The 72,089-nt window shown below is 38.7% G+C and overlaps 1 protein-coding gene across 1 annotated transcript; it reads left to right on the forward strand.

Moving 5' to 3' along the window:
• The first annotated feature begins 14,022 nt into the window (after positions 1 to 14,022).
• Positions 14,023 to 45,123, forward strand: LOC111142227 (tetraspanin 8). Its single transcript, XM_022495265.1, has 8 exons — positions 14,023 to 14,487; positions 26,899 to 26,958; positions 31,802 to 31,939; positions 33,420 to 33,494; positions 33,596 to 33,703; positions 37,876 to 38,007; positions 40,828 to 40,911; positions 44,827 to 45,123. The coding sequence occupies exons 1-8, from the start codon at positions 14,428 to 14,430 to the stop codon at positions 44,878 to 44,880; spliced, it is 711 nt and encodes a 236-aa protein (XP_022350973.1). The 5' UTR covers positions 14,023 to 14,427; the 3' UTR covers positions 44,881 to 45,123.
• Positions 45,124 to 72,089: the final 26,966 nt, after the last annotated feature.

Genomic DNA, 72,089 nt, shown 5'->3' on the forward strand with positions numbered 1-72,089 from the left:
GGCTCTCTGCTCAGCAGGGAGCCTGCTTTCTCCTCTCTCTCTCTCTCTGACTGCCTCTCTGCCTACTTGTAATCTCTGTCTGTCAAATAAATAAATAAAATCTTTAAAAAAAAATGACAACAATAAAAAAGAAACTTCCACAGCCAACTCAAACTTTAGCAACCAACACCCAGATCATTCAGCAGCCATCAACATCAAGGCAAGACGCTCCACCAGCAAAAAGACTTGGACCTGCTGAAAGTTCAGATAATTGTTAACATCTTTGAGCAATAATTTTTAAATTACGGTACGCATGTTTTTTTAAGACATAATACTATCGTACTTAATAGACTCCAGGATAATGTAAGTAGAACTTTTATCCACACTGGGAAACCAAAAAATTAATTTGATTTGCATTATTACAATATTACCTTTATTGCAGTGGTCTGGAACCAAACCCACCATATCTCCAAGGTATGCGTGTATATAAATTCTGGCTGTAAATTTGGGGGTTTCCGCATTCCCCCATTAGTTTTGATAATTTGCTAGAATGAGTCACAAAACTTGGGAAAGTGCTTTACTATTATTATTATTATTATTGGCTTATTATAAAAGAACACATGAGGAACGGCCAAATGGAGGACACACAGGAGAAGGTACATTGGGGGGTGGGGGTAGTTTGCCATGCAGAGCTTCCATGACCTCTCTTGGTGTGCCACCCTCCTAGCATGTCAGTGTGTTTACCAACTTGGAAGCTCTCTGAGCACCATTGCTTAGGGATTATTTTGGAGTTTTCATTACTTTCGTTACAGAGTTTTCAAGATTGATTAAGTCACCGGCCATTGGTAATTAGCTTAATCTCCAGCCCCTCTCTCCTCCTTAGAGGCCAAGGGGGTTGAAAGTTGCAGTTAAGCCTTGGTCTTTGTGGGAATCAGCCACTTCCCAAAAGTTGTTTTAGGGACCCCTAGCTACTAATCACCTCATTAGCACACAAATGACATTATTATTCCTCCTGAGATTCCAAGGGTTTTAGGAGCTTGTATGTCAGGAACCCACCCAGAAGGGACAAAGCATGATTCCAAGTATGTGACACCCTGAAGAAGGCAAAGCTATAAAGATAGTAAAAACAAACAGTGGTTGCCAGGAGTTGGAGTGGAGCGAGAGAGGAATGAGTTGGTGAAGTACAGGGAATTTTTAATGCAATGAAACTGTTCTGTACGGTGCTGTCATGGTAGGTGCATGTCATCATACATTTGTTAATATCCATAGAATGTACATCACCAAGAATGCACCCTAATGTGAACTATGGACTTTACTTATGAATAATGCATTAATATTGGCCCATCAATTGTAAAAGTGCACCCTACTAATGCAAGATGCTGATAAGGAAGAAGCTATGTGGGGGCAAGGGAAGGAGTGTAGAGGAACTCTACTTTCTGCTCCATTTCTGTAAGCTTACAACTCCTCTAAAAAAAAAAGTATATTAATTTAAAAAAGTAATAAAGATGAAGATGATTGGGAAAATAGATTAGTTTAACTTCATGATTTTGAGTTTGAGGTCCTGAGATACATAAAGATATCAGTATGGTACATAAAACAAACAGCTGGGGGGAAAGTGACTCATCAAGGAAGGCCAACAAAATATTGGGTAAGACAGCAAGAAAATTGGTAACAGTAATTTATCCTGGTGGTGAGAATAGAGGGACCACCACATTCAGAAAACAGCTTGTATCTGGCTTGTATCTGGAAACCCCTCTTGAAAGACCAAAGATCTAGGGCTCAAGCCCCCAGCATCCTGGAGAGGATTGAGCCCTCTCTCTGTGGTCATCATTAGCTTCCAGCTTCAATAGAATCCACTTTATTTTTCTTCTGGAGAGTAATCTAACATGTACCAAATTGGTGTTTATTCTCTGAGAAGAGCACTGAATTCAAAATATGGAGCAAAGTAGCTCATAGAACATTGTAGATGCTCATAGAACATTGTTCTTTTATACATATCTGTCTGTTTGCATCATATCCTGATGTAATTATGCTCCCTTTCCCTACCCTGAAAAATTTCCTAAATATCTGATTGGTCCCTGATCCCCGAGTTCCCCTTATGTACTGGGGCTCTGTCCATAACCACCTGGCAATTATACCTTTCAGGTTCCCCTCTGATATGAACCAAAGCAGATCTTAAACACCTTCGCCAGCCTGTCTGCTGAGATCTGTTCAGTTATCTGTCTCCTTGGCTTTGAATTGAAACTCAGATTAAAAAAAATTTTTTTTAATTTATGAGAGAGAGAGAGAGAAAGCGAGAGTGAGCAGGGGGAGGAGTAGAGAGAGAAGGACAAGCAGACTCTGCTGAGCATGGACCCTGACATGGGGTTCCATCTGAGAACCCTGAGACCATGATCTGAGCTGAAACTGAGTCAGACACTTAACCAACTAAGCCATCCAGGTGCCCGGAAACTTAAATTTAAATTAAAAAATTTAATTTTCTGGATAGCTAATACATTTGTATAGTTCAAAAATCAAAAGAAAATAAAAAGATATATCATGAGAAGTGCTCTGCATTTATGATTTCCTACAGACTTTTATAGAATCAATGAAGAGTTTAATTCTACATGATACAATATTATAATTTTAATGGTATATATGGTAAGAAACCCTCCAATTTAATTTACATGGGAACATATTTTCACATCCCTCTGAAATTCCCAGTGATCAGTGGAACTGTATGAGCCTATGTTACTCAGGCTTCCATATTTTGAGTGCTTCCCTTGAAACTTGAAATAATTGTCTAAATGGAATGATTTTGCTTGTTCATACTTCTCATTCCTTCTTCAACCCTTTCTATTTGGACTCTGTCTTTACTTTGTGACTGAGACTGGTCTTCTCTCAAAAACAGCAGTAATTAATATCCATGCTGCCCGAACCAGTGGTGAGGGAAGTTCTCATCTTTCCAGACCTCTCAGCAGCGCTTGGCATCTGTGCCATTTCTCCTTTAGGTAATTATTTTTTCTTGCTCCCCCCACAAAAGTTCATCTCCCTTCTACAATATATCTTGAATCCAGTTCTTCTCTTCCTCTATACTGCTATCACCCTTGACTAGCCACCATCATCTTCTACCTGGATCACTGCATTGTGTCACTTTAAATAAGAAATTAATCTTGCAGTTTTGGAGGTTAGAAGTCTGAGATCAAGGCTCCAGCAGTGTTCATTTCTTCTGAGGTCCCTCTTCTTGGCTTGTAGGAGGCTGTCCTATCTTTGTGTCTTCACACGGTCTTTTCTCCCTGTGTGTCTGTGTCCTAATTTCCTCTTATTATAAGGACATTAATCATATCGGATGAAGACCCACCTTAATGACTTCATTTTACCTTCATTGCCCCTTTGAAAACTTTATGTCCAAACATAGCTACATCCTATTTATTTATTTATTGTCTTACTGTGGTAAAAAACATTATTACTGAAGATAGGCACAATATTGTAAAACAGATCTCTAAAGCTTAATTATCTTACTTCACTGAAACTTTACCTTTGTTGATAAATAATTCCCCATTTCCCCCTACCCCCAGCCCCTGGTAATCACCATTCTTGTTTCTAATTTATGAATTTGACCATTTTAATTTTTTTTTAAAGATTTACTTATTTATTTGAGAGAGAAAGCATAAGTGGGGAGAGAAGCAGGGGGAGAGGGAGAGAATCCCAAGCAGACTGCCCTCCACTGCTGAACACAAAGCTGGCATGGTGGATCCCATGACCCTGAGGTTATGACCTGAACTGAAATCAAGAGTCAGATGCTTAACTGACTGAGCCCCCCAGGCATCCTGAATTTGACTATTTTAGATACCTCTAAGTGGAATCATGCAGTACTTGCTTTTTTTTTCCATGTCTGGCTTATTTTTGTTTAGCATAATGTCTTTCAAGTCCATCCATGTTGTCACATTGCGCACAATTTCCTTTTTTTTGAGCTGAATAATATTTCATTTTATGTTTATATCACATTTTCTTTATATATTCATTTGCTGATCAAATTTTAGGCATTTCTTCATCTTAGTTAATGTGGATAGTGCTTAGGGGCGCCTGGGTGGCTCAGTGGGTTAAGCCTCTGCCTTTGGCTCAGGTCATGGTCTCAGGGTCCTGGGATTGAGCCCTGCATTGGGCTTTCTGCTCAGCGGGGAGCCTATTTCCCCCTCTCTCTCTGCCTGCCTCTCTGCCTACTTGTGGTCTCTCTCTGTCAAATAAATAAATAAAATCTTTAAAAAAATTTTTTTAAAAATGTGGATAGTGCTTCAGTGAATATGGGAAGGCAGATACCTCAGTGAAAACTCAATTTCAGTGCATTTGGTTATATGCCCAGAAGTGGGATGGTTGGATCATGTAGTAGCTCTATTTTTATTTTTTTGAAGAACCCCCACACTGTTTTCCATAGTGGCTGCTCCATTTTTGCATTCCCACCAACAGTGTGTAACTGTTCTAGTTTTTCCACATCCTACCGAAACTTGTTTGTTTGTGGGATTTTTATTTTGATAATAACTGTCCTGACCGGTATAATCTCACTGTGGTCTTGATTTACATTTCCCTTGTGTTTAGTGACCCTGTGCATTTTTTCATATACCTGTTGGCCATTTGTATATCTTCTTTGGAAAAATGTCTACTCAGGTCCTTACCACATTTCTAAATTGGGTCTAAGCTCCAACACTGGCAGGATCAGAGTCCATCAGCTGGGGAAGCCCCTCTAAAAAGTTGGAGCACTGGATAGGCAAACCAACCCTTCCTTTACCCTGGGAGAAGCTGGGAGCCAGGAGGTCTCTTTCTGATCATGTGGCACGGAACCAGGGGAAGTGACTCCAGGAAGAGATGTCCTGAATTTCCTTACTGGCTTCAATACATCTGTTTTTGTGATTGGCAAGCATTCAAGAGCCTTTCACTTAGTTTCTAGATTTCCCATAAAGGACATTTATTTGATTATGAATTGTTTAGCTGGTCTGTTTGTGGGCAGAAGGATGGTCCAGGGCTTTCTACTCCAACATCTTGCTGATGTCACTAATATAATCACATTCTAAGATATTGGGGATGAAGACTTCAACATGAATTTTGGGGGGGCATCATTCAGCCTGTAACACCTTACACTTCCATTAACACTAAATATATCCGTTCTCTTTTCTCTGTCTCACAGCTCTCTACAAGATCTGACAAAAAGAGCTTCCTCTGATCTCATCTCTAACCATGCTCCCCATAACTCTCTGTGCTACATACACACCAGCCTTTTTTCTCTAGCATGCCAAGTCTGTGCTCCCCTTAGGATCTTTGCCCTGTCTGTTGCCTTTGTCTGGAATTCTTCTTAGAATGGCTTATGCCTTTTTCTCATGCAGGACTCTGTTTACAGTGTATTCATTTTTAATGATAAAGATATCACTCAAGAGCTTACTTTGCATGAGGCATCCTGCTAAACACATCTATGTCCCAACAGGCATAGTAGTTGAAAACATAGCCTTTGGAGCTAGATTGTCTGGGTCCACATCCAGGCTTTATTACAAACTATGGGAATTCGGGAAAGTTATTTAACTTACCTGTGCTTCAGTTATTTTCCCCTCAAGAGACCATTTATTTTTATTCCAAATGATCTCAAACCTACAGAAAAGTTATAAGAATGATAGAATTCCCGCATCACCAGACCCCATTTAGGGTTGATAGATTTCGCCAGTATCATCTTTTATACAGCAACAGATCCAATGCAGGATCCTATTTCTCCAAGTTGCCATGTCTTTCTCCAGCCTCTTTGAATACGGAATAATTCTTCAGTCTTTCCTAACTTTCATTGTCTTAGCATTTAAATGACTTAGGCCAGTTATTTTGTAGGATAGCCTTGTTTTGGGCTTGTTTGGTACTTGCTTGGGATTTGACCCAGGTCAGGACTCAGTTTGAATGTCAAGTCCTCAGGGTTCCATCTAACGGAAGGTAATTGCCTCAGTTACTTTGTAACAAGGTTCCTGCCATCTTTCTCCTCTGGGTGTTTTCTTGCATGCTTATGTGTGTATTTGTGTGTGTGTTGTCTCACGCGGATGGAGTATAAAGTTCATAAGAGCGTGTGGACTGGTTTCCTTTTGCAATGCTGTATCCTTGCACATGCGCTTATATTAATTGCCAGCCCCTGTGCTAGTCAGTAAGAATGTAACAGGGAACACGAACAGGTCTTCTTTGTAATTACAAAAAATAAATTAGAAAGTGAGTGAGATAACTTGCTATTTACACATGTGTTCAATAAATATTTATTGAACACCTACTATATTCTGAGCCCAAGGGCTGTGGCAGTGAACAACACAGAAAATGCTCCCATCTCCTGAAATTTACATTCCAGAAAGGAAAAAGACAATACACATAAATAAATATGTAATACAATGAGTGGAGATGATGAGCCATCCAGCTCTTGTAGATGAAGAGGATTCCAGAAGAAGAAGAGGAAATGGGAAGGCCCTGAGTTGGGGATACACTTGGCAAGTCCAAGGATCTACAAGGAGACCACTGTGGCTGGAACAGCATGAGTGAGGGAGACAGAAGGAGGAAATGAGGTCAGTGAGGCAGCCAAGGACCCATCTTGTGTGGCTTTGGATTTCATTCTAATTGTGATGGGAATCCATTAGAGGGTTCAAAGCATGGGAGTGACATAATCTTTTACTGCACAGAGAATTGCTTTATGAACTATTTCCTTTGCAGAAAGCTCCTGAGGGAATTGGCTGAGAATCTGTGATTCTCGAGAAACTTGAAATTTCTGGCTGATACTTCTTATACATCAGGCCCTGAACTGGTAGCTAGAAATCCTGGAATGTGTTCCCAGATCTGCACATTCCTTTTTGAGGGGCCTTGGCTCGGCCGGTCTTCCTGGCTTTATGGTACCTCTTCACACTCAAGGATTCAAGAAAGCATGAAGAGTGAAGAGGAAAGAAAGCAGAGTACTTACGGGAATTCTCTGGCTATTTGAAGCCTCAATTATGAATATGGTATAAATAAATTAGTAAGCAGAGAGAGTCTGGGTCCATTTCACACACACAAAAAAAGTCAGTGTGTTCTCCTTTAGAATATTTTCTTGAGGTTTAATGATTAGTGTAGGCTAAATTAGAGGTCAACATGATTCTGCATAAAGTAAAGAACTTGAATTGACCCCAAGAGTAGCTTATTTAAATTTTTTATTTTATTTTATTTTTTTTTTTACTTCCTCACGCAATTGGCTTATGGACAGACCATTTTCTGAATCAGTCAGTGTGTTAATAGTAAAATAATTACTGGGAAAGTTTAGGGAAGGATGCTTTAATACCTGAGTATAAATGAAGAAAGTAATAGAAGAGAATTCTAGGAGAAATGGTGTATTCCATTTGTGGTAAGATTGCATTTAGATATTAGATTCTTAAATATGTGTTCTTTTATTTGCTATGGATTGAAATTGGGGTGATCCGTTTATACGGGATGATAGTGAAGAGAATGCAGCCAGACCCTCTTGTTTTGGGAACAATGGGGTAGGTGTTCACCCATGGGTTTTCTGGTTCTCTCAGTTCTTTTGCCTTCTTGCAGTAAGGGAAAATCAAGTCTTTCAAGTGCTCAGGAAAAATCTAAGTAGGACTCTCTACGGTTTAAAAAAAAAAAAAAATTCAAGACAGAGTCTGAGTTGTTTTCTACCTGAGCTTAATTTGGGATCCATTTTGTTGCTTTTTATAAAGGTGTGAAATGGAAGTTTGGGATTTCCTCGTAAATGACCTTCTACAGTGACTTTCTGTTATTTTATTTTCTCCTGGGAACCAGAATAGCCATGCCATACATTCCCACTGTGTGAGGTTGAATAAACCTTTCTAATTTAGAATCAGTCACTTGTGAGAGCCTAATTAGCATTATGAGTAAAACGTCTGTGTTTATTTCTGACCAGTCATGGGATAAGCCTGTGTTAAATTCAGTGTAACATTTTGTTGCCTCCTTCAGTTTGAGAAGCTGGTGTCTGATAGAAGCATTAAACATCCCCACCCTCTTATTTTTTCTTTTTCTTTTTTTAAACTCTGTGTTGGTGGCCTCTACTCATTTCCTTGCCTCTTAATCACTGTTACCTCAGAGCCTAATCATGCCTGGCAGCGAATGTGTACCTTGTGAACCAACCAAACAAAGGACTGATTCAGAGAGAACTCAGGGAGAAGCAGGTTGGCATTTACACTTTAAACTTAAAAAGCAAACAGCCAGGCAAATATGCAGCACAGAAACAGAGTATCCAATGATCCTGGGCTGGGGATTACAAAGCTCTGTTTTGTATTCTTCATTCTCCTGTTGAGTATTCTAGTCTGTATGTGGGCACACGTCCTGATTCAGAGAGAAGGAAAATAAGATTGATCTCTGAGACATCAACTAGGAAAATCTATAGGCATGGACCAAGAGAGCAGTCATTTTTAAGTGAGGAATTTTAGAAATCTCTAAAATGCAAGTCAAATGCCGTCTTGGAAGCAGGACAGAATGGTAATTACGGTCAGTAAGTGGATACCCAATGTTCACATCCCCTTGCCTGGGGATAGACTGTGATCACAGAGAAAGCACAGACTGAACAGGGTACAGAGAGGGCCACCCTGGGGGGAAAGAAATCCGTGGTTTGTCACAGCAATATCCGCGGAGAGGCTGCTGCCTTCACTGAGTGTCATTTGGTGGGCTGGGCTGTTGGATCCGTGATATGGTTCTCGACTCAAGGGACTATCAAATCTCAGCCATGCATCCACCGACTCCTTTACTGAATTTACCCTTGAGGAAGCTATCTCTGTGTGCTCTGGATTCTGCTGCTTACTTACAGGGAGAGGATTGTCTGATCAGCCACTCTCTGATGCTGGATGGCTTCATGGGTGTGTGTCTCATGATAATCTATGAAATTGACATTCTGGCTCCTGTGATATCATCTAAAGTGAATCTGTCCTAAGAAGGAGATCACTTCAGGAAAGGCTGGCAAAGCTGAGGTTCAGGGGCTGCCCAACCTAGAGCCTGACCCTGGCCCACACCCAGCAGCTCTGGCTTCTTTCTCATCTTGCCGCAAGCATGAAAGAAGTATAAACACTGCAGTGAGATCTAATAAGAACTCATGGGCATCTCTAATCCATCATAGTCAAAAAGTGCATTTTTTAATCACTGTACCATTTTGTCTCAGTCTTGGCTAATAAACCCTTGAAAATATATTTTGGTGGGGCATCTGGGTAGCTCATTTGGTTAAACATCTCGCTCTTGATTTTGGCTCAGGTCATGATCTCGGGGTCCTGGGATCGAGCTCTGTGTCAGGTTCCATGGTCAGTGAGGAGTCTGCTTGAGGTGTCTCTCTCCCTCTGGTTCTCCCCCTGCTCATGTTCCCTCTCTCTCTCTCTCTCTCAAATAAGTAAATCTTTCTAAAAAATTGATTTTGGTGATCTAAAGTCTGTTTTCTGATGCATATTTTCATATTTTTCCTTTTGTAACCAATATGGTTAGTGACTTTATATCTAGGTACAAATCATAACTACTTTAGAGGAAAAGTATCTGTAAAAGAAGAAGAATATTGGATATCCATTGTTCATGAGCACTGTCTTGCTACTTCACGAAGACAATTCCAAGTCACACTTTTTTTTTTTGAGCTGGAATTAATACTACAAATAGATATTATTGTTTCAAAATGTCCTACAAAGGAAGGAGACAGATCATTCTCATACCAGATGCTTCCCATCCCCAGTGGGAATATGCAAGAGGTTTTTATGAGCTAGGTTCCATAAGCACACAGGATAGGAAGCATAGAGCATTATGTTCAAATGAAAGTGGAAGAAAAATGTTAGTCTTGGGAATGCTGGAATTGGACTAGAGGACAAGAGCCAAGGCTCCACTCCTGTAAAGAGAATCATAAAAACCAGTAAATGAGCAACCCTCCATTTTCTGAAAGTAAGAAAAAAGGTTTTTCAAAATGAGAAATGCTAAAGTACCAAAACTTTCTCTTCACTCTAATTGTTTATAATGTGTGACCTCATATCTTCATGCACTTACACACCCACACCTAAGTAGTCATAAGGCAGAGAAACTTCAACATCATTTCTCTTACTACTGCTATTGGCTTTTGAGGAAATGAATATCCACGATCCATTAAAAAACCCGTAGAGTATACAATGGCAGTTATAATGGGAGACTATATACGATAAAATAGAATACAGTCTTTTCTCTAAAACATGTGACTTGAGGGGCACCTGGGTGGCTCAGTGGGTTTAGTGTCTCACTTTGTCTCAGGTCACAGGTCATGATCCCAGGGTCCTGGGATTGAGCCCTGCTTCGGGCTCCCTGCTCACTGGGGAGTTCTGCTTCTTCCTCTCTGCCTCTCCCACCCCTCACCCCTCTTCAGATGCTCTCTCACATGTGGTCTGCTCTCTGTCTCAAATAAATAAATAAAATCTTGAAAATAAAATAAAATACATGACTTGATTTTTCAGTACCTACTCCAAAGACAAATATACTGGGTAATTAGATTTTGGAAACAAAAATACAAAGAGGAAGTCATCTTCCCTTCTGGAGTACAAACTTCAGGAGATCAGGAGCATTTTCTGTTTGTTCACTGCCATATTCCCAGGACTCAGAATATAGTAGGTGTTCAATAAATGTTTGTCGAATGAATGACTAAATGGCAAGTTATCTGGATATGCTAATTTATCTTTAAATAATAATAAAGAGCATCTGTTTATATTCACATTGTAGTGGGACGATAACTTCCTATTTATATTTTCATTTCTAAAATCTAGATACCCGAAATATCTGTATATATGTTGTATATAATTTCCCATGAGGGCTGGGGTTTTTAATCTTGTTTTGTAAACTGCTGTATCTCACAAATGTATTTAATACATTTGTGAAGATATGAAGTATCTTGTGGAGGGAAACATGATATCATGGTGAAAAATGAACCTCCTTTTTATGTTTGCTTGCTGGTTCAAGTCCCAAATGTATGCCTGATTTGTTTGATCACCAAGAGAAAATTTTGTATTTCATGTAGGGTACCTGATGGCTTTATTTAGGCCCTTTACTCTGAACACAAGGAATTTCTCTCTCTCTCCTCCATGCCAGGGTCCCCATACTGCTATCAACACCTAGTTTACTATTACCGCCTTATGGAGAATTTTCATGATTAACTGGATCTGAATGAATTACTACGAGTGATAATACTTGGCACAATAGGAGCATTAGAAAACCTTTGTCTAATTTATTAGACTTTTCTTCAGCTCTTTTCTTCAGTGTCATTTCCTGTGATATCCTACCCTCCATCACCTCTCGTTCCTGGCCTGGCATTTCCCTGGGTCTGATATATTACTGACACTCCCCAGACCCTCCCTCCCTCTGCCCTCCCACTGTTAAATATCTGCATAGAACAACTTCTCAAGATCTAAGGTGGTACCTGACTCATCTTATAATCATATTACATAACATAAGACATAGTCGGTGGAAGTAGACAGAATACTGTCTGTCCATGATATCTGTCTGTCATGATATCTGATCATCATGAGACCTCCAGTCTAGAGCTAAAGAGCTCCGCTCTTAGCCAGTTTTGTGGAGTTGGGCTACTGAATCTCCTTGGGGTTCACTTTTTTTTATGTGTAAAATGTGGATGTTCGTCTAGATCAGCATTTCTATAAGTAAGTGCTGTAACACTGGTTCAAAGATATGCCTTTCAAAAATACTTTCCGAGGTCCCATTCATTGGGGAATTGCTATGTATTTTGTCACCTGCTAGAATATCAGCAATTTAGGATTTTTTTTTTAAGATTTTATTTATTTATTTGACAGAAATCACAAGTAGGCAGAGAGGCAGGCACAGAGAGAGGGAGAGGCAGCCTCCCTGCCGAGCAGAAAGCCTGATGCGTGGCTCGATCCCAGGACCCCGGGATCATGACCTGAGCTGAAGGCAGAGGCTTTAACCCACTGAGCCACCCAGGTGCCCTGCAATTTAGGATTCTGACAAGTTCTGAAATAAACTATTTTTCCTTATTTGACAATTGATCTTTTGAGAAGGGCGAAGGGTAACATGTTGGTAGTTCCCAGAATTTGGTGACACAACACAGAGTCATAAAATCCCAAGAAATATTCTGGTCCTGTGAATCAATTTCATGGATATGGATACTGGTTACCCGATAGATAGAGGCTGCCAGGGAGAGAGGAATGGGAGAAAGTTCTGGGAGGTGGGCAGAGGCATGCCTACCTATCCTGTGCTATTAGAGTCATTGTAAGAAGTCTGGAACATATCCTGTAGGTGACAGGAAGCCATCCTTTGATTGGCTTTTAATCAGGGGAATTACATAATCAATAAGTATTTATGAAGAGATTTACAGAATGAAAAAGAAAATTCTGGAGTGCTAAGGCAGATGGAGGGGGAAGAGACTGGCAGGGAAACTAAGGTTCTTATGGAATGAGAGAGGGGAACAGGTTGAATAATGACAGTAGCTAAAGGAGAGATGGAGGAACCAGATTTGAAGGAGATTTAGGAGCTCAGCACACTGTGGGAAATGATTGGATACCAGGCAATAAAGAAAGAGGAATACGAAGGGACTCCACAGTATTAACTTTGGTAAATGTTATGTGATTACAAAATTTACTGGGATAGGAATTCAGAGGAATGAACTGTCTCATTTAGATTTTGAACTGGACATCGGAATCTTCTACAAAAAGGAATTTTTCTATAAAACACATCCATTGATTTTTGTGTTTCAGAGTTCATTAGTGATTTAATTAAAGATTATATTCTTTTAAAAATGTATTCTAAACTGAAATTTGGTAAGTACTCAATACATTCTTGTCCACAAAACAGCATTTTTATCTATAGGTTTGTTTTTTATTTTTACCTCCAGCTGATCACCATTTCTAGGACTTCAAATCCATTTTGGTTTTTCACTCAATCAAAACCAGTTTCTTCTTTCAGCTTCTGATAATCCTATCCACATTAAGACCTCAGTAGAAGTTTGTGAAATTATTTCCATTTTCTAGATGAAACAGCATAGAACTCCAACAATTCTCATGATTATTTAAATATTAAGCCATTATTTTTGAACTAATCCTGAACTTGGCCTTCACACTAAATATTATTCATGCCAATACAATAAAAATACATTGTGTTCATACTCAGGGAGTGGGATTGTTTCAAGAGCACCTTTATATGTCAGTGAAAAGTAGAAAAAGATTCTTTTAACTGACCCAGTTTCTTACAGGTCCATGCTAGCTTATTATATAGAACTTAACGAAGATTTTAAAGAATTATCCCCTCCCACTCCCCGCCAGAACATTTTGAAGTATAGGGTTCTTTTCTTTAGGGAGACAAGAACTCCCTTTTAGAGGCAGGATGTGGAAACTAGCATGACCCAAATTGTTTATACAAAAGCAGTCCACACCTCCCTGATTAGGTCAGAGAATTTTGCCTTTTACCTGCCACAGCTGCCTTCTATTAGCACTAGAAACAAATTGTACAATCTATGGTCACTGAACTGTGACCACCTTCTCATTTTGAATTTCTTTGTCTAAGAGGACCAGGAATCCAGAAACTGAGTTTGTGGAGAGGAGCTGTTGCTGGATGTAACTTACCAGGGGAAGGGAAGTACTTCAGCCTTAACAATAAACTGAACTATCAAAATGGCTACACATTATAAAATGAACACAATGAGGCAGTCAGAAAGTGACTCCTGAGCATTTTTCCCCTCTTTACACTGTAAAGAAATAAAGGTAAAAGCTGAATGGTCTTGTCATAGGCAGGGAAGTCTCTTCCCTCCCCACTTTCCGTATCTGTGCTGCCTTCATAGCAGCTCCGCGGACTTGTTTTGAAGTTTGAAGCTTTGGAAGGCAGGTGCATGTCATGGTTGTTCCCAGTACTCTGGGGTTCAGGATGAAAGGAGACTGGGGGGTAAGCCTTCAGATTTTGCACATTTCTAAATGCATTCTATTGCCCCCAGGAGAAATCTTGCATTGTCGAGAAAATGCAATGCAAAAACGAGTTGAGACACAATGTCTCTTTATGTCAGAGCAAGATAGTCTTGCTTTCCTATAGTAGAAACAGAGGGCAGGAAGTCAAGGTGTGGCTTCTGAAATCCAACAACCTCGTATCGCCGTGCCACTCTCACTCGGATCTAGCGCCACTCCTTAACTGGATATCTGTTTACTTTAGAGGAGTCAGTTTTTTGAGAAAGGATCATAAATATCCTGGCCGGCTGCCCCAGGAGCCATGACAAGCAAAAGAACATACTCGCCTAGTGATAGCCCTTGTGATATTTAAATGTGTGGGTTAATTTTTTATCCACTTTAATAACTGGATTATTCCCCTCCACTCCTCCTCTGCTTTCTATTTCTACTCTGAAGCCGTGGGCACAGAAATCTCTGCAGGCAAATTACTCCAGAGCATATCGCTGGACAGTCCTACAAGGAACAGTTATATTCACGGCATCTGGATTCCTGATCGTTTTCCAACATGGCAGGTGTGAGTGGCTGTATAAAATATTCTATGTTTATCTTCAACTTCTTGTTCTGGGTAAGTGGTTTTTTTTTTCCTAATTATCAATTTTAGACAAGAAAGGGGGACCTTGATACAAATATCATAAATGAGAACAGACTCTGCACTAGAGAAATAAGAGGAGGAGGAAAATGTATTTTCCATTTACTTGTTTGGTTTTGTTTGTTCTTTCTTTGGTTATTTCAGTAATTGAAAATGAGCCAATGACTCAAGAAAAGTGGACTTCAGGATCTGTGAGGATAAACATTTCATAAATGTTTTGATATTGTTGTAAAACAATCACAGAGGGAAAAAAAATCCCTTAATTAAAGGACAACGATTCTGCGTTGTGTATCATGCAGGCCTCCCTGGTTTAAGGATCTTGTGGGAAAAATTTGGTCTGATTCCACCGGCGCCCAGCCCCTGAATCTTAATCTTTACATCTGGGTCTGAAACAGGTGAATGGTGGGGTGTTCAATTAGGGATGTGAGGAAGGGATCATTTTCAGAGACCCAAAGAAGAAACAGTGGGTCATAAAAAACTTGAGAGGGAAATAATACAATTACTTAATCATGGAAAAATTTAACTTAGTTAAACTAGGTTAAAAAAAAGTTAGTATTTCCATGTGTCATCACCCTGCCTCTTAATCAACAGGGTTGGTATTTTAGCAGGTCTTATGGGTTTTTTTGAAAGCCTGTTGACATAAGACAGCAAATAAATTGATAAGTCACATTAAATCTTAGAAAATGGAAAAAATAAGATATGGAAGGCAAAAGGTAAAAGGCAGGCTGGGATGTTGGACAATCGACATCATTTTTAGTAATGTAGGTATAATTAATGATTCTTCAGAAGTGAATCAGTAGAAATAGTCCAATGTCCTTAAATGAAAAATTTATTTTGCATTCTAGGTTTAAGATTTTATTTATTTATTTGACAGACAGAGATCACAAGTAGGCAGAGAGGCAGACAGAGAGAGGCGGGAAGCAGGCTCCCTGCTGAGCAGAGAGCCCGATGCGGAGCTCGATCCCAGGACCGTAAGACCGTGACCTGAGCCAAAGGCAGAGGCTTAACCCTCTGAGCCACCCAGGTGCCCCTGCATACCAGATTTAAAAAATGGCTTCTGCGTGGGACGCCTGGGTGGCTTAGTTTGTTAAGTGTCTTCCCTGGGCTTGGGTCATTATCCCAGAGTATGGGATCGAGTTCAGCATAGGACTCCTTCCTTGTTCAGCAGGGAGCCTGCTGAACCCTCTGCCTGCTGCTCCTTCTGCTTGTCCTCTCTCTCTCTCTCTGAGAAATAAGTAAATAAAATCTTAAAAAAAAAAAAATGGCTTGTGTAGTATAGGCAGGAGAGAGTTCTGGTTTTGTTTTTTACCTGGTTACCTTTAGTAAACAGGCAGCTGGTATCTATATGTTGGTAAACTTCTGTCCTGTTAAAACAATGATGTACCTAATTAAACAACTACAGGAATACAGTCTTGTACAGAATGACTTTCCATTCAATGTCAGCAACCCTCATGAGTACAGATGAAATATTGGTGAAATAAATGAGAACATAAACAAATAAAATAAAGACGATCTGTCCATTTACTTCCTCTTTTCCCTAAAAAAACAGACTGGTTTTTACAAATATTAAGTATAGATCATGAATATATGCCAGTTTTTTAAAGTTAGTCCTGGTAAATTTCTTCCCTTAAAATATTTAAAACTGGTTAAACCTTGAGAGTAGAATATAAACAAAGGGATGCCTATGTACTTTGATTGGTTTTGTTTGTAGCTTTTTGTTACGAAGAATTTTGAACATGCACAGAATAGAAAGAGGTGATCAACCCCATCATCGAGCCCCAACAGTGAGGACATCAAGGCAATTCTGTGTGTGTGTTCTCATTCACTTTCTTCACCCTGTATGAATTTGAAGCAAATCCCAGATACATCATTTCATCTGTAAACATTTTGGTATATATCTCTAAAAGAGAAGTAATTCTTAAAAAAAAAAAGAGAGAAAAACGTAACCACAATGTCATTATCACACTAAAAACTTAACAAGAATTTCTTAATTATCGAATACCCATCTAGGGATGTTTCAGAATCTAAATAAGGTTCACACTTTGCCATTGGCTGATATATCCTGTATGTCAATTTCACTTTTAGGTTCTCCTTCCATCTTTATGTCTTCCCCCCTGGCCCTTGAAATTTTATGTATTAATGTGTGTTGTCGGTCTTTCAACATTTCCCACAGTCTGGAGTTTGCTATTTGCATACCCATGGTCTAGTTTATCATGTTCCCATGTCCTCTGTATTATCTCTAATCTAGTGATTGAATTTGTCACCTTGAAGGGATTCAGGTGGTTATTTGGGGGGCGGGGGGCAGGGGAGCACAACTACTTTCAAAGTGATATTGAGTTCTTTCATTGACCATACAGACATACTGTCTGACTGGGTCACTTTTTGTGATGCTGGTTGCCACCTGATGCTCAAGAACCTAAGAAACAGTCCATTAAGAGTTCCAAATTGGTGATTTTCTGTATCCATCACCTCATGTATGGGCGGGAATACTTTCAATATAGAGAAACCCAGCATTTATTGATTGGTTACCAGTAGTACCCAGTTTTTATTAAAAAAAGAAAAAAGGCAGCATAAATGCTTCTTACTCTTTACTTAACCAATTTCGAAATGATGAGTTAATTTCCTGGTATCATGCAACAGTAATTAGCGAGCATTTCTATAACTCTTTTATCTTTGGCCATTGGGGAGCGTCTTCAAGTTGGCTCCTCAGTCCTCTTGACACGATCTTAGCGTAACTTCTTTCACATTGGTATCACAAGATGTTCCAGGCTTATTTCCCTAATTCTTGCCCTAGACCTGGAATCAGCTTTTTCTTCAAGAAGTCCTGAGATTTATTTTTAAAAAACTACAAACCTTGTCTTTCTAAGGCACAAAATGTATATGGGCCATTTAAACAAGCCAAAATATGAATATGTCAATAAATACATGCTTCTTATTTTAATAAGATCTTCTAAAGTACCTAAACTAGTAAAAGTCTTCAAATTATGAAATCATTAAAATATATCTATATTGTTTAAAAACAGCATTATAAAAAGTGCATTCACAAAGATTGTGAATACATTGGAGATCAGTGTTCCATTAAAGAGCTACTCAGGAATTTGAAATCTGGATTTTAAGCTGAAATGACAAAGAGTGATTAGGCAAGGGGCGTGTTATAGGTTCAGGATTATATATTTAAGATTAGAGATCTTTACTGTGTTGTACCCAGATATTGTCACTGCTTTCCCCGGATTCTCTGATTATTTTATGGTCCCCATTATCTCTTGTTTTTCTGGTAATGAAGACAAAGTCTTTCCAATGCATTAGATTTCAGTTAGATATTTCTATCTTCCCTCTGGTAAAAGGCCTTGTTCTTCCCATCTGCATATTGGTGTTACCTACAATCTCTATATGACACATCTCGAAAAGGAGTCTTCGAGTAAGAGGAATGGAGGTAAAGGCCAGTGATAACTTCTCAGCCAACAGGTGACATCAACATTTTCATTCAAAATTTAGATAGCAGGAGTCCCTGAGGTTAGGGAACCACTGCTATTTCTACTCCCCCTTCTATCCCCAAGCCAGCGTTCCCCATTGGAATTTTATGATCCTTCATAGGAAATTAGCAATTTGTCACATTCCTAATGTTTACTTAAACAACAAGTTTAACAGTCCCACTGATGTGGTTTTCTCATAGATATCCATGGCCTTATGTGTTCAAATACATTCTTTCTGGTGTAGCTTGCAAAACTAAGCCTTTGCAAAATAGGGCCACATGTTGAAATATCTCTGAGATATGCATATGGTCATGTAAGGAAAACATACCAGTTTCTTTTGGGAGAGAACTTGAGATAGGTCACGTAAATATGGGGCAATTTCCAATTGTCAGAATTAGCAATTGAAGAAAAACATGTAAAAATGGAAATCATTCTTAATCACTGATGCTAGTGTTGGATGCAAGTCACGGGGAAGTGGAGGTGTTGTAGAGAATGGATAAATTCCAGGTACAAAATCTATTTCTCCAAGTCTTGTGTCAGAAGAGATGAGCCGCCCAACTTTCCTTTATGGTCCTCTCAAATAGGTCAGGCTGGGGAGTAGTGTAGATGCTGGGGTATGGTAGTTGTTCTGGGTAAGCACAGGACAGGGACGCAGTGGAAACTCCAGGAGGCCCGAAAAGGGAGCTATGGAGAGGCCAGCCCTGCGTGAAGGAAAGTGGAGTGAGGTCACATGACCAATCCCAACTGAGGTAAGGTGAGAAGGAGGAGCCAGGTTGTATGAGCCGAACATATCAACAAATGCAGGGTGCTGGGACCTGAAGCCATCTGAAGAGAGCAGAAGGAAGTCAGAACTTGGAGGGAGTCCAGGAACCAGAATTTTGATGTTTTTCCTTGTATTTTTTGTGGTGCCTGGGTCTCCTGGCTGGCTGGGCCGGCAGCAAAAAAGAGAGTCAAGACAGAGATAACTGAGATGGAGGAAGCTGAAAAAAAATCAGGCCCGATGATATTTCATTCTGTCAGTTGATGAAATCTCCCAGGTTAAACATATGATTATGGCTGGAATGTGTGAACTTGGTAAATGCAGTGGTTTCCTGCCACTACGCAGTCATGTGGAACTGTAACCCTGACAAGAGGCAGCCGAGCCCAGGGGTTGAGAGGCCAGACTGAACCTCTGCTCCTTCATCACTAGCCGTGTGACCTTGGGGAAATGTGTTGATCTCTGTGTGCTTGAGAATTCCTCATCTTTAAAACTGAGCTAGAGTTGTTGGGAAGGTTAAATGAGTTAAGGCATAGAAAAAAACTCAGACGAACGTTAAAGAAATGTTTAAGAAGCAGACATTTCCACCAACATTGTATGGACGTTTTTATGAGACAAAAATATGCAACTATGCTGCGTAGTAAGAAATCAGTTCCAGTGCTGGATTCTGAAACAGAGGCAGAAATAAGATGGCAAGAAATATGATGGAGGCAGAAAATTCTTCTAGCACAGATGAGGGGAATGGAAAGAAGGAAAGCATATGTTGCAAGCAGATAGACTTGAGATTCAAATCCTGACTTCGCTCCATATTGTTCTGTGGACGGGAACACGTTCCTTGACTTTTCTGTGCCCCAGTCTCTGTGTTTGTAAAATGAAGATGATAATTTTATCCAGGAGAGTTAATTGTGAAGATTAAATAACATACTTTCTGAGAGCCTAATACCAGGGACTCACATGCAATAATAGTGCAATTAATGCAATTTCCCCCAATGCCACCCATCATATTGCTTTTTAATTTAAAAGTATTAGAGTCTGGCATGGTAATATTTTATACATAATTGGCTTTAAAAACTGAAATATGATTTTAGCCCTACTCTGGCCCTCCTCTGGCCTCATGGGACAAGGAGTTGTTGAGCCACCCTGAGCCTGGCCTCCAAGCTGGGGACCTGAGACCCCCATTTTCCCTGCCCAAATGGCTCCAAACCTGTTTCTAGGGTCCCTTAGAAGGGTCTAGACCCTTCTTCATGGTATGGGGCGCTGTTTGCTGGAATGGGAGCAGGTTGGAACAGGGCTGGCTTACAGGCTGATGCATCCACAGTCATTCCTGTTTTGTCCCTTGGAGTTCAAGGACAGAGCCTGGAGTGAGGGCCAGGGGCAGGGCACTTCTCCCCAGGCCACCTCTGCTGATAGCAGACTCCGAGGAGTCAGAGAATTCAAAATCAAATCTTGTCCTCCAGGTGATTAAGTGGGCACATTTGTCAAGGTTGGATGATCGGAGACATTTTATATATGTTTATTACCATGAATGATAACTTCTCAATATAGAGACCTGTGGGCTGTGGACTGTTTGTTCTTGGTGTCCTTGCCCCAGGCCCTGTAAATGTATGTATAGTTCTGCAGGTTGTGCTTTTGATGCAAAGTGATAAAAATATTCCTGAATTTGCATCATTTCTTTTTTTTTTTTTAATTTGAAAGAGCAAGAGAGCATGAGTAGGGGGAGGGGCAAAGGGAGAGGGAGAAGCAGGCTGTCTGCTGAGCAAGGAGCCCATTTCGGGATTTGATCCCAGTACCCTGAAACCATGATCTAAGCTGAAGACAGATGCTGAACCGACTGAGCCACCCAGGTGGCCCCTGAATTTGCATCCGTTTTATGATTCAGAAACATTAACTCGTAACCATGCTCATAAAATGCTCAACATCCAGCTCTCTTTACCTATTTTTGAAGTTATGTACATTTTAGTGATTTTATGCTTTAGTGAAGCAAAGATAACCTGAAGCGTGTTCACCCAGACCCTATTTATGTCACAAAGAGGTATTGATTTCATCCTCCTAAATTTGATTTCTTTCTCCTAAACTTAGAGCTCCTTAAAATCAGAATTTTCAGCAGTTGTACTGGGCGTTTGGCTTATTTACTGGGTTGAGAAGAGACACATGAAGGCAACTCTAGAGACACTTTGCTATGTGCTTGCCAGTCCTTGATAAAACAAATAATCAGTCACTAGGGCCTGAAAAACCATGAGGGCAGAGCCTGCTGACAATTGAAGTTTTTAAGTAACTCCACTGGTGTAGAGCATCAGAAAAGCAGATAATGTGTGAGTGAGAGGAGGCACAGTCAGTAAGTCAGAGCTGCATTAGGCCATGCCTGGAAAGAGAAGGCCCAGCAAGTTCTCCTCCAACAGGAGGTCTGAGAATTACCGTCAGCCATGTCACTAGAGTAAGGCAAAGTGCAAAGCCTACTCTCACTGAATAATATATCAGAATGGGTCTCATCTTATTCAAAAATGAGTAAGGGAAAATCCAGCGTAGGTCCTAATAAAGACTGCTGAACAAGTGACAGGAAACTCTGAAACCTTAGAGGACAAGCACACATCCCTGAAAGAAACACTCCAGCATCATGGAGAAAGGACCTGGGAATTGGCATCCACAGAGCAATGGCAGAAAACAACTCCCTATGAAACAGACGATGGAGGCCATGAGAGCAGAAAAGGTCAACTGGAAAAGCATAGAATGGGGTGAAAAAACTAAAACTAAAGAAGTACCTCATGTAAACCAGAAACCCAATGACAGAGTTAGAATCCACTCCAGAAACATTAAATGGAAACAGTGAGAGAGAATCCCAAATTGAGAAACCCTCCCAGAGGAAAATCAGAAAGAGATAAATGAGGTGGAAGAAGGTAGACGAGAGAATGGAAAACCAGAACAATTTGTATTCCTGAAGAAGAGGATACAATAAATGGGGAAAAAAAAGATAATCTCATATTTTAAAAAAATTCTCACAGGCAACAATGGCGCACTCTGCATCATCTTAACCACAATGCCATGGAACTAGGCTTTTAAATAAATCTTTATTTAAAAAAGAAAGTTGAAAATCAACAAAAGCAATTCTGTCCTAAAATGTTAGGGCTCTTGGAATCCTTGCCTCCTGCATTCATGGCTGGAGGTGTTTTTGGATTACCATAAAAATAGATCTTGGAGTCATCCAGGTTATCCATTTGGATATTTTCTTATTCTTTTATAGCCTTTCAGGAGCCGCATAGGAAGCTTTCCCTTAAGCTTACTGAAAATGTGTCCATTCTGGGCCAATAATGATAGAGCTCATGATCCATACTTTCCCCTAACAGAGTGCTGTGCACGTTCTTCCATTTTTAATGCCCCTTAAATACACTGTCATAAATCAAAAGGTAGAATTGAGAGGGAAGGAGTAGGGATGATTGGCGGACACCGTATCCAAGAAGAGGACAAATCAGCTGGTTCTGTACCATTTATCTTTGCTCTAGATGGTACCTCCCTTTTTCTTCCTGGCACTTTGTAGTTTTCAGCTTGTGCCCTGTTTTCTGCTTGGGCTGCCATACCAGGGTATCATGGGCTGGATGGATTAAATGACAGAAATTTATTTTCTCATAGTTCTGGAAGCTGGAAGTCCAAGATGAAGGCGCCAGTCAATTTGGTTCCTGGTGAGAGCTCTCTTTCTGCCTTGCGGGTGGCTGCCTTCTTGACCTGTCCTCACACGGTTTTTGCTGGTGCATAGAGAGAGAGAAAGAGACAAAGAGATCTCTTCCTCTGTTATAAGGTCACCAATCATCTTGGATTAGCATACCACCCTGATGACCTCATTTAACCTTAATTACCTCCTAAAAGCCCTATCTCAGCGGTGGGTGGGAGGTTGGGGGAACCAGGTGGTGGGTATTGGAGAGGGCACGGATTGCATGGAGCACTGGGTGTGGTGCAAAAACAAGGAATACTGTTATGCTGAAAAAAAAAAAAAAATTAAAAAAAATACAGTCAGATTGCAGGGTAGGGCTTTAACATGTAAATTCAGGAGGGATATAGTTCGGTCCATAGGATGCATGCTCCTAAGCAAACATCAAAATTATCACCTAATTTCTTAGAATGTTCGCTCAAGCCAACTGCATCCTAATTCCATAAAAAGAAAGATGTGTTATAGGAGCTGAGTGATAACCACAATGACTACCTTCAAGGAGAAACCTTTGGGGTTTGGGGGCAGTAGGCCTGGCCAGTTCTGCATGTCCATTTACATTTCCTTTTACAACCTGCTCAACAGAAAGTGGGACAGAGCTAGGTACTTATATCTTAATTTATACTCTTGATTATTTAGACAGTATAAGAAGGCTGGGGGACAAAGACCCAAAGCCAAGTTGGAAAAGGGCTCAGAGAACCATTATGATAGCTAGTCTTGTAACAATTGGGATAAAATAGGTTAATATCAACCATGACTCTAGAATTATTATTCTTGATAGAAAATAAATTTACTTTTAAAGTCAGTATAAAATTTAATAATTTTATATTATTTAGACTGATTTTTATATGTAAGTTTTTTCAATAAGATGAGACTGGCATGTTCTAAACATGTGTTTTTTTGTTTTTAAGATTAAGCTAGAAGAAAAGATAGATAGCGATGGAAATGACAATGTATCCAACTTCAAAATTTCTAAGAAAATTTAGCTAATTGTAGAAATTGAAATTGGGCAAAATATTCTTGACTTCTGAAATAATTGGATATTCTTTCTTTTACTCTCTTTCTATTTTTTCTCTTTCCTTGTCTCTCTCTCTTTCTTGCTTTCTTTCTTTCTCAGAAAGAAAGAGAGAGCATGCGAGTGGGGTGGGGAGGAGCAGAGGAGGAAAGAGAGAGCATCTTAAGCATAAACATCTTAAACCCTGGTGTGGGGTTTGATCTCACGACCTTGAGATCATGACCTGAACTGAAATCAAGAGTCGAATGCTTCACTGACTGAGCCACCCAGGTGCCCCTCTTTATTTTTCTTTTTAAAAATTAATTTTTAATTATTTAAAATAATTTAAAAATAAATGGAATTTTTTAAAGAGCAGTTTTAGGTGTACAATTCTATGGAAAAGATGAAACAGACATTTCCCATACACCTTACCTCCACACATGCATAGCCTACCTTGTTTTCAGTATCACTCACCAAAGCAGTACACATGTTACAATTGATGAACCTCTATTGACTTATCATAATCACCCAAAGACCATAGTTTTCATTAGGTCTCACTCTTGGTTTTGTACATTCTATGAGTTTGGACACATGTATAATGACATTGACTTGTATCCATAATTATAGAATATTATCACTGCCTTAAAAGTCATCTGTGCTCTATCTATTCATGCTGTATCCCCTTTGGCAACCCCGATCTTTTAAGATCTAAAACTAATCCATAATTTTGCCTCTTCCAGAGTGTCATATAGTTGGAATCCTATAGTATGTAGCCTTTTCAGATTAGCTTCTTCTACTTAATAATATGCATTTAAGTTTCTTCCATGTTTTTGCATGGAGTGATAGCTCATTTTAGTGCTGAATAACATTCCTTTGTCTAGATGTACCAGTTTATTTATCCATTTATTCACCTACTGGAGAACATCTTGGCTGCTTCCAAGTTTTAGCTATTGTGAATAAAGCTGCTATAAATATCCTTGGGCAGGTTTTGTGTGGACATAAATGTAGAGAGATACTAAGGAGCATGATTGCTGGATGATAGGATAAGAGTATGTTGGGTTTTGTAACTGCCAAACTGTCTTCGAAGGTGACTGTACCATATTGTATTTCTATCAGCATTGGTTGAGAGTTCTGTTGCTCCACATCCCTGTCAGCATTTGGGATTGTCAGTGTTTCAGGTTTGGCCATTTCAATAGGTGTGTAAGGGTGTCTTGTGGTATTTTTTTTTTTTTTAAGATTTTATGTATTTATTTGACACAGAGAGACACAGCGAGAGAGGAAACACAAGCAGGGGGAGTGGGAGAGGGAGAAGCAGGCTTCCTCCTGGGCCTGGAACCGGATGCAGGGCTCAATACCAGGGCCCTGGGATCATGACCTGAGCGGAAGGCAGATGCCACTTAACTACTGAGCCACCCAGGCACCCCTATCTTGTGGTTTTCATACTCCTTCTTTTAAAGTTAGTGTTGCAGATAACACTTTGTGGTTGAGAAGACTAAAACTTATCATTTGAAGGGAAAATATGGTTGATTTCATTGACTTCTCAATGAGTTGATATGTAAAAGGATTTAAAAAGTAAACTAGAGCCACACAGAGACAAACAAAAGTTAAGGGTTTGAAAAACCAAAGTCTTAGTCTCTAGGAGTTCCTACAGTTTTCTCACTGATAGTCTCATAAATTAATATCAGATAAGGATAATAATCATAATAGCTAGTTGGATAATTAATGCTATGTTCAGTTAAAGCTAAAAGCCAGAGCAACTATTAAGACAATCAATGTAAATCTACTTGAGAAGAAAAAGAAAGAAAATATCCGTGAACAAATTAAACAACAAACAAAAATCTAACTGCTGTAAATTACTGAAAATCTCAGGGGGTCTCATTATCATTCGACATAAATCCTTACAGACTTATTTATTAACACAGAACTACTAAAATGAGCATTTATCTCCATCTGCGAGTGAAATTAGGATTTAGTGGAAAGGGGGTGAAAACTGAGGGTTGTCAGGCTCTAAAGCTGTCTTTTCAGTGGTTTGAATTTTGTGGTGTATGCCAGTGTGTGACTGTAAGATAATTAAATTGTGCAGGTTATTTGGCGATTTGAGAAGGAGCTTTGGTTTTCCATTGCCTTCCTTATTTGGTAAGAGTTAAAGCATGTGGAGGGGCGGATTGGGTTAGGAGTGGGGCTGGATTTTCATGACAGAACTGTTATTTCTTGGGGTTCTAGCTCCTTGATCTGAAAGGAAGGGTTTGAACCCAGATGACTTTCTTGAGGTCTTTTAGACAACACGGATATTCTCCGATTTTTCAGCTGCTAATGGTACTCCCTATTCCTTAACAAAGCCTTTGACTCTACATTCGGGGTAGACTTAATGAGAAGCCATTGAAAGTGAACCGATTGTTTTGGGTTTGCTGGCGTGGCTCAACCATGCACATCAGCAATGGTAGGACAAGGTCAGCGAGCTTCAGAAGACTCAGAAATTTCTCTGTCAGAGCACCCCATGACCAGAACAGTCTAGAAAATCTTGCGAGCGCTGCTATGTTTGCTATATTACCAAACTTGTTCTCAACATCTCTCTTTAATGATAGAGCTTTGATTTTACTTTTTTGAGGCTATAACATATATATATGTACACACACACACATATATGTGTGTGTGTGTGTGTGTGTGTGTGTGTGTGTGTGTGTGTGTATATATATATATATATATATATATATATCTGAAATGAAACAAAACAAAATCAAACCCTGAAAGACAAGGGTTTTCCTTACACAAAAGTAAAATGTGTTTCACATTTTACGTGTTGGCTTTGGTCCAAATGAAATAATCTGGGAAAGTCATTAAATGCATTTAAGAGTTTAAGTACTGTTGCTCATTGTTCCTCCTCTCTGGGTAAGTTTTACGACCTAAAACAGCTTATTTTTTAAAAAGTTTATTTGGGTACAAAAAGTGTAAACCCTTGTTGCTTACCTGAAGATTTTGTCAGATGTACTACTGTTCCCTGCCTATCCCAATTTCTTGCTTCTAGAATCTTGAAGGAATGTTTTGATGTTTAGTTTTTTCTTCCCCTTTGGTCCAAGACAGCTTCTGAGACAAACCCAGGGACCTAGTAAGGATATTTTGTCTTTAAACTGTTGTGACCTATCTTTCAGCTATTATAATCTAGCAAAAACACAGAGTTAGTGTTGAAATATGAAAAACTATTGTTCCCCTCCCCTGTAGTGGTAGTGACTTGTCGTTTGCAGACCGATGAATGGACTGTGGATGGGAAACAGAATTATTCTTAACAAATTTACCAAGTTTAGTGGAACGTTTTAGCAATTACCTGCACGTGAACATGCCGGATTTACAACTTTTAGGTGGTAATGTATGATTAGTGATAAGCCAGTATGATCTAGGGGTGTGTTCAGTCAGAGTAGCAGCTTATCTCTGTTGTCCTCTAACACGTTTTTTTTTTTTCTTTCTGCAGCTATGTGGCATCCTGATCCTGGGAACAGCAATTTGGATACGAGTTAACAAAGATAAAGAGGTAAATAAATAGATACAAACTTCTCCGTTCCCAAAACAGGTTATTTCTCTTCCAATGATGAAAATAATGACAATAATAATATAAATATTTCTATAGCCTTTTCCTTAACTGCTTGATGTCCTTTGTGCTGGTATGTGATCTTATAATTTAATTCAATTTAATTAATCAAATTTAATTACTCACTATATTCCTGGCACTGTGCCAGGCATGGGTCAATCCTTTTGGAGAATGGAGGGGTGTTATTTCAAAGATAGGAAGACTGCCATGAACGTGGAGATCGGAAGGGGCTAAAATGGAAATCAGGCTCCTTCGTTATGGGCGGAAGGCCGGCCTCAAGTGTAGCTGCAGGAGACAGACTGCCATTCTTCCACACCAACAACAGTGTTTGTAGTACAAGGTACTGACCGTCATTTGGCTGATCCCAAGGTGGAAGGTTGGTCCAAAGTAAAGAAGAGAAGTTCTTTTGGAGAAGAAGAATTTGAATCTAAAGGCAACAAAGTACAAAGGTGGTTGGTAATTAATTACCTGTGCCAACTGGCATTGAGGGTGACTCCTTAGAACGGTAAGAGACCAGTCCCACTAGGGTTAACTGAGCCATGGGCCGGGGGAGTCCAACCTCTTGCTATCTAGATAAGATTAGCGCAAGCCGGTCTCCTTCACCAGGTGCCATTCCACGCCCCATGGCAAAGCGCTTACCAAGATTTTCACAGGTCAGGATGAAGTTTAGTTCGTAGAGTTAATTCTGGCTCCAGTCTTTGGATCGCACATGGGCGGTTTCCGTTCCGTACTACATCCCCTTTGTGACTGCAAAAGAGGGCATGAGGGAGAGAGGAGGAGGGAGGCGCGTGGGGCTCTTCCTTTGGTTCTACCCAACAGAATAGCTGGCATCATTTCCTTGACTCCCCTGCTTCCATTCTTCTTTCCCCCTTCTTCTGAGGGGCCCTCCACCCCCCGAATTATTCTTAACCGCATGCACGGCAGTTCCCTTATTCTTTGTGGTCTGGGCTCTTGCCACCATTCAGGATCCCGTCTTCTACTGCTAGAGCCCTTTCAAGGTATTTATTTGCCCAAATAAAGTTTCTGCCTGTAAGAGAAATTTCGATCCTTATTTGATAATTATTAAGATACACTAAACCAGCGATTAAAGTAATGTATTCTTATTATACTGTGATGAAGCTAAATGCCTTTGGAGACAGTCTTGTTGTAAGAGAGACTAAAAGCAAATTAACATCTGTTCTGATTCCTTTCCTTAACTGGGTGGCTTTTCTGCCTCTTCCTCCCTTCCTGCTGGCCTGCCTGCCTTCTTTTCTTCTCTCCCCCGTCCATCCCTTCCTCCTTTCCTTCCTTCTCTATCTCCTCTTCTCTTTTTCAAATTTGCTTTCTCCCCTTAGAGAACCCAAGGAATCACAGGGGCAGTTAGCTTCCTCATTTGGTGCCTTCCCACAGTGAGGAAACTGGGTGAGGGACAGGTGTGGCAAACTAGTCGGTAACATCCTAGTCCATCTGGATTTCATTTATGGTTTTATACTGATAAATGTTAATAGGGACTTCCAGGTGGCCTAGGGCCCTGGGTTTGCACTCGAGAAGGATAGTTGAAGATACGCGGAACCTCTGTTGTCTAGAAGCTGACGTCTGACTTTTGGACGCATAATTAAGCCCAGATATTAGACAGCTGCCTATTCAGAGGGCGCTTTTGCCTTTCTAAGATGTGTGCAGCCTGTCTTTTATTTCACTTTATTTCTGGTTGATATGGGAACATTTTCGTTCCCCCAAGTGCTTCTGGTAAACAACTTTGGTGTTTAGTCTGTTAAGAAATTCCACACATTGAACCTATTAAAGGAAAACTGTTGTCCTTGAGAGGGTGGGACTCCACATCTGGGGACACAGAATGAATTCGTAGAGCGAGGCAGCATCTTCTGTTACGTTTTGACTCTTGTGCTCTGTCTTCCTCGAACCCCAGATGGAAAGTCCGTATCTGCTAGGACACCAGGAACCTGCTTGGCTTCTGTGAAATTGGCTTGGTTTATCTCTCTCTCTCTTTTTTTTTTTTTTTTAAGATTTTATTCATTCATTTGACAGAGAGAAAGAGATCACAAAAAGGCAGAGAGGCAGGCAGAGAGAGGAGGAAGCAGGCTCCCGGCTGAGCAGAGAGCCCAATGTGGGGCTTGATGCCAGGACCCTGAGACCATGACCTGAGCCAAAGGCAGAGGCTTAACCCACTGAGCCACCCAGGTGCCCTTGATTTATTTTTATCTAAAGTCTCTGACTAAGAATCAAGACTGCAAAGAACTAATTTTAGTAGGGGAAAAACAGAGGCACCAGTTTTACAAGGAAAAGCTGGAGCATGAAGGCAGAAAGGAAGAATGTCTGGGAGGTCTTTGTGCACAAATTTTAGCATATCTCTTTATGCTCAAAGTATCTCTGCTAAGGACGCTTTGTTTTCCCTCAGGGAAACTCAGCACCCTGAGGCAAAGCCTGTGGGCAGCCATTCTGTCTCAGGAGATCTCTTAGAATTCAAAGAACACCCTGAGTCTTCTTCAAGGTTCAGCCATTAGAAATCATTCTCCCTTTGTCTTCACCCACACAGACACTGTTCATCCAAGACAGTCTTTGAAACTCTGCTCTCCCTTTCCTGGAGTGAACACCTGAACTCAGATTTCCATTTCTTGCCTGAAAAAGAAGAGCCACTTGTTGGGCTGGTCTGGGAACAGCAAACCCTCAGGCATCCAACACATTGCTTTCTGGCCAGTCTCTGGCAAGGGGTCACGCTGCCCACACCAGTCTTCTACAACTGCTTCATTACAATGCTGGCTGCCCTCTACAGTCTCACCTGTAGGTATTTGACCTGTTATTTCTGTCTGGCCTATAAGCCGAATTCTGACAAGACAGTGAGTTATCCCTCTCAGACGCCTTCAGGTTTACCTGCACTGACCACAATGTTCTAGGGGAGCGATGTTTGACGGTAGGTGGGTAGAGGGGGTTTCCTAATGCTGCTTTTTTGGGTCATTATCTGCTCTGACCCAGGTGTCTTATGTGTTTATTAACAAAACCAATTTCTTAGCTCCAGTATGAACAAGCAAACATAATTAAATAAACAAAAAACCTGAAAAGCAAACAAAAAATCTTTAGGACATAACCACGCTTTCAAAATATGGAGGTTGAAACATTATCTGTAAGCATAGACTCTTAGAGACAAAGGAGGCCTCAGGTATCACAGAGGCTGACCCAGTTTCCTTTATAAATGGGAAACCAGGGCCCCACAAGGTTAGTTGACTAGTCTGGGGTTAGAACCTTAGTTATATATAAGGACTCTGACTAGAGTATAAATCTTTGTTTTAATGCTTTTACAGTTTCAGCGCATTCTTTTCTATTAACGTTGAATGAAGCTTTCCTTTAGGCTATAAGCTGGTTTTTAAAGTCTTTAAAAACCATACACATTATTATTAGCAGTTTTTTTTTTTTAATGTATTTCCTATTAAGGGAGTCCACATGCTGGCCCACATGCTGTGCAGCAGTTTCTAGAAGGCAGAGTCTCTGAGTTAGTGTAACAGCTAGGACTTGCCCTGGAAATAGCCCTGTAGATAGAGATCATACCAATGGATTAGATCCCAGTAGCACTCCCATACAGAATTGGCTCAAGGCTTCAGTTTTCGCTTATGATTTATCTGGAGAACAAGTGGTAGATCGAGGCTAGGTATCAGAAAGCTGATGAAGGGGTATCTGTATTACTGGAGAGAAAAACTGAATTATGCAGGGAGGGTAGCCCAAGCCCATATAAGGAGCCCTAGGATGTGTTCCTCAATATACCATTGCTTAACAGGCAAAATAAAGAGTTTCTGACGACTCTAAAGACCATACCTTCTGGGAACAAGGAGACAGAATTACATGGAATGTCAGCAACTAGCCTTATTTTCTTGGTTTAAATATTTTTGTTTGTTTTGGCGAATGTATAGACCTGCATGATCACTATTACAATCAACATGCAAAGCGTTTTTATCGACCCATACATGTTCACCATATCCCTTTGCAGTTGGTTCCGTCTTTCCCTCCTGTCTTATTCAAAGTCAAGCACTGGTCTGATTTCTGAGTTACTTATTCTTGTATGTCATATAAATGGAATCATACAGCAATCACTCTTTTGAATATGGCTTACTTGGCTCACCCTAATTTTTTTTAAGACTCATTCATACTGTTGGGTCTCTTGGTAGTTTGAGGAACTTGCCTTTCGAATTTAAATAATTAGATTGCCATAAAATATGCATGGTTTACTATGTGACTCTTAGGTATAAAACACAAAATATGAAAACCAAAAATCGCATCATGGGTGAAAGTACCTATCCCTCTAAGCTTTTAAAAATAATCACCATTTTAGGGGCGCCTGGGTGGCTCAGTGGGTTAAAGCCACTGCCTTCGGCTCGGGTCATGATCCCAGGGTCCTGGGATCAAACCCTACATTGGGCTCTCTGCTCATCCAGGAGCCTGCTTCCTCCTCCCTCTCTCGGTCTGCCTCTCTGCTTACTTGTGATCTCTATCTGTTAAATAAATAAATAAGATCTTTTTAAAAGAAAATTGCCATTTTAAAAGTCTGTGACATTTCCTCAATACGGCATCCAATATATCATCTTAGAAAAATATAAATTGGAAAATGTTATTCAGGTAAGTAATACCTCAAAAGAATGGAGGCTCCTTGAAAGCAGGGATTTTTTTGCTTCTGGAAATCACTGAAGTATCTCAAGGTGCCAGAATAGGGCCTGGTCCATACTAAGTACCCAATGGATATTTGTTGAACAACCAACGTGGAAGAAAGGGATTTTTCTGTCATTCATCTCTTTTTTATTTTCAGATTCTCAACACTGGGAATTCTGTTACTAGCCCCTATATTTCTGTGAACATCTTGATCGCTGTGGGATCTATCGTCATGATTCTGGGTTTCCTGGGATACTGTGGTGCCGTGAGAGAAAGCCGCTGCTTGCTTCTTTTGGTGAGTTCTCCAGACAGATCCCAACACCCAACATTCGGACTTCTGAGGATGGTCTTCCATTTCCATTGTCTGTCAAAAAGACTTGCCAAGACTGAGGAAACTCTAACTTTTGTTTAAGGGGGTTGATTAATAGAGGCTAATATTTTTTAGCTTAGATTAGAGGATGCCCTAAGAAATTATAGTCCTTCCTTCCTCTCTCCTTCTCCCCCCTCCTTCCTTTCCTCCCTTCTTACTGAGTACATGGCTGTGTGCCAGATACTGGGCTAAAAGATACATAGACGTTAAGACAATTAGAACCCATTAGGGAAGACAGACAAGCCAATTATTAGCTATAGTGTGTATGGCCCAAGAAGAGGAGGGCAAGGATAGAGGAGAGAACTTTCAAGCTAGAAGCAGAAGTGAAAGTGGTGTTTGTGTGGGTGAGGGGGTGATGGGCTTTCCAGAGAGAGAGTTTGTCAGCATGGTGCTGGCATGTTTAGGGAATGACAAGGCCTTGGGTGCGGCTAGAGTGTGACAGAGGCTGTTTTTAGTACATGATAGGAGATGGGTCTGAGTGCGGACAGCGCCAAATCCTAGTCCATGCTGACAAAATTGTAAGAGAGTGAGGTAATCAGATTTGTTGCTTAGAAAGTTTCAGGGAGGATGGATTGGGTTGGCATAATCCACAGACATTTACTTTTACCATGTACAGTAGAAAATTATAAATGGATGTAGAAAAAATATTAGAAAAAGATCCTGACATATTTATTAGATAAAAGCTAACATTAGTGTTTACAGAGATCACTTCAGCTTGTTTCTCTCATAGAATAAGTATTGTGTCAGTCCCTGAAAGATACCGTGTAACAGTTTGTGTATTATGAGGGAAGGCAGAGACACAGAACTCAGCAGGATTTTAATAGTATCCCTAGTGGTTGCCTTTTTCATTAAGGCCTCATTCACAATTTGGGAGACTTAATTACTTGAGGAGCTTGTTTTAAAGAGAGAAAAACTAATTTGTGGGCTGCATTCTTTCAAGTTAGAATTCGGTAGATGTGAGGCAGGTTTCAGAAGTATACATTTATAATGAGATCCCAGGTGGTTCTGCTAACGGTAGAAAACTTGTTTTGAACTCCCTTCTGAAGTTTGTCCTAAAGTGTGAGTTTGCATTTGATGAAGAAAAAAGAGTAAGAATATTCCAATAATTGTATGTATGTAAACGTTCAAACTTCCTTCCGTTCAATATCACACCAACGTCTACAATCCTCTCAGTAAATTTTTGTTTTAACCGCTTTGCTTAGTCGGTGTTTGAAACAAAGGTTTTTGACGACTAATGGCCCAAAATTCTTTTTGAGGCAAAGGGTAGAATAAATGAGGAACGTGGTTATTCTTCCAACGGTAATGTGATCCTGATTGCAGAACAATGCGCCAAGCCCAAATGTCCCAAGATGTGACTGAAGGCCCTGGGGATAATACGTCTTCTATTTGTTTACTTTTTTTTCAGTTCTTCATAGGCTTACTTCTGATCCTGCTCCTGCAGGTGGCAGCAGGTGTCCTGGGAGCTACCTTCAGATCTGATGTATGTATATATACGTGATATTTGATAATTCCGGAAAAGTCTGAAATATCAAAATACTACTTTCCAGCATGAATAATTTAACAATGCTTTTCAATTTTCAGTCCGAGCGCATTCTGAATGAGACTCTCTATGAAAATACAAAGCTTTTAAGTGAAACAGATGAGAAGGCACAAGCATTCCAGGAAGTCCTGGCTACAATTCAAGACAAGGTAATTAGCATTTATAGGTCATTTGGGGAGAGGGGTGTCGGTTTTGCGTTTACTTAATTTTTAGCAAGAGTATTCCTTAAAGTAAAAACATGTCTCCGTTTTGCAGATTTTGACTGATTATTCTGTCACTATGCAGTAAGAAAAATCCAAGAATATTTCTGACTTTGTTTCCAGCTTCTTATGAAGTTCTGACCCAGTTTAGGAGGACAGAGATTAAGAAGATATGTTTATGACCAATTAAGCCTCGATGGACCAAATCAATAGTTGTTTCATACTTCGTACCATTAACCAGGATAGTGTGTTTGGGGCATTTGGAAAGTCTCTCTCCCTCTGTCTCCATGTCTGTCCCCTCTGTCATAAATAATTACATGTATCATTTCTTGCTACTTAGTATGTTCGGGGCCTTACATTCAGCAGGTCATTTAATTTTTATGACAACTCTTTGAGATGGATCCTTATATCTTTATTATCCCTCTTTTATAGATAAGGGGGTTAGGTGTTGGAGAGGTCTGAAGGCTAATGAATAATGAGCTTGGAATTTGAACCCAGTTGTCTGACTAGTTATTTTTTTTTAATTGGTATACCAGCCTCTCCCTTATTTACTTATTGGAGCTGCTTCTCTGTCTTTAGGGTAAAGTCAAAACTTGGACAGGAATTGAAGGTATTATACTCTCTGGCTCTTACTGAATATTTTAATATTCGTAAATACTACTCCGTAAACATAAAACAAACAAAAACAAACAACAAAACAAAAAAGAAGCCCCTCCCCGCCACTCTCGTCCAGTCAGGTTTGTCTACTCAGGATCCCTTAAACAATTCTGCCTTCCTATCTTGGCATCATTCCCTATCTTGGAAAATACTAATACTTTTCTCTTTTTCCCAAATACTATATGTGCTTCAAGGCTCGACGAAAATGTTACTTATTCTGTGAAACTCCAAATCACTCTTTTTTTTTTTTTTAAAGATTTTATTTATTTATTTGAAAGACAGAGATCACAAGTAGACAGAGGGACAGGCAGAGAGGGAGGAGGAAGCAGGCTCACCGCTGAGCAGAGAGCCCGATGCGGGGCTCGATCCCAGGACCCTGAGATCATGACCTGAGCCAAAGGCAGAGGCTTAACCCACTGAGCCACCCAGGTGCCCCGAATCACTCTTTTTTTTTTCCAGAATTCCCACTGTATTAACCACATGTAGCATTCGGTTCACATGTTAAGGAAATTTTCAGAATCTCAGAGGACAGCTGGACTTTGTAGGGCATTTAACTTGACTTCTCATTGATTGAAGTATTTTTTTTATTTATGTTTATTCACTCTCTAAGCATTGAAGAATTTAAGTTCATTAGTTTTTGCCCATTCCACCCCATTTATATCTAAGTCTGATGATTAGTATGTTCTTTCTTAATTTGAAACAAAACCTGCCTCCCTAGGATTTACATCATTTAGTCCTAGTTCTTCCTTCTGGAGTTTCAGAGGAAAAAGAAAATCTACTGATGCTTCTGCAAATTGCAGCTTGTACTTCGACAATGGCTATCATATGACTTCTAAAAGCTTTGCTTTTTAAGTTGAAACATCCTTGGTTTCTTGAACTATTTATCAGATGACTTTTTTTTTTTCCAGAGCATTCCCCAGTTCCTGTTTGAATAGACTCCAGCTTGTAAAAATTCTGTTTAAAGCATCATTTCCAAGAGCTGAAACCTGATAGGAGTCAGTCTCTGTTTCACTTCCTCTGTGGTGTGCTTTTCCCAGCATCCCCAATAGCTGCATTTCTTGATCCTCTCCCCTCCAGCATCCTACTCTGGAGCCCAGATCAACCCAGGTTGGAAGCAGGAAGAATTTAAGCAACTCAGTTCTTCCCCTGAGTGGGACCGATCATCCTTGATCCTCCCTGGTGGTTGACTTAAGACAAAAGGTGCTCTAGGTAAACACCAGATCTCTGGACTGGGTCCTGAATTGCACTTGCTGCACATTGTCCCTGATATCCAAGGTCCCAGTAACAACCATGGGGTTCTAAATGTTCTGTTTATTTTAGCACAGTTCTGAATTACTTCCGTTCTTGTACGCTAATCCTATGCCTGAAGCTTCCTATGTTCATAGAACTACAGTTCTTTTTTAATGTCCATTTTGAGTTCCTTCCTTCCTTCCTTCCTTCCTCCCTCCCTCCCTCCCTCTTCCTCTCTCCACCAAGGTTTAGTAACACTTTTTTTGGGAAAAAGAATCCGACACCAAACTCTTGCTGGATGACTCGGGGCCCCACCACACATGAACAAAAGTTGTAGATACAAAGTGGTTTTTCTCTTTGGATTTTGGAGAAATGCCCCCCATGACTTCTCTGCTAACATACTAATGGAAAGTGCTTCTCTCGGATTCTTGGTGACGACTCTTTGTCTAGAGGTGGTTGTATTGTTCACTGCGCTGTGTCTTGTTCATCCAGCTGTGATAATGCTTCCAACAAATCCTGGCCAACTTCTTCCTTGGCTTCTCACACATCTGATCTGGTGACCAGATATCATACCAAGTTTAGCCTTTCTACCTCCTACCATGTCTTCTGCTTCTAGGCCTCCTTAAGGAGTCCTGAGGTATATTGTGCTCCAAATATGGACTGATCTGTGAGTACATATAATGGGACTTTAAAAAAAATCTGGCTGTCTATATCAATTAATATTATTCAAGATTATTTAATCAGAAAGCATGAGCAATTAATCATGTCTATCATGAAAACAGGAAAGGAAGTTATTTCAAGATTGTTTTCTTTGCTCATATTGATTGACCTTGGGACAAACTGAAATCTTTCACTCCTCGTCATATGAATGTCTGCTGAGTCATATATTTGTTCATTTAAGGCTTTGAGCCAAAGGGCAAGACTTTATATCTGCTTCAACTGAACTTGTTGGCTTGAGTCTATTTTTTTCAACTAACTTTGGAACTTGAGTCCATTCCCCAAAATGTTAATCATCACTGCCAGCTCTATAGCAACTACAGAGTTGAAAAGGTACTTTCCAAATATTTATCTAAATGATTCATATCAGTGTTGAACAGAGCATAATGGAAATGGCAACACCCACCACAAAATAACAGCAACAATAGCCTCCACATACTGATACTTTCTATAAGCCAGGTACTGGGCTAAGCACTTCCTATCTTCACAGGAATATTCCTATTTTTTTTCTTACAACAAATCCACGACTTACATATACTGTGAGCAACTACTGCTATCTGCATTTTACAAATGAAGAAACTGTGGCATGGAGGGGTTAAGTAATGGGGGTAGTGTGGTCACCCAGCCAGAAGTGAAAGATTTCTCAATATCCTGGCATTTATAATGCATCTGAGCCTAGAAAATCATGTAGTCTTGGTTCTATTTTCTCCAGCAAATTTTTTCTACCTTTTCTTCATGAATAGTTGTCTTTCTAATAGATAAAATAGAACAAGATGAGGTTTGGTTACATCTCTCTTTCATCTAATCATACAATGGGCCATGGACCCTGAGTCATCGGGTTTATTGTTCCTTGTTTCTCTTCCCAAAACACGACCACAGATTCCCTAAGTGTTTCCCCATGTTTCAGTATATTCTGGGCCTTCCTTGACATTATTTTAAGAGTTTCTTCCTTCATTTGCCTCCCTCCCCCATTTTGCAGAGGTCCATGTAAAATTCAGCTTTACGGGAGGCTCACCATGCATCATCTTTTGGCCTTTGAGAGGCCTCTAATTCTTTTCCTCCTCTCCTTCAAAAATGATCAAAGATCATTTTTAAAACCTCTTTAAAATCATCTTTTAAAACCTCTCATCTCTTTTGAGCAAAAGTTATTTAAAGAGAACTTGATTTTCTCATGAACTCTTTGGAAGCTTCTTTCCCCAAATCCGGGAAACATAGATCTGATTCTGCACCCCCCTCTCTTTTGTCATTTAAAACTAGGTGAGTTTTTCATCTTTTCTCCAACTTCCTCAGACATGTGCATCTGCAACCCTATTTTTCCTTCATTAATATTAAGACCAAAATGGAAGATTTCTTCATTTTTGCTTCTATATCCAGAGAAATTGGTGAGGTGATTTACATGACATTTTGGTATAGGAAACATCTTAATAATAGTTTCAGAAAAATGAGATTCAATGTATTGACAATTTTTAAAAATTTTCTTTGGTGATTGTTTCTTATACCTACTTTTCATTAAACAGTTTAAATGCTGTGGTTTGGTCAATGGAGCTGCTGACTGGGGAAAGAATTTTCAACAAAATTTTAAGTCATGTGAATGTACAAGTTTGTCATATTCTTGTGTGATATATGAAGGCAGAAATGTTTACAAACAGGTAAGAACAAATCAAACTTGACATAGTAAGTGGTTCTGTTAATTCTTTTTCACAATGAGTCTCCACAAAAAAAAATTAAATTGCAAGAAATTACAATGGGAATAATGATATAAAAGTCCCAGGAATTTCCCAAATAATAAATAAATCCTATTTAAAGATAAAAGCGGATATAAAAAAGTGAAAGTATTTCTTTTTTTTTCTGTGAGTCTGATGTCTTTTAAAGTCAACATCAATAGATCAAAGAAACATTCCACTGCAAGAAGGAAAGTACAATCTAACTGATGAAAGTTATCTCATCTTCATTAATAATGATTAATGACTAATTATTATTCTTCTTTATTTTTTTCTATTTTAACATAAGTCCTAGAAAACTATATTTTCATTTTAGTTTGTGAAGTAAAGGTTTCTTTTTCTTATCAAAGATTCCTTTTCTCAAGTAATTGTGTAGGTATAAAGACTTGGCCTTTAGGGGTTTGGCTCTGGATGTTAAGTACATCAATCAATCTACCTAATTAGTGCTCCAATTAAGAAGTGGCCTCAGACATTTAAAGTCAATTGAAAAAGCTGGGTTTGTCTTTTATGAGCTGTAGTTGTCATATTTATGTCACTTGTAGATGTCAGTATGTGTTATATTTCTTATTACTCTTTAATTCATCAAAACTGAGTGACCACCTCCTAGGGGGCAGGCCTTTTACCAGCCACTGAAAATCTATTCCTGACAGGCACAATGTTTGCACTCATGGAGCTGACGCTCAAATAATGAAGAGAGAGTGAAAACTAGGCAACTTCATTTCAATGAATTATTGATATTTCTTATATAGAGGCAGGTGCAAGGTATTACGGGAACTCATCTAACATAGTCTTCAGAGTTCAAGAATATAATATCTGTTCCTTACCATGGGGCTTTACATAAATTGTTCCCTCTGCTTGGGAGGAATGCATAGGACAATGATAATTGATATTAATGTTTCATTTATTTGCTGTTATTCTTCAGTGTCCACCACATATCAGACAAGCCCTTGCTAAAATCACATACGTCTGGACCCTCGAGGAGATTATCATCTAGTTGGGAGAAAGATGCATAAAAGCTATTATAATTCAATGAATTAATTTCTGTAACATCTGAAGATTATTTTCATTTTGGCATTGGTGCAGTAATGGCTATTAAGGTTAATTATATAGTAGGAAATAGAAAGTATCTTGGGGGACATTTCTCTCCCGCTGGCTGTCACATCCCTTTTGCTAATCTCATCACAAATCAGGAGACTGTTCTAAAGGGGAATTGCTGTTACTAGTACTTAACATAATTCACAGGGAAAGTTATCCCAACCAGACTACAGAGCAACCATGTTTTTTTTTTATTGTCAAAGTAATATACCTAAGCAGTTTTATTCTTACTTTTTATATTCCTTCCGACCTAGTTTAGTGATGTGGTATCTCGAGGAAGAGGTGAAATAAATATGGTATAAATGAATGCAGTTGCCACTTTTAGGATGATGAGGGCATTAGTAAATTCAGTTGTAGATTGTTATCTGTTGCCCGTTAAAGATTCGATTCAAAGATGTTTTTCTGCAGGATAGATTTCTTTATCCTAAAAAGTAATAGACATTCCCTCCAAATTCACACATAATTCAGCGGAAGATGGGCTGATAGCTGCACCAGTTTCCCAAAAGGAGGGTCATAAATTCCATAAAATACTTCCATCTGCCTTGTGTCATTTGCAAGATGTCTGGAAAAATAAGAAATCTGGAATTGCCATAATTCACATAACCTGGTTATCTGCAAGGGAGAGGGGGAGACTCTCAAATATAAAACTCCTCAAATATAATGAATGTGACTCAGTAGATAAGATTATTAATCTCATAGTTAACCCTAAATGACATAATAATTTACTCTAATGTTTTACCACTTTGGATCAGATGTGAATGGAGAAACCCATTACATTCGCAAATGAGAAGGAAGAGACTGTTTCACTCAGGCTTATGGAGAACTTTTATTTTATCAACCGTAGCAATATTTTGTTAGCCCTCTGCGCATATAAGACTATCACAGGGATGATATATTTTCTGGCAATACAGATAATACCACTATTACATTATGCAGTATTTTTCCATTTTGAAAACTACCCATGTAATTTACAATTGTTGGAATTTTTAGGTCTGGTCTGAAATGTTATAAGCTTGAAATTGCATGCTAGTTTGAATATATTTCAACAAATGTGGCAGAGAATCTACTTTCTCAATTCTCATTTTTATCTGAAGTAAAGACAAAAGAGTGGACATAATATTTTTTTCCCTTTTAAAGTAAAAATAATCCTGATATAAATTACTAAGGGATTTTTTTTTTTAAAAACCGTGTTTTAAAAATGAAAACTTGTTTTACAGTTAGCTAAAACAAAAACCAGGGAACTCTTTGTTGCAGATTATAAACCTAAAAAAAACCACACACACAAAGTGATAACAGCTCTAAAATGAATAATTGAAAGTTAGGATAAAATTATTACTTATACCTAGAGATCCCTAGATTTAGCAATGAGATACTTGAATTTAATAGTTTGATTTTACTTCTCAGTGCATTTTAACGTATGAACAAACTACAATTAACCAACTTTTGGAGCGGGGAGGAGCGTGGTGTGGCGGAATGGCGGAGTGGAGTAACCTAACTCCTTTTTGTTGACTGTGTTCCTCTGTAGCAATGTAAAAAGCCAACCTAATGGGGAAAAAAATCGTAATTAAAATAAATTAAATAAAATTTTAATAAATTAAATAAATAAAATAAAATGTTCATTAAAGGTAACTTTTTTGTTTTTGTTTTTAACAGCCATGCATTTCTTTCATAAAAGAAACAGTTGCAAAACATTTTCTCATAGTTATTGGAATAGCATTTGGACTGCTGTTTATTGAGGTATAGTATAACCTTGCATTGTTGACTCTTCATTCATTGCCTTGTTTATTCATTAATTCTTCCAACAAATATGAATAGTGAGCCAAGTATAAACCAGGTGCTTGAGAAAAACACTGGGTGCCAACTGCCCAAGGTCCAGCATCTTTTTCTAGTGTTCTTCGGTCTGGGAAGAGGATTACAATTTTATCAATTCAGCAGGGCTGAGACCATAATTTATGAACGATCTCTCCACTGGGAAACAAAAATTGAATAATTTCCACACAGTTCTTAGTCCCAGATCCTTTTCCTGTTGAAAACTAGCCCAAGAGTTAAAGTTTCCTGAAGTTAGAAGAAAAAGTACCAAACAAAACCAAAACATGACCTCTACAATTTCTTATCTCTCTTCCCAATTTTGAAGTAGAGAATAAAAACTCAAGAGTGTGGGGAGCTCTTTTCCTGCTGTTCCATCTAGAGAAATCTAATAATTTTTAAAAACTAGAGACAGGCATCTTAAAGACTATGGATTCACTTGAAGAAGTTTTAAAGGAAATTTAAGATTTATATATTTACACTCATCATTTTGATTATTGGTGTTGAAAAAAAAATCTTGCATAAGATTTTTATCTTGATGGATTTTCTTGGCATGGGTTTTTCTAAGAACCCAAAGGTACTTTCTACATGGCCTAAAATTCTTTGCTAATAAGAGGAAATAAAACTATTTCAGAGAAGCATTCTTGGAATCATTCCAGATCTTGGTTAATTTAGATATCACGTGAGTCAATTCACTCTTGATCCCCCGTGAGGACATTGGCAAGAATCCTAATGATGTGTGAGGTGTCTTCTTGCTTCCTGCCCCAGAGGGCTGGTTAGGTCAAGGTAGTAACTTCTGCTTCACTCTCATAGTTTGCTATACAATGTCCTCCCTGGGATTTCTGGTAGCTTTCTAGCTCGTACTTTGCTACTTTACCAACAGAGAGGAATTTTAGTTGGGGTTGAAGCAATTTGGTGTTCTAAGTGGTCTTCTAGGTTACTAGTAGAGTTTGAACAGCAAGTTGAGCTGTTGAGTATTACTTCCTTGTAGTCCAAATTAATAGGCCTAAGTATGACACATTCTATGTCAGTAGATAGGGCTAACTTTCTGTTTGTCTGACATATGATGGATGTCACCAGGTCTGCTTCTCTTTTGATTCTGTCTTTTGTAAAATGTCTTTTGCTGCTCTGTTTGGGGTTCATGCAAGTTTAGAAATATGAGCTAATGGTTGAAGAGATGAGTAAGGAATCACAACACAGATGTACTCATACATTTATAAGCATGAAACACACATACATGTGTGTTGGTAGACTTTAAATGAATGATTGAAAGATCAGGCTTCAAATGAGGTATTCAGTGTAATTGTCAATATAAGTGTCAAATCCATGTTAGACTCAAATTCAGACAATTGACTATGACTGGCTACAAACCACTGATGCTTTTAAGAAACTTCTCGGAAGCAAAGCCAGAGAAAATAAGGACATGGTCAACTGGGAACTGGGAAGATTGATGTCTCTCATATCATAGCCAAAGGCTTTGCCAAGAATCTAAGTACATCTAATGGAAAATAAGATTACAAGAGGAATAGTATTTCAGTATTTTATGAAATTGGTATATTCCATGTGTTGTTGCATATTTAGATATTTTACTGGTGTGCTAAAGACATGGATAGGAAAAGACCTTAATAGAAAACTTCCATGGAGTAATTTATAGGTGTGGAATTTATGCAGTGGTATCATAAAGTATACCTTTTTCTGAGTTAATGCCAGTTAAATTAACTGTGATTTCTAGACTATCTGTAGATATAGCAAAGAGTTGGTTCAAAGAACTCTTTGCCATTTTGTGTTGTTCACTCCCCTAATCTAAAACCTGCCTTCTGTTACGTCTAGGATTTGAAGAGAAAAAAAATCATTTTATATTCCCCCTCTTTTTATTCAAAAAGGAGCTTTGAAATTACCCAGTGTGTAAAACTGTATCCCAAAAATGTGCATTAGTCTGGCTTATAGGCATTAATACTAGTTGCCTAACACTGAGGCCTTTCTCTGTTCTGTTTCTCAAACTCAAATTCAAGAAAACACAAACAGAGAGAGAAAAGTCCCTCTGATAACTATTTTTAAGAAGAAAATAGAAACAAATATCTTCCTGCAGAAAATATATTCAACTATTTCCATAGACAAATATGACACGAAAAAAACACTCTCTGACTTTTAGACCTTTGATGATAATCTGCTTAGGCAGAGGCTGTGAGGGTCTGGGCCAATAGTTATTTTCAAGGCTCTGTTAAGACCACATCCCTGAGGGATTTTTCTCGGATAGGATGTCAGGGATCTATAAATGCTTTATTTTGTAAGAAAATTTTATCTATAGACGTTGGAATTCTCATTATTCAGCGCAAATAACCAGACCATCCTATGTCTCCTTATTTGAGACCAGTACAAAAAATGAGAAGCGCTTCCACTCCTCATTTTAATTAGGGAGAAAAAGAGCCATTGGCAATGATCGTCATCACTTTGTAGGATAGACATTATCTTGACAGGAGATCCTAGAAACAGAGCAGTTAAGAGAGAAGGAAATTAGAATTTGTAACATTTTTTGGACTGCTTCAGAACACGGGAAGTCATGCACACTACTTAGCACATTTATCCTGAGTCTTAGCACACATCACTATCTGATGAATCTCTTTTAATTATTTCTGTTTTTATGAACAGTGATAAAGTATCTTTTCCAATGCAAAAAAATGTGATATTAACTGTTTAGTCTGCTGATGAATAGTGGACTTCTGTCCTGTCAAGGATGTGACAATGAAAACAATAGACAGTTGCTTTATCTCAATATTTTGCCCATTTTCTTTTTTTATTTAATTAATTGATTGATTGATTATTGCCCATTTTCTTTCCTCTTTCCTGATACTTGTCTCCCAGACTGAAGGCTTGGGACTATGGCAAAAAAAAATGAAATTCCAGGGCTTTTCCAGGCCATTCTAGAAAAACATTATGGATGAAAACCATTATTTTTGCAGAGAATTGGTGTCTACTGTTTTGTTTTTAAGAAGGAAGAAATATGGGGCAGCAATTCTTGTTTGAAATGCATTTCCAGGGAACAATTAGTAAGCAGGATGCCTCAGTACAATAGGAACACTTGGGATGACTCAGCAGAAATAGCCCCTCGCTCCTCTCCTGCCTCTGGTGTCTGAATACACATGGGTCCTTTCTATCATTTCTGCATGGAAGCCACAGCAGGCCAGGCACTGACTGCAGAGTCAACGAGGGCACATTTTGGGGTCCCTCATTCTTGGGAGAGCCATTTAATGGGATGGAAATTATGCCTCAGATTTTCAGCTGTACTTTTTCACTTCAAAGGAAATTCCTGAATTAAGCTATTCCCCATAGATTTAGAAGCTTTTTAAGAAAAAAAAAGTGACTTTCTTCATTCCTCTTGGCAATGCCTAAAAATATAGCAAGAGAAATTCTAGACTCCCTGATTTTATGCAGATGATCTAAACCAGATGATTGTATAACCCTTCCGTGGAAGCAGTAGGTATATCTAGCCCCCACAAGGCCTAGGTTCTCCAGAGCTCTAGGATACATGTCCCACGGAAGGGTGTGTGTGTTCGAGAAGGATGGGGTGCTCTGGGGGCAGCCAATACTACCCAATGAAACAGAGCCAGTTAGAAGCGGAGTGGCCAGCTAAAAACTCTGATTAAAACACAAAACTACTCAGAGAGCTTTCTCAATACTCTTTTGTTCCACTGGAGGCTCTAATTTCCCAAGCAGAGAGATGACTTAGATAAATAAGATTAGAACTGTCATTAGCCAGCATCTTTTCATGTGTAATGTCCATTCTGTCTATTTATAACGTTTCCAGAATTTTAAGTTCCATATTAATCTTGTTATTGTATTTTCTAGGTACTTGGTCTTGTATTTTCTATGGTCCTGTACTGCCAGATTGGGAGCAAATGAATCTGTGGATGTGCCCAGCTATCCTCCATTGGGCCCCTTTAACATTTGGCTTTGGTTTTGTAACTTTAAATATACAAGTGCCGTACACATTAGGAGCAGCTGTCTGATTCAAATATCTCATTGAACTAGATCACAGGTATCATCCAGACATATTGAACATATTTAAGATATAAGTGACACAAGGAAAATGATATGAATGTGATTTTTACTCAAAATAAAAGTGACCTTGTGCATGCTGACGAATTTCCATGTCTGATCATTGTGTTCAGGTCCTACCATGCTTAGAACGTTCATCCAGAGCCCCGGCTGGATTAATTTTCATTGCTAAGTGACAGGTAGGACCATAGTTAGTTAAAGCAGGGGATCAGGGCTTTTCAGAAGCAACACTGTCTTCTGTGTGGTGTGTCAACCATTGGTGATAAGATTGAGTTGAGCATCTGGTTGAAAAAATTGAGCGTGGCCCAGCTGAAAGAGTTAGCTTTTCTTTTCTATGTGTGCTAATGTTTCCTAATGGCATCTCTTCTTTTCCTCCCAGCTGTTGAGGTGGGGGTGGGGCAGGAAGGTCTGAGTGCTGCCTTTTAGGCTCTGAATCTCAGGGACCTCTTTGGATTTTCCTCTGAGACATGGATATAAGTGCTTTTATCTTGCGAGTTCTCAGGAGTATTTTTACATTTTACTTTTCATTTAGGTATAATATCCACACAACGAAGTGAACAAATCTTAAGGTTCCACCTGTGTAAGCACTTTCCAGATCAAGATACAGAACATTTTCAGCACACCAGAATGTCCCTTCATTCCGATGTGCTGGAGCTGGCTCCCACCAGCTCACGGGGGCAGACTGTATGCATGACATGGGCTCAGTGACATCACATTGGTAGCTTGATACCGCGGAAATGGGCAAATGCTATAAAATCAGGATTTTTTTCTTTTTTCTTTTTCTTTTTTTTGATGGTTGGTAATCATTTACCAGTATCTCATCACTCTCCGCAAATACCTCCCAAAGGTAACCACTCTTCTGATTTCTATGGCCATAGATTCATTTTGCCTATTCTTGAACTTTCTAGAAATGGGATAGTAAAGTATGTACTCTGCCTTCTTTTGCTCAACATTTTGTTCGTGAGATTCATCTATATTATTGTATGCAACTCTAGCTGACTCTCGTTGCTCTGTAATATCCCACTGTATACTAACCTATTACAATGTATTTACCCATTCTCCTGTTGATGGGCGTTGGGTTTGCTTCCAGTTTGGTGCTGGTATGAATAAAGTTGCTATAAACATTCTTTTACATCTCTTAGTGCTTAAAGGTACTGATTTCTGGATTCATATATTCAGGTTTAATAGATTCTATTCAAGAAATTTTCTGAAGTGGTTGTGCTTACCTATAGTCATACTAGAAAAGTAGGATAGACAGCCTCCTCATCTGAGGAGGAGGAAGGAAAGAAAGGCAGTCATTATCAAATGGATCAGCGTGGGGAAGGAATGAGAAATGGAGAGCGGGGATGCATACTGGGCTGGGGTGGGCAGCCTAATTCTGTGCTCCCCTGTTGCTGATAAAGATAACAAACTATCCTTTTCTGAGCACCTGTCACCACCTGGAAACTAAACCAGAAACTATACTTTTATTGTCATATTTCTTCTTATCACATCCTTATGAGCTAGATACTATTTATCCTCATTTTGCAGGTGAGAAAATAGAGACTTCTGTGAATTAGGTAACATGCCTAGGGTAAAACCATTAGTGATAGGCAGAACTGGATCGAGACCTTGACAGTTGCCTTCCAAACCTCTCAAACAATTGCCTACCAAATGGATCATGTTCTACTTGGCTTTCCCATATGTCTGTTACCGTACTTGCCACATTGTATTTTAATCCCCTGTTCATATGTGTTTCTCTGTTAGTATACTGCAACTTTTTAAGGGCATCGATTGTTTCTTATTTGTCTTTATGTCCCTTGTATCTATCACAGTGCTCAACACGCAATAGATGCTCAATGCATTGTACCTAAAACTAATACTTAGAGTTATCAAGAGCATGCTCTGTGCCTAAAAATAATCTAAGCACCTTGCATAGAGTAATTCATTTAATCCAGAACAACCGTCCTAGGTTAGTAGTATTGTTGGACCCACTTTGCAGACAAGGAAACCGGAGATGAATGAGATTAACTAACTCTTCTTAGGTCATGCAGTCACCAAGTGGAGGAGTTGTAATTTAGTCGAAGTGACTGGAAACCTGGGGTCTTTATGTCATTTGCCCACTGTTGTTGAGAGAAACAGATAAGGAAATGAATATGGAAGCGATTTTTGCATAGTGTCAGGCACATATTAGGACATTTTATGGCAAACCTCTTATGGTATCCGTGATATAAAGAGCTGTGTCAGGGTAAGCAGGAAAGCAAAATTCCTCTTAGCTATTTCAAACAATGGAAATACAATGCAGGGAGTTGCAGTATTAGTCAGCTAGGACTGTCTAAACAAAACACAACAGACTCATTGGCTTAAAGAACAGAACATTAGAGAGAGAGTGAGAACTCTCCATTATCTTCTCTCATTAAGATGCTAATGCTATCAGATCAGGGCTCCATCCTCATAACCTAATTTAATGTTAATTACTTTCTTACTCCAAGTAGAACCACACTGAGGTTTGGGGCCTAAACATATGAATGGAGGGGGCACAAAATTCAGCCCATAGCAAGTTCTTACACAGATGAAGGAAAAAGTAAGTGGTCAAATGGGGAAGCAAGGTAAACCGGAGATCAGCAACACTGGGGAATCACTACCACCCTTAGACCTGGAGGGACAGAGATGGTGTTTTCAGATCCCAGGATCCAGACCCACCTGGTGGAAGATGGAACCATGGTAGGGACAGCAGGAGAAGGGCTGGTTAGCAGGAGTTGGAGCCATGGAGGTCACGCAGCAGCTATTGTCACAAACAGAGAAAGGGAGAAGTGTGCTGGTTTCTTCCCTTTGGCCCACTCCAATCTTTTGCCAATAGGTCTCATTGGCTGAACTCATCTAGAAGCCTGAGAACAAGGGAGCTTGGGAAATGTAGTTTCCTCTGATACAAAACCAAGCTAAGAATGGCAAGGACTGGATTGAGCAGAGGGAGAAGACTTCTAACAGCTGAACCTTTAGAGAGCAAGCAAAAGAGCTGAACTTTTTGATGAAAGGGTGATACAATTGTTGAAAGTATAACTGACATTTAAATTTTTCATGAGAAATTATACAGAATTTCCTGGATTCTTTCTGTTTTGATCAACCTTCAAAGCATTTTGAGGATAGGGAGGACTTCGTAGCAGTTGTTCCTTACTGGGGGCCATCTGACCCTCAGGGACTATGTGGCAATGTCTGAAGACAGTTTGGGTTGTCACAACAGGGGGAGAAGGGGAATGTTACTGGCATCTCGTGGGCGGGGGCCAAGGATGCTGCTAAATATCTCAGAAGGCACAGGAATGTTCTCCCATAATGAAGAATTGCCAGACCAAACTGCCCTGGGGGCTGGGATTAATTGAGAAAAACTGCTTTAGAGAACCACATCTGAATAACAAAATATCCTCTTTCCAGGGCGCAGTAAGTTGCATGTTACCATGGAAAGCAAACTGGAGAGGAGTCAGGAGTCATCCTAGACCAGGCTCCCAAAGGAATAGGCTGCTTGCTGGCTTTGGGAATTTTGCAAATCACTTAACTTGAAGTTTCCTCCATTGCAATAAAGACATTTTATCCAGAAGAAGATATTTATCTGCTTGTGATAGTTCACTAGAGTTTTAATTTTGATCTTTGGTACTGAAGGTAATTTTGAGGGAAGCTTTTATTCTCTTGTAGTATAGTAAAATTAGTTTTAAGAATAAGCTCATACTTTAACTTCATTTCTCCCAGAACAAACCACAATATTCAAAAACATTAAATTACTTAACAAAGGTGAAAGAAAATAAAAGATAACTGTTGTCAAATTGATAATTCAATATAGATGGACATATTTCTTCCAATTAAGAGAAATGTAGGAATTATGTTCATGATGCTTAAGACTGGTCTGTTGCACTAATTTAGATACAGGTAATTATATTAGATTTTGACAAATGTCCACTTCCCTGTTACCACCATCCTGTGTGATCTTTCTTAGGCCCTCCTGAGGTAGAAACAACTAATGTTCTATTCAGCATCCTTGTTTCTTTGTCTACCTTACTCTGGTATACGCTGATTTTGTTGGCATACAATGATCCAAACCCTGACACAGCTCTTTGACTAAAATATTTTATTTCCTGCTTCCTGCTGTAGTGAATCTTCTCTTTAACACACCTAGCAAACACACAAACTAAGAACACACATAATTAGTGGGTGTTTCTCAATTCCCATTGGTAGCAAGCAGATCCCATTTTTAACTATTCTTACAATAATGTAAGAGCATCTTTTAAGAGACTGAATTTCCTGGACACAACATAGAGCTTTAAAGTAGGGTTTTATCATATTGATGAAAGCGATACCATCTGTCTGATGCCTGTAATCTGATGCCTGTCTGATGCCTGTAATTGACCAAGTGTCACATAATTTGAACTGTGAACTGTTGGAAAAGTAACCTCTGTATCCTAGAAAGGGTGAATGTCTTAGGTAGTAATGCAAGCCTTTCTCAAACACCTTTCCTTAAGAGCTGGCTCTATACTAGACAAACACAGCCAGCTGGCAAAGGTGGGATATTGTTCCAAATTGTCTCAAGGTCTGCTTCTGGACTCTTCATTTTGTTCTATCCTTGGATTGATACCATACTGTTGAATATTATAAGGCTTGATATAAAATAAAAGAAGCTCTCTTACTTGTTGTTCTTTTAAAATATTGTGGTTATTCTTTGGCTTTGCATTTCTGTAGAAATTTTAGAATCAGCTTGCCAATTTACACACACACACACACACACACACACAGCCCTACTAGAATTTTTATTTAGATTGTTTTGAATTTATAACTTAGTTTGGGGAGAATTGACATATTTATAATATTAAGTCTCCCCATCCTTGGCATGGCTATCCATTTATTTAGATTTTCTTTGATTTATCTTAAAAATGCTTAGAATTTTTCTGCTAGAAATCAGTTATTTAAATTAATAAGTAATATTAGCAAAGTTGTTGGATTTAAGGTCAAGACACACAAAATTTTATCACTGTGTAAGAATGATAAAAATTACACATTGGGAAATTTTTAAAAAGGTATCATTTATAAAAGAATGGTGAAATGTCAAATACCTAGGATTAAATCTAATAAATAATTGGAAGATTTCTAACAGAAAATTCGTAAAACGTTATTAAAAGAAATTAATGTATATTAGAAATTTTTGTGTGTTGATCTTCAATCCAATAATCTTGCTAAACTTACTAATTAATTTTAATAATTTACCTGTAGATTATTTTATTTAAGGATTTTCTATGTATACCACATGTCATTGGCTTGTAACATACAGCTTCTTTCCTCCCTTCCTCCCTTCCTCCTTCCCTTTCCTTCTCTTTCTTTCTTTCTCTCTTTTTCTCTCTTTCTTTCTCCCTTCCTTCCTTCCCAATATTTATTCATTTTTATTCCTTTTTTTAAAAAAAATTTATTACATTGACTAAACCTCCAGTGGAGTGTTAAATAAAACTGATGTCTTCCATGCGTGTGCAATGTAGATACATAGGCTTTATACACATTCTAGAAGTAGGGTATACTTCTGCTAGTTTTGTAAGTAACCAAAATTATGTTAAAATTCAGCATAGCCCTAGGGACTTACGTAAAGAAAAAACCATATTAAGCATATTCTTGATTAGATGGTTCATAAAGTCTGAAAGAACACAGAGATTTGGAGGAAGAACTTGGATGGAGGAAAATAGAAACAAATAACATTGGACTAGGGACAAGGGCCAGCTCCCCAGACATCTATTTTTCCCCAAGGAAGATGGTAATGGGCATTGGACTAGAGAGAGACACATGGTCCTAAACACATTTATATTTTACATTAGCAGCACCCACATTTGTCGTTACATGAGCATTCAACCACTTGGAAAGCAGTCTGAGTAGGAGCATGACATCCAAGTAAAAAGAATCTGGGTTTAAATTCCAGCTCCACCATTGTGTAACCACAGGAAAGCTGCTTCATCCCTTTGAAGCTCAGGTTCTCACCTGTAAACCAGGGATTCATACTTACTGGGATCACCGTGAAGAGGAAATGAGATAATACATATGTGCCATCAGTTATATCAAAAATGTATGAGAAATATTAGTTTTCTGCCCTTTTTTTTTTTTTTTTTTTTTGGTTTGAATTCTTTCTGTTGTGTTGTGTACTATTTCTTACATAAACTGTATTCTTTTGTCTTGGCCTTCCTCTTTTTCCTGTCTCAACACCACCCCTAAATGTCCACACTGTTCAGTCACATAGGACCCTTGAGGAGGAAGTGATAGAGTGGAAAGCAGAAAAATCTGCCTTGCTTCTAGCTTTTGTATTCAAAAGCTTAACATTTTAAGACAGATGGGTTATATTCATGAGCTCTGGGCCTCTTTGCCTTGAGATGTGTTTTGTATTTCTTCAGTGTTTAAAATGTTTTTAATACTCCTAGCAGTTAAAAGTTGGGACAGTTACTCTAAAACTCTGGAAGATCTGCCACAGCTGGATCTGCAACTTCACAGGGAGGAATTTGCTAGAACACTACAGTGCCTGCCTGTTGAGATGGGCTTCTCAAGCGTCACTTTGGGATAGCCGCCATGGACCTGCTCATTTCATCTACATACCCTATCAGTTGTCGTAAGCAGTCAAGTTTTTGTGTCCTCCCTGGGACATTTTATGTACTTGGAGTACAGGCAAGTATTTGGGAGAAGCAAGGGAGAGAGATTAGGACACTGTTGACCCCTCACCATCTTAGAAGAGGTGTCTCCCAGACCCAAACTGTAGGCAAGAGACATTGAGAGGAGAAGTGTGTGAGTGTGACCGTGTGTGACTCTGTGTGTATGTGTGTGCATGAACCTAAGTAAGACTTGGCAAAGCACCTAGGGAGGGCTTGCTGCTGAGAAGGAATGGCCGCATGGCGTATGTAGTAGATATAAATGTTCTGAACAGTCTCACAACCAATTTTGGCACCAAATTAATGGAAAAAATCTTGTCTTGTCCTCTACCTCAGATATGGATTTGTCTCTGAAATGGCCATGAGAACTGAAACAAGGTCTTTCTCAGGGTGTTCTGTGTGTAGTTCTGGGGCCTGGTGAGCAATCATCAGATGGGCTTCCCCATGATACTCTGGCACTGAGGCTTCCAGAAACATGCTTAGATTAAGTTTCTATCTCTATACACTCACCAAATGTCCTTCTATACTCCTCCCCACAGCAGGCACTTTGAGTTTAGTTACATTTCTTTCTATTCATTTCTATGAATTGAGAGGATTGACTTCTAGTCTTCTTAAACTCTGCCCCCAGGTCACCACATATTCTTGAAATATTGTCTTGTAGCTTCCACAATCCTACTCTCTGCTCTTTCTCCCTCACTCTTTCTGTTTCCATCTCCCTCACCATCCCTCCAATGGACACAGTCAGATACACATCGGTTGCTCTTTCTGTGTCTGTTCTATATTCTATTACTTACCGTCTTTCTTTTGGACACTCCTTTCATTTGGGAGTTTCTCAGACTTCTAGTTTTAGTCTTCTTTTCATTCCATTTACTCTTTCTTGCTGGTGGTAATGATTTCCAAATTCCTAGCAGACTCCCAGGACTTCAGGATCCATTGTCGGCATCAGGACTTCTCTCCTAAGCCCCTGAGTTGAACTTTTTAGGTGCAAATGGAGATGGTTTAGACAAATCTGCTTCTCCTTCTGCCTTTTTGATTTTTGTTATCAGGATTAACAAATAGTTAGTCATCCAAGCCAGATACCTTGGAGTCATCTTCAAACCACCTCTTTATCTACTGTATCTAACTGGTCACTCCTTCTTGTTGACCCCTCTACTGTACCTTCTCTCTTCCTCATCCTGGCTCATGGCCCAGGCTCAGGCCATTTGCATTTCTTTTTAGGATCATTGCAATAATCTTTTGGTGGTTTTTTTTTTTTTTCCTCTACCTTTATTTTCTCTTCAAATCTACTCCCCATGGGCCACAGGAATATTTCTGAAATGCAGATGTTACCAAGTTGCATTAATTTCTCCCAACTTTAGAATTAACTACAAAGCTCTTTGTAAAAACTAATTCTGCTTTTCCCTGTTCATCTCCAGACACTCTTCGAAGCATAAGCACTTCACAAACCAACCTTCTGTTTTTATGTTATCCCTTTATATCTTTGCCATATTGCTCTTTATGACTGGAATGGCCTTGATACTTATTTGGTTGGATCTTTCAAAGTCTGGCTCAACTGTGACCTCCTCAATAAAGGTTTTATGGGTCCATGGGGACTGAATTAATTTTTCCATTCATCTGCATTTTCCCATAGTACATTATACTTAAATATCACTTATTCTAATGTATTGTAGCTAGTTTTTGGTTGCCTCCATTTTATTACGAGTTCCTTGAGTATTCCTGAGGTCTTGAATTGTATTTGTCCTCCAGGCCCAGGCATGGTACTTAGAATATATTAGAGGCTCAAGTATACGTTGCTGTCATTAATATCACCTGGTCCCTTTGAAGAAAGATATCCATCCTTACTTCATAAAAATCTTTCATTGAATGTCAATATTTTTATTAACATTATAATAACAATAGCTAATGCATATAGTGCTTATTATATATCAGGTGTTGCTCCAAGGAATTCACATATATTAACTCATTCAATTCTCACAATGACTCCATTATTAAAATTATTATCCTTGTTTTACAAACAGAGAGGTTAGGTAAGTTGCCAGAAATTAATGGAGTCAAGCTTCAAACCCAGCCACCCTGGCTCCATAGCTTGCATTTTGAAACCACAACACTATAGTGTATCTCTTGGGGAAAAAGCTGATTTGTTTAAGGAACAGAATTTTAGATTTTTTTTTCCAGGGTAGCTGAATCATTAAGGGTAATACCTGAACATTAACGTATGTTGACACATTGCTTTAAGTCCAAATGCATTGGTCTCCTTCTCCCCACCCTCATACTGTGTGTACACCTCCATCAGAACCTTTATCACACTATATTTCAGGGCTTTGTTTCCATGTCTGCCTCTTTAATCCGGCTTAGAACAATTTGAGGCAAAAACTGTATCTTTTTAAACTTAGTGTCCTAACAACACATAGCACGGTACCTGATGATACTTGCTCAACCAATGTTTGTTGAATGAAAGAAGAAGAAATAGTGCTTGCATTTTTAAAGACATTAAAATGGCCACATCCCTAAATGAGAGCTGACAAGTCCTATGACTTAGAACCAATTCACTTATCTCCAAGAAATATCTGCAGATTAGAATATCCTGTCCTTTTTAATGAGAGGAGTTTGTTCACTATGACTTTGTTCTCCTCTGTCTATGGGTGGTGATTAAGACCTATAGAATCTGGAATCAGATTTGTCTGGATGTCTTTACAGGACTGCTAAGAAATTAAACAAGGCAATACATGCAAAATATTCTGAACATACAGTACAGTTAGTAGTCAATAGGTGTTAGCAGCTATAATATCATCAGTATTATAAGAATAAAGAGACTTGGCATTGGTATTTAAATATTCACTTATCAAGTTTTGGTTTTGATTATGAGGCTTCTTCACACTTCAAAGAAAGCTTCAGACCATCAAAGACTTTATCTTCAAAGATCTGAATTTTTGAAATGGATTTTGACACCAGCTCTCCCATAGAATGATAAATCTTCTCAGAATCTTCTTCCAAGACTGCTCTCCAGCAATCACGTTGAGCAGTGAAACCAAAAAGGCAGGGAAGGGAGACAGGGCCAGAAACTGAGCTGCATGGAATGGCAGACAGTAAATGAAACGGGATGTAATCTGGGAATCGTGGTGATGTCGAACAGCATGCATCAAACTGAGCAGAGAGTCAGCTCTGTTGGCGTTCCCCGCAAGGTGAGACCCTAATAAGTCATGTCTACTTAATGCAGTCTGAGCATCAATTGTGGCAAAGCCAAGAGTAATAACTTACCCAGGCGAACACAACGTCGCACCTGGATCGTGCTATCTCCAAGAGCAATTTGTGACGCTATTTCTAGTGAGTCCAATAGAACGTGTTGTTCTCTGCAGAAATTATGATTTTGGAAAACAAATTAGGGTTCACGGCAAATTTTGAGATGGAAATAGTCAAGAATGTCATAAACAAGAAATCCTTAATAAGTTCATAACTGGAAGCCATAGTAACTGGCAATTGGACTTCTTTTTTTTTTAATAACCCCAAAAATGCTTAATATAGAAACAGGCAAGTCAAGAAAACTCAGCCCAGTAAGTACTCAGGAATAAAACGAGAATCAAATGTGTATAATGAGCACTAGGATGTGGTAAGGACTTGTTGACTCGGGGAAAGCAGAGTCCCACGGGTCTGGAAGCTGGAGCCCGGGTTGTAAGTCAAGCTGTGGGCCTAGCTCTGTGCAATGCTGGCTAAACTCCCAATATCTTTTTTATCCTTGTTAATTATCCCTCAGTGGCTTAAAATTCTGGACTTTGAAAAACACTTTCCAAAGATCTAAAGATTTAAAAATCCTTAGATAGAAACAGCAAATTTCTGATGGAAGAACCAACTTTCTTTCCTGGGAAGCATCCAGCCATAAAGAGTCTAAAAATATCTTGGACGGCATATATTTGAGAAATATAAAGCAGAAATTCTATTTTCCCTACTACCCAGATTATTCTCATATGCAATTATCCTATATCTTTACGGTTAAATGGTAGCAGTAATGTGTGTCTGGTGAGAGAACTGAGAAACTTACATTTTTCACTTCAGGGGAGCAGGGAAAAAAAAGGAATGGTGTTGGGATTGTGAGACATTAAGTCTCCAAAGAAAAATGACTATTCCGATGAGCTTTTCTGAGATGGCCAGATTAAATTACAATGTTGGATTATCTATTGTGAAGAAAAAAAAAGTATTGATAATTTTGGGAAGGGCATCAACATTTATTTGGTAGATCCTAGGTCTTTGTCAACCTTGAGGTTAGACACCCCAATTCAGTGTCTCAGTACCAATGCCTGGGTCCCATTTCTACAGGTATTCATTCATTCTTTCATTCATTCATTTCTAGAGGCATTTATTTATTTATTTATTTTCTAGATTGTTAATTGATTGGTTGTTACAATGTGCACCTGCAGTTGAGAACCATACCCTCAGAGGAGTCCAGAGAAAACTGGTTCTTGCTTCCCAGTAGCTCTTTCTCTGGTCCTGTTGAATTCCATACATTTTCTCAGGCATGTTCCCTCAGAGAACCTGCATGCCCCTTACCATAGCAAGATCACCCTGGAACACATCAGGTAATTAACTATTTTCCATCCTCGAGTCTGGGTACAAACATAAATTCAACCTTGGGCCTTCTGTGGATTCCATCTTGGCCCTAAATCCAAAGTGGAATTTAAGGCAGTGCGGCCTTTCTAGAGACTCGCTCTCAATATATAGCCATTATCTCCCCAGGGTTCTGTAGCATGCCTGATATCTAGCAGTCTTGTATTGAAAGCAGCCAACATTGTTCTTTTCTTCCATTGTCTAATGTGGATTGGTTGTCTTTCCTTTGGACCGGAATCTTCGCTTCAGATGTGCCTGTGGAGTAAGATCCAGTGGCCAACGTGATGGAGCCTCTGCCATTTGGCTCAGGATGGTCTAGAGATGCACACCTTTCCTGAGGTTCAAACTGTACCTCTACACCCTTCCTCAGGTCTTACCACCCATGTGCCTTTGCTGAGGTCTAAGTGGTCCGAAGATCTGTGTGTAGTGGCCCACATATACCGTCCACCTGTACGAGATGCTTAATGGCCTGTCGACAGAATGGCCAGGAGCAGCAATCACCTCCCAAGATCGGGCTACAGCAGTTACATTCCCTTCTCACAGCAGTGAAAACCCTCTTGGCTTGCTATGCTCTATGTAAGACTTTATGCACCACTGGGGGTGGGGGGGCGGTCCTCCCTCCCCATACATTCAAGTCTGTGGTCCAATAATCCAAGCCCTGTGAGAATCCTCTTGACAGGTTTCTTTGGTCTATCATTCTACTCCTAGTGTCCAAAGCACGTACACCAAATGTTGGATTTGAGATAATACTCTCCAAACTATGAAATCCTACCATAGAGTGAGCTACCCAAGAGATAGACCAGCTTCCCATGGGGGAAAAAGAAGGAATTAAGCCAGGCAGGCCCAGTTTATGGCAGACTCCTGCTTATTGTCAGATGAATCCTTCTATCTTCCCTTGGGGGAAGAAGACCACAGGATAGAGAAAACTGGGGGGGGGGGGATTATTTATTTATATATTTATTTATTTAGAGAGAGAAAAAGACAGCATGAGTAGGGGGAGGGACAGAGGGCGAGGAAGAGAGAGAATCTCAAGCTGACTCCCCAGTGAGCATGAAGTCCAGTGCGGGCTTGATCCCAGGACCTGAGATCATGACCTGAGGTGAAACCAACAGTCGGGACACCTAACTGACTGAGGCACCCAGGCGCCCCTGGCGAAAACATTTTTAAAAGGATAATAATACTAGCTTATAGACTGATACAATGTTGAATGAAATATGGTTGTAAATGAGATATTTATTGGATAGTAGATTTCAGGTTTTCTGCTTCAGATCACACCCAACTAAAATTTTTCACTGAGACTTATTTTTAAAGAATTATTTGGCATTAATTATACACTTAGAGTAAATTGGAGCAAGGCAAATAATTATGGAAATCTCTTTACCAAGAATGCGTTTGGCTTTGATTTTCTATCCTTTTTGCTTTGTTTCAAATTTTATAATTTAAAGCATTTAAAACATACAGACAAGAAAAGAACAAATGCATTGTTCTGTGCTCTATGACTGAATGCATTGCTTGATTCAGATCTGTCCCATACGAAAAAGAAAAGGTATAAATCTTATAGACATGGCTTAAGTCTTATTTTCCTCTGCCTCACACAACCTCTCTCCTTACCTCCCCAGAAGAAATATGTTCTTAGAAGTTAATGTTTAAAATTCTTACATATTTCTTATTCTTTTTTTTAAAACATTTTTTTAAAAGATTTTATTTATTTATTTGACAGACAGAGATCACAAGTAGGCAGAGAAGCAGGCAGAGAGAGGGAGGAGGAAGCAGGCTCTCTGCTAAGCAGAGAACCCGATGCGGGACTTGATCCCAGGACCCTGGGATCATGACCTGAGCCAAAGGCAGAGGCTTTAAACCACTGAGCCACCCAGGCGCCCTGTATTTATTATTCTTAAAATAACCATGTAACTTGAGTTTTACAATTTTATTTACATTTTATTTTTATTTAGTTCTTTAAAGACTTTATTATTTTGGACACACACAGAGAGAGAGCAAGTAAGCACAAGCAGGGGGAAGGGCAGAAGGAGAAGCAGACTCCCTGCTGAACAGGGAGCCCATCCCAGGGTCCTGGGATCATGACCCGAGCCGAAGGCAGACACTTAACAGACTGAGCCACCCAGGTGCCACTTAAGTTTTAAACTTTAGAGGAATGATGTCAACCTGCCCACAACTTTTTGTAACTGACTGGAAAAAAAAAGTTGAACACTGTGATACTGAGACTTATTCAAAGGCAGTGAATTCATTCTATGAGATGCTGCATTCTGTGACCTCAGTTTTTCACCTATCGAGAAACAGCTCATTCATTTCTACTGCTTGGAAGTATCTACAGGCTCTACTCAGCATCCATGTGCACACTCACCTCTCCTTACACACATATACTACAGTTTCTCCAGCGATGATGCCAGGAATGGCGCTGGGGGGGACGCACAGAAATGCCCATGTCCAAACTGACAAACTGCTTTCCAAAATAATCGACTCATTAATTGTCATACCAGCAAATATTGGTTGTGTGTTTTGACTGTTGCATGATTGGTTCTTTGGAATTTTATTCTTTGATTTCTTTGAGTTTTCTGAGGCTTCAAATGCAGTTGTGTCTCTCCAAGATGGTTTGTGTTTGCTTCTTCTAGTTACCTGGAGATACAACTCAGCTGAGTGGTTTGAGGTTTATCAGTTTTTGTTAGGTATCCCACATTAGCTAGGCCTAAGGCTTTTCCTCTGTCCTTGCCCATGTAGCCATCAAAGTAGAAGTTCAAGGTCTCCAGGACCTACCTAGCCAAATTGCCCAGGACGAAAGCTGGCTGTGGTACACATTGTATTGCAGAATTCTAGCATTCCATCATTTTTGGCTCCTGTGTGTTATTTTTTTCTTGCCAGCTTAGCAAAACATTCAAAATTATTTTTAATATTTATTATCTTAGAAATGTAATACTTTAATTCAAAGTATCTACTCTGTAATGTGCCCAAAACAGAGATCACAGTTAGGTCTTCGATCAACCTGTAATTTGTTTTTTGTGTGTAGAAAGTAGAGAGGTATATTTTTCCTTCCCAAATGAATAGCCAGTTGTACCTGCACTATTTAATAATTAAACCATTCTTTCCCCATGGACTTGTAATGTACCTCCGTCACATGCCAAATTCCTGTATATATAAAAAAAATGTGGATATGTTCCTAAGCATTCTTTTCCATTCATTTAATTTTCTTATCTAACTTGGTAGAGTCTCATTCTGATTTAATTACTGAATGTTTGTAAGAATAGTAAAATGTGAAACCTCCCTTTTAAAATTATTTCATTGAAATTATTCTATTTTTAGGTTTTAATTCTACTGGATGATTTATAGAATGAACTTGATAATTACAACAAAAGAAAATCGTTAGGCTATTGATTGATCTTGCATTTAACTTACAGATTATTTTGGAAAGACTTGCTATCTTTATGATATGAAATCTTTCCATCCCCCTCTCTCTCTCAATCCATTTTATATCTTTCAATGAAATTCACCAACAAGACACAATGATTCAAAATATGTTGACAACTAAATAACAGTGAAAAATTCAGTAGAACTTTAAAAAGAAATGGATAAACCCATTCAAAATTGCATACTTTAATACATCTTTTTCAGTAATTAACGGAAAAAGCTACAAAAAAAGTTTACAGAAAACTCAGGTAACATTATTACTTATCTTGCTTTAATTGACCTTACAACATCACACCCAACAACTGCAAAATACACATTATTTTCCAGCACTCATGGAACATCAGCCAAAATAGACTGTATGATATATAGTAAATATTAATAAATTTTAAAAGGCTAAAATCATACTGTCAGATCTGTCACCACAGTGAAAATCAACTAGAAATCAATAACAGCAGAAGCCCTAGAAAATTCCCAGGGGCGCCTGGTGGCTCAATTGTTAAGTGTCTGCCTTCAGCTCAGGTCATGATCCCAGGGTCCTGGGATGGAGCCTTGCATCAAGCCCTGCATGGAGCCCCGCATCAGGCTCCCTGCTCAGTAGGGAATCTGCTTCTCCCTCTCCCTCTCCCCCTGCTTGTGTTCCCTCTCTCACTGTCTGTCTCTCTCTCTCTCTGTCAAATAAATAAATAAGATCTTTAAAAAAAAAAAAAAAGAAAATTCCCAAATGCCTGGACATTAAGCAACATGTTCTAAATGACTCATCATTTTTTTAAAAAAAAGCAAGATAAAATTAGCAAGTGTTTTGAACTAAATGAAAATAAAAATATAACATATCAAAATCAGAGAGGTACAGCCATAGCAACATTTTTTTGTTTTGTTTTGTGTTTTGTTTTTTGTTTTTAAAGATTTATTTGTTTATTTATTTGAGAGAGAGAGAAACATAGCAAGAGAGGGAACACAAGCAGGGGGAATGGGAGAGGGAGAAGTCTACTCGCCAAGCAAGGAGCCTGATGTGGGCTCAATCCCAGGATACTAGGATCATGACCTGAGCAGAAGTCAGACACTTAACGACTGAGCCACCTAGGCACCCCCCATAGCAATGTTTTGAGGGATCTTTCGTTTTCAAGAAGGTGTAAAAAGAGCAAATTAAATTCAAAATGTAGAAAGCAAAAAAAAAATACTAAAGATAAAAGAAAAAAACCACAAAGTAAAAACCAAATGTTTAATCATTAAAATCAACAAATTGAGAAGTTGGTTCTTTGAAAATACTAATAAAATGAATAACCACCCTCCACAGCAGTATTGATCAAGACAAAGTAGAAGCAAAGAAAATTTTTCCAATATGAAGAATGAAAAAAAAATACTATTACTGATCCTTCCGTCATTAAAAGTGTAATATCCTATGGACAACTTGATGCTGATAAATTTGAGAACTCCATTTAAAAGGATAAATTCCTTGGGAATCACAACTAATCAAAACTACAGAAAAGGAAATAAAACATAAATTATTAGAACTAATAAGTAAATTTAGCGAGGCTGCTGGATACAACATCAAAGAAAAAATGTTTTTCTGTATACGAGCAACAAGCAAGTGGAAAATGAAATGAAGAACAATACCTTTTGTAGTAACATCAAAAAACGTTAAACACATATGATTAAATCTAATGAAAGATGTGTAAAAATACTATGAGGAAAGTTACGAAATAGTTTTGTGAGAAATTAAGCAAGTCTTACATACATAGTAGGATATACCATGTACTGAATATATCCCTTTGTTTACTGTGAAAAAAAGAACACCACTGTAATATGTCCACTTTTTCCAAATTGATCTATAGATAAAAGCAATCTCAGTCAGATTCTCAGCCCTTTTTTGATGGAAATTGGTGAGTTGGGTCTAAAGTCTGGTGGAAATGTAGTATCTAGAAGATACAACACTCATAGAAAAACAAAACCGCATGACTCTTAGATAGTAAGATTTACTATAATAATAACAGTAATTAATACAGTGTGGTACTGGCACGAGGACACGCAAATAAACTCATGACCTAGCATAGAGGCCAAGAACATACCCATCTATATGAAGTCACCCCGTTCGCGGTGACATTCCATCGCAATTCAGTGAGTGAACAGATGCTGCATTAGTGGAAGTTTGTCAGGAGATAGAAACCACACAACTACTTTGAGCAAAGAGAATATAATGTAAAGCGTTGTTCATGGAGTAAAATGTTATGAATAACCAAGAGGGCAACAGGGAGTCTAAGTGTAACAACTACAGAAAGCAAACACAGCTACCATCCCTCCAGTTGAAGGATCAAAGAGAAAAGCTTGAAAAGTTAAAGGAAGGGTTCGTGGGGCTGATTCTCAGCTGCTGCTTGTGTTTACAAGCTTTGGAGGGCCAGAGGAGGAACCTGTGTGATGGGTCCGAGGTCTCGGGAAAAGGAGTGTTGTTTCTGTAGAAGGACAGAACATTCTTCTGCCTCAACAGGGGTAAAATATTGGCAGGTGTCACTCTCAGAGACCACCAGCCATCAATGCCCTTGGGAAAAAAACCAACAAACTAAGGAACAGGAAGAATAAGTTTTCCTTCTCTTCCAGCTTTGAAAGCTCTTTATAGTAACTTCTACTGGTAGTGTGGAAAAAATATTAACCACAAGCCAGCTGGCAAAACAGAAAAAGTGCTTTGCAAAGTCTCAGCCCCAGCATCACAAAATGGCATACAGGTAGGTGGGTTTGGAGGGGAAAGCAGTAACTAATAAAAAAACTGGCACATGTAATGTTTGCAATAAATGGTATTGGAATAACTATATTTCCATGTGATAAAAAATTAACTTTAACCACTATTTCAAACCATATGTAAAATTAATTCAAATGGACCATTGACCTAAATGTGAGAAAAATCAAACTTTTAGAAGACACCAGGCTATTCTGACAGCCTTGAGATAGGCAAAGATTTCTTCAACAGTCACAAAAGTCATCAACCTCAAAAAAATAACTGATAAAATATACCTCAATAAATTATAAACTTCTGTTTATAAAAAGCTGTTATTCAAAGAGTGAAAAGATAAACCACAGGCTAGGAAAAAATATTCAAAATAGACATATGATGGAACAAAAACAATGCAATTATAAAAAGGACAGAATGACAGATATGAAAGAGTCACTGGTCTATAGAAATCATAGAAATTTCACCGGCCAGATATTGTCGTTTCCTCCAATTCTGGGAAATGGAACAGCCTTTGATTAGACTTTAATTTAAGGGACTTATATCTAATATATATAAAGAAGAATCATTAAGAACAAGACAGATAATTTAACTTAAAAACAGACAAAGACTTGAGAGGCAATCCACAAGAAAGACCATCAAAATATGCTATAAATATATGCATCAGTAATTATCTAAGAAACTTGGTGAAAACACCACAATTTACCCCCTAGGATTGCTAAAACTTAAAGACTGACATTAATAAGCTTTGGTGAGGATGTTGAAGCTCTCTTACACTGATGCAAAGTAAAAATTGGAAAAATCATTAGCAAAACTGACAGTTCTGAGAAAAGCTAACCATAAGAATTATCTATTGCACAAAGATTTCACTCCTGAATGTTTACCTAACAGATGCAAATCGTATGTGTACCAAGCAACATATGCAAGAATGCTCATAGTAACTTTCTTGATAATAGTCAAAGACTGAAAAGAGGTCAGGGATTGTCTCTTATTTGTCTGAGTATTTAAAACATCTTGTAGAGGAGGTAACAAATCATTGGTATTAAAGAAATTGGGTGACTATTTTGGAATATGAGAATGGAAGAGAGACATTAGGAAGACAATCCTACTGGGAAACTAAGACAAATAAAGCCCTCTGTCCCTAGAGCATATTGTGTTTTTATTCCTTCCCTTTGCTAACATACATCAAAGCATTATTCAGCTACTATGAGATTGCAGCCCTTTTGTCTTTCTCCTTTATGGATTGTTTTCTTCATTTACATTAATCGTGTCTTCTCCAGCCCTGTCTCCTCTCTTATGTCCTATCTTTGCGTTCCCTTGTAAAAAAATAAATCAATAAAACAAAACAAGATACATCCTGGGACACTAAAGTACTTTTTTCCTCTTTAAAGTATATAAAATGTATATTTTCTAAAATACAAAGTTACATTATTAGCCAAGTATATGAACAATGATACCTAGAAACCACAATTTTGAATGAAAGTCTTTTTTGGGATATGATATTCTTCCTGAACTGCATAGATAGAATCTATTTGCTACCATGATGAGCAATTATATATCAAGCATGGTCATTTTATAACTGCTTAGAATTACTTCTAAAACTAAGTTACAGGTCAAGTAAAAATTTCCACAAACTGCTCTATCATGGTTCATTTATTACCATCCTCTAGGAACTTGACCTTTTGAAAGAGGATAAAAGGCTCAGGAAATAAGAATAATTCCATTTATTCCTTTAGTAATCTTATCAGTGGGTAGCGTCAGATGAAAAGAAAAGCTAGTGTTTTTAAAAATGGAAACATTATGCTCTGACTCACAAAGGAAATCCAAGACTACGGGCACCATCTTGGATATAACTCTGAAATTATGAAGAAATACGCTTCTTTTGTTCTTTCCTACCTTCTCTTTTCAGGATCTTTCCCAGGGCCCTCCTGTCTACTACTCCTCTGACCCTCTTCTTACCCTCTAGCCACACACTTGGAGTCTACATCTGGGGTTTCAACTTTATGTGTCTGTTTTGCTTTTAATTGGCTGCTATTTTTAAAAAAATCTTTTAAGGTGTTAGAAAATAAAGCTGAAAGTCCTACAAAATGGAATGAAAACTTGGTTGAGACCCAGATGAATGTCTCGGATGTTCAGCACCATGCTAGAATAAAGAGAGGTGTTTTGGGAGCAAGAGGACATGCTCACATTGCTTAACTGATATGTGAAATTCTATAAAATTTAACTTTCAGTGTTCATGAATAAAATTTTATTGGAACACAACCATATCCATTTATGATTTATCTACAGCTGCGCTTTTGCAAAAGGACAGGTCTGAGTAGGTCCAAGAGAGACCATTTGACACACAAAGACTAAATTAATCTTTTATTTTATAAATTGATCTTTTACAGGAAAAAATTGCCAATTCCTGGTGTAGAGCATAAAATGAAAAAATAAGCTAGAACATAGGCTACCAAATTTACAACACTCTAGACCAAAGACAACTTTTCAATCCAGCTAAAAAATTTTGAGTAAGGCTCAGTTTCAGTACATCTTAATGTCTGAAAACTAATCTGAAATTAATATTTTCATGACTTTTTTTTTTTTTGGAAGTGTAGAATTTCCAGTAATATCTTCTCCTTTCAGATCTAATTTATATGAAAAACTTACGGTAATTTCATTGAAAAGTAATTTTCTTTTATTTTAATGAGTTTCATTAAGGATTTACGGTCACAGATGAAGGCTATAAAGATGAATGAAAAATTGGCCCTGCCCTGGAGGAGCTGACAGTTAAGTAGAGAGAGTAGAGAAAGTACATAAATACTGGCTTATAATCCCCCCCTCAATTTTACTGAGAAATAATGGCATACATCACCATATAAGTTTAAGGTGTATAGCATAGTGACTTAATTTATATATATTGTGAAATCATTGCCACAATAAGTTTAGTTAACATTCATCATCTCACAGATATAATAAAAAGAAAGGAAAAAAAATTACTCCTTGTGATATAAGTTCGTAGGATCTATTACTCTCTTAAAAACTTTTCTGTATATCATATAACAGCGTTACCTACAGTGATCATGTTTTACATGACCTCCCTAGTATTTGTTATCTTATAACTGAAGTTTTGTACATTTTGACCACCTTTCTTCCAGTTCTCTCCTCCCCCAGCTCACGTCTCTGGTAACCACAGAGCTGATCTTTTTTGCTCTGATTTTTTTTTTTAAGATTCCATATATGAGTGAGATCGAACAGTACTTGTCTTTCTCTGCCTGACTTATTTTGCTTAGCATAATGCCTTCAAGGTCCATCCATAGCATCACAAATGATAGAATTTCCTTACTTTTTGTGGCTGTATAATAGTCCAATATATGTGTGTGTGTGTGTGTGTGTATACACATTTATATATATAAATATATATTTATTATATATATGTTTTTATGGTATAATGGTATAATTTTATGGTATAATTTTATGGTATTTATGGTATAATTTATAGTATAATCCTACAAATGGGATTGCTGGATCATGTGGTAGTTCTATTTCTTTCCTTTTTTTTAGAGTGGGGGAGGGGCAGAGGGAGAGAGAATCTTAAACAGGTTTCATACCCACTGCAGAGCCAAACCTGGGGCTCAATCTCATAACCCTGAGATCCTGACCTGAGCCAAAATCAAGATTCAGACATTTAACCAAAAGAGCCACCCAGGGGTCCCTCTATTTCTTATTTTTTTGAGGAAACTCCATCCTTTTTTCCATAGTGGCTGTACAAATTGGCTTATAATTTAATAACATAAGTGTTCTAACATAGGTAAAAAATTACGTAGAATTTTTCCCCTTCCAATCCATCTTTCACCTGGCTTTCAGAATGAGCTAACTAATGATGCAAATATGATCATCCTTCATACTTTCTTGCTTTAAATTCTTCAATTGCTACCCTCCTGTTTTCAGGATGAACTCCAAACCCTGAGTATGACTTTCCAGGTCCTTCATGATCCAGTCTTGTCCCTGGCAGTTTCCTCCTTTCCAAATATTTTTCCTGAATGCCGTGCCTTGTAATTCCCCAGAAACTCCACAGTCCCTTGATTGTAAGCCGCTGTCCTTCTTTCCCGTTATTTTTCTCTGCCTAGAACAGATCTTCCACGTGCCTGCCAGGATTCTCTCCGACCAATTAGGGTGGTCCATGTCCCAGTCTCAGTGGTGGGCTCAGAGCGAGGCAAATAGCCAAGCCAGTCCCATGAAAGACGAATCTCGCGTTCCTGATGGAGCTGGTAGGTAAAAGGTGTGCTTGTTCTGTGGACGCTGCTAAGCTTTGTAGAACAGAAGTCAAAACTCTCTCTGACTTCTTAATTATACACACTGTTTATTCTTCAGCCAGTTTGAGTTGGATTTCTTTGACCTGAAGCCAAAAAACTTCTCACAGAATTGGCATCATGAAAAGGTAACATGTAAAGCAGATAGGGAAGAACAAGTATGAGTTTTCATGGTAGAGTAAGCAGAAAGGCAGTTTTTACATAGGTTGAAACATATATGTATTTCCTTTGCAGAGCGAAAAAAAAAACATAGAGCTATTTTCATGAAGCTTCTGAATCCCTGTTTAGAAAGGAGAATTATTATATGCTTGGATTTTGCAATTCTTATGGATGTTTATCTCTGCAAAAAAAAAAAAAAAAGTAAAAGTTTGGTTAATGAATCTGATGATCTTGTAGGAATCTATATTAATAGGAGTAGGTCTATTACTTTAGCCTCTTGTGATATCGCTGGCTGATTGGCTTCCAGATATAGTGCTAGGAAACCAAAAAGTTCACACACACACACACACACACACATACACACACACACACACAGGCAAAAAAAATACAGTTGAAACTGCCCAGGTCTAAAAATCTAACAAACAAAATTTTCATAAGAATTCTCAATACTCAATAGTAAATATATTTCTATATTATATCCCAGTTCCATATTTTAAATTCATTTCACAAAGAATAAATAGAAATAGAGAAAACTAATGCCTGATTAAACCCCTAAATTGAAAAAAAAATATTTTGTTTATTGTACTTTTAATATGATTAGTCTTCTGAAAGGTGTTGGCCCAAGGGACACTGTCACATTTGCAGCCACAAAATTTGTTAGCAAAGCACTTTTTGGCAAGTACATGCATTCTTGTGTAAACTTTAAGATAGAATTATATAATGTTAAAACTAAAGACAAACATGTCAGCAAGGGGGAATAATAGGCAAAGGGGTTTATTGATATTTTGGTTGTGCTACTTTCCTCACAATTACTTAGGCTTTGAACATTCAATAGCTCTTTCCTTTCAGCTCCAATACTGTCCATGGTTCCCTATTACTTGGAGATGGAGTCCAAACTCAGCCTTTGGAGAGTCCCCCCCCGCCACCTCCGTACCCAGTGAGTCAGGGCCAACTGAGCTAGTTTTCTGGAAATCCCTTCCTCTGTTTCTTTGCTACCGAAATTTTCCCTACCTAGTACACCCTTTTTGCTCTTATAGTCTATGAAAAAATCTATGTAAGTGTCAAAATCAACTTTTTAGGGTTATATAAGTGGTTATGCGTCCTTACTGGGGCATTTGCAAAATCGAGAAAAATAGCAAAGAGGAAGCAAAAGTTACTACAATAATAATAATAATAATCATCATCATCATCATCCCATTATCCAGAGTGAACTAGTTCAATCATTTTCATGCCTTTGCCTCCAGCCCTTGATTTTACATCGACCTCATGGTCATTTTTCTCATGCTATATGTATTTAATTTCATACCCTGGGTTTTTGTGGGTTTTTTTTTTTCCTTCTAGAAATTATATTATCAGCAATTGCCAGTATCACTTAAGGTAATTTGAAAACTTTTTTCCATTGGTTATATCATTGATTTAAGTGGGCACACCTATTGTAGAAAATGTAAGCTCTTCCTAACTTAGGGGCATCCTAATTAAAGAATTCATGAACATTTGCAGAAACTCTGCAGTTGGGTGGATCTGGGCTTGAGTTTGGGGTCTGCCTTATATAAGTTATATGATTCTGACTTTGTAGATTCATTCGTTATTGAGCAGATATTTATGGAAAGGCAATTACAAGCTGGATATCTGGAGATGGTGAGAGAACATAAAAAAGTCAGTTCCTTCTCGAAGCTATAGAAGAGTATGACAATAAACAGATGAATGTGCAATACTGTTGGTGACAAGGGCCATGAAACGGAGGCAAAGAGAGCAAGGAGGATACCAGCAGCTCGACGAGCGCTAGGTGGGCAGAAACACTTGGATCTTATTCATTTTATATCCCTGTGCCTAGAATAGGAGCCCAGTGAATTATTGTTGAATAATTCATTTACATATCAATGGGGACTATTGTTTTAAATATATGTAAATTACTAACGAAAGTTATTATTATCTGTCCGTAGATGGCAATGTATGAATTTTCTAGAATAAATAGGCTTAAATTTAATATAACTTTGCAGTGGAGTTTGCCTCACTGGAAGTGCTTTTTCATTTTCCTCATAGTCTGCTTTAAGAGAAAATTAATTGCCTTTCCCAGAAAATTTGTGCCTTCAAAAGTTGCATTGTAAAAACAATGACTCAGTGGGAAATGGGGTTTAGCAGTTATTGTGTTTCTGGTTCACAATAAAATTACTTTGTGCCTAGATGTCAATGACATCAGCTTACAAAAATCTCTTTGCCTGTTTTACAGATGCTGGCTATAAACTATGCATCGATGGATCTAAACAGTGAAAACCAAATCTAACTGTGTTGCTCCTTGTCCCCATCGATGCAAGAGCCTTGATTTCACTATTTAGCACACTTTGGAACAGTTTCAGCTAAAGAAAAAAGAGGGCAATTAGTAAATAAAAGATGTTAACGAAGCAGGTTGTTTTCTAGGTTTTGTTGTCTCTACTTTTTTCCTATTCTCTAGGTGAGGCCCTGATTCTCTTTTGTGACCCGGTTAAGAAGACAACATGAATTGGATTCCTTAATTCACCAATCTTGACTTATCCTGTTTGTATAACTCACAAATCCACATCACAGGGAAGATGCTTGCATTATAATTTATGAGAAAGACATGGGACCGTATTTCAATAACCATCTACACAGGAGAGAGCCCATAGCCGAAGTTAGAGACCAAAGGTTTCTCACTGGTTGTGGATGTCAGCCCCTGTTTGACAGCCTATAGTAAAATTGCTATTTCTGCACGGTGCGTATGTGTCTTAGCTGGGAAGAGGCATCGCTTGTATTCTCTTTTATCCTCCTACGTGAACGCCTCGGCTGGGAAGCTGTCAGTCACGCATTATCAAGCTGAGATATGTGTGCTGTGCTCTGAAAGTGAGTTCCGTCTAGTAGCAGAGGAAGTCATGTGCAGTCCCCCTCCAAACATTGTGGGGGCCACTAAGTGGGTCGGTGCCAAGAGTAAGTCATACAAACATGGCCCAGAAGAATGATGACTTTTTTAAACACCAGGCATACCCTCTATTGGTCTGAGACAAAGGCAATAATAAAGCAAGTGTCCACAGTTTCCATTGTTCTGCTCCTTAAACTTGTGGTTCGTTCTGTCCTTGGACTTGATTTAATCTTAATGATATTCCCCAAGAAGCAGCCAAATGTTATTTTAAAAATATAAGTCTGATCATGTCACTTCTCCACTTAACTTCTATCCCTCCAATACCCCCACCCCCACCCCGGCTCCCACGTATCTCCATTGCTTAGAATGAAATCTAAAGTCCTTCAAGGTTAGGCATGACCTACCTCCTGTGTGCTATTTTCCATCAGCTATGACCCTTGGTGACTATCTTCCAGCTACTCTGGGTATTTTTCTTCTGAATCTCCAGTGCTTAGAATAGTCCCAGGACATAGCTGCTACTCAGTATGTATTTGCTGAGTGATTGATCAAAAGAATGAATGAATGGATGAATGCCTCAGAGCAGCCGTTATCAAATTTGGCTCACATTTGAATCATCTAGAGAGCTACTAAAATTAAAGATGTCTGAAATGCATTCCTAGACTTCATGGTTTCATGTCTGCTATGGAGTAGAACATTGGTATGTTTAAAAAAAATAAATAAATAAAGAGCACCTCAGTTGGTTCTAATGTGTAGGTAGAGCTGAGAAGCCATGACCTGGAAGGAAAGGGCCATCATTAATGAACGATGAAAATGCCTTGCTCTGAGCCCTGTGCTCTCTCCATGGCACGCTGTCATGGCCATCCAATCCCATGTATTCTCAAAAAGTGAATCTTTTCCTATTTCTTGCTACGAGATCCTGTTCAATATCAAGTTACTGGTACATATTGGCTGTTATGACGCAATAAAGCTTGGCTCAAGTTTCTTTGCTCTGTGCTAGAATCACTAAGTTAGGTTTCTGGAAATTTCTGACATGGAAAAGGAAGGACCATCTCAAGCTGTTTCACATATTACAGCTTTGCTGATTAAAAATATCTGGGTCTCAGCAGAGGTGTCATCGTGTTGGCTACATGACTGCTGCAAACGAACCCCAGCAGCCAGGCAGAGATGAAGTTCAAAGCTTATTTAGACTGGGAACACTTGTTAAAGAAAATGTCATTTGTGCTCAGAATAATGGCTTGTAACTCTTCCAGCATTATTTTTCTCCTAATCGGATTCGTCTTCCACAGAGCAAATTCCAAAGAGGAAATCTGGAAATTTTGGCCTAGTAGATCCAAAGAGACCAGATGGCCGACAGGTACCGAGCTGGTTTCTGTAGTGGGGTACACTGAATGGAAAAGACAAGTCTTTTTAAGATGACAGTAAATTTCCCAAATGGTCTGTGTGAAATGCTTAAAGGTTGAAGATAAAGGTTTTGGGTTACGTGGTCCTTAATATGAAAGGGGGATAAATGGAGCCAGGTGGGCTGCAATTTCAGATTTAAGCAGATCTGAATTCTGAAACTGTGAACATTATAAGAGGAAGTGGGTGGAGTTTGGAAGCAGTAAATCACTATACAGTCTACCCCCGGAGCACATACACATGCTATCCACTTAAAATGATCCTTTTGAAGGTAAGACAGTGAGGTCTCAATTAGAAAGGACCAACCCTCAGAAGTTTCTATCAACTATTGGAACTTCAAATAGATAGTTTCTTTTCTAGATAGCAGAGCACTGAAATCACAAGAATTTTCTTTCCTTGTTCCTCTCTCACACTCAAATACTAGATCCACTACGGGTCTATCCCCCATTGGCCTCAACGCCCAAACTGAAGGGGTTCTTGAAAGTGAACTTTTTTTCTTGATTTATTTGAACACAAAACTTGTCCTAAATTGATGTGAGGTTCCGAAGAATCTTCATTCACATGTTTCACTGACATGATCCTATGTTTGGGTGTTTCCTCAGACTTTCCCAAGGATGCTACATGGTACTCAGTATAAAAGCCTGATTACCTTTTCAAAACTTGAAAAATCTGAACTGCAAACTACATCTGGCTTAGGTTAGAATATACCTACTCAATCTTGTGATTTTGCAAGAATTAAAACACTCATTAGGGTTGGTGGATCAGTGATGCCATACCGAGTACTTTTGTTTTTATGTTGCCCAAACATGGAGGTAGCTATGTCTGTTCTCAGGGAAACCCACCTCTGAGATAGTGGGAAGACAGAGAACAGGAAGACTCACATGTAAACTGGTTCTTTTTTTTTTTTTAAAGATTTTATGTATTTATTAGACAGAGAGAGAGATCACAAGTAG

Source organism: Enhydra lutris, unplaced genomic scaffold, assembly GCF_002288905.1.
Source record: "Enhydra lutris kenyoni isolate GAN:26980312 unplaced genomic scaffold, ASM228890v2 scaffoldscaffold7, whole genome shotgun sequence".
Lineage (NCBI taxonomy): Eukaryota > Metazoa > Chordata > Mammalia > Carnivora > Mustelidae > Enhydra > Enhydra lutris.

Excerpts from the sequence above, each read along its gene's own strand:
- LOC111142227 (XM_022495265.1), top strand. The coding sequence starts at position 14,428 with ATGGCAGGTGTGAGTGGCTGTATAAAATATTCTATGTTTATCTTCAAC. Across the intron at positions 33,495-33,595 it reads GAGCTACCTTCAGATCTGAT|TCCGAGCGCATTCTGAATGA; the intron begins GTATGTATATAT and ends TTCAATTTTCAG. Across the intron at positions 38,008-40,827 it reads GCAGAAATGTTTACAAACAG|CCATGCATTTCTTTCATAAA; the intron begins GTAAGAACAAAT and ends TGTTTTTAACAG.